The 72,089-nt window shown below is 38.5% G+C and overlaps 1 long non-coding RNA gene across 1 annotated transcript; it reads left to right on the forward strand.

Annotated features, from left to right (window-relative positions):
• Nucleotides 1-13,627: 13,627 nt before the first annotated feature.
• Nucleotides 13,628-38,981, forward strand: LOC119715975 (uncharacterized). The gene is made up of 6 exons (XR_011807296.1): nucleotides 13,628-13,772; nucleotides 18,557-18,723; nucleotides 24,172-24,315; nucleotides 25,894-27,041; nucleotides 29,466-29,611; nucleotides 38,636-38,981. It is a non-coding gene; the product is annotated as an uncharacterized lncRNA (long non-coding RNA).
• Nucleotides 38,982-72,089: the final 33,108 nt, after the last annotated feature.

Genomic DNA, 72,089 nt, shown 5'->3' on the forward strand with positions numbered 1-72,089 from the left:
AAACCTGTATGTATGAATTTAAGTTTGAATGTACCCAGTTTCCTGGGAGCACTTCTTTTTGCTATCTTAACTTCCAATGAGATTTTCCTTCCCTCCCTTCCTCTGTCATCTGTGTTTTCTCCATAGTCCTATACTGGCAAGGCTGGTTGTCAGTTACAAAAACTCAAGTGAATGCATTAATCTGTGATGTTGAGAAAAAAAATAAAATTCTGCCTTCGGTGTAAAAAAATATTCAAATTCTTGCCATCCCAGAATGCTTGTTTGAGATCAATGCATCCTAATCATAAGGCTGTAGACTCCAACCCTGTTTGTCTTCTTTTGACCTTATGATTTTTTCATTCCCTTCTGTGTAGCAGCTACTGATGTTACTATGTAGGAGCAATTCTGATCTTTGGAGTTTTCTCAAGGGCAAATGGAGGTATGGCTGGAGCCACTGCAAGTGAGGAAGGAACATTAGGTGATCTTTAAGGTCCCTTCCAATCCAAACCATCCTACGGTTCTATGAACTGAAGCCAGGGACTTGTGTGCGTGAGCATGCTGAAACTACAGCCATCATGCTGAAGATGGGTGGCAGTGCTTGCACACCCTTGTGGCTGGTGTCATCCTGACTTTTGCAGTTATCTACTCTTCTCTGACCATTCTGGTGCAAAGGGTGCTCCTGCCAACAGCCCAGTGCGGTCCATCCAGAGTTAAGAATGGGTAAGGCTTCGGCTTCTTCAAGCAACACTTTGGAAAATGTTAAAAGAATTGAAACCTACTTTATGAAACCCTTGGTGGATTCTGGTAGGGGACAAGAATCTGCAAGTTCAGTTAGCCAATATGGTGCTTCATATAGTATCTCAAAACATTGCTTATAAGCCTGAAGGAAGAGCAAGGATGTCTGCGTGACAAACCAACATCTCTGAAGTTGGACAAGGGTTGAGTGGGTCTATTGAGGAGCTCATGTCTGGAATGAGGTGGAAACTGGAGGCTCATGCCCTATTTTAGTACACCAAAGGATTGCTGAAGATCTGAGGCTGCAGGACATAAGCAAACGTTCCTTAAGTGCAAAGGCAGAAAAATGTACACCCAGATGTAACCACAAGGCCATTATGCTAGATGGGTCCATGTAACGATTCTTCCTGCTTACCTCACTCTCAGGAATCCAGGGTAATGAAGCCCAGACCTTGCTCTGAGGTTTCTGAGCTCTGTGGTCATCACTGATTTTCTCTGGATGCATGCAGGGCTCAGGGTGTAGAGTGCCAGAGCCTTTACCTCTTAATAAATCTGCTGATAAGAAAAACAACAAATACTCACCCAGCAAAAACTCTGACTACAGCATTTCAAATAGATGAATGGCAGGGACCGTGAATTAAATCCAGACAATATAAATGAAATTCTTAAGCTTGGGGGAAATGATAGAAGATTTTCAGTCAGTCACAATTTTTGCTTTGTCAGCTTTTCTGATCCGGAATTTTGTCATGGAATTACTCTATTGCTTTAGGCTCCAAAACAAGGCAAACAATTATAGAGGAAAGGAAAGCTCAGCTGTCTTCCTGACCAGCACTCACTTCTGCTCAGTAAATACAGGCAATTTTGAGTTTGCAGCTTCAGCTGTGTGAGAGTGTCCCTGACTTAACCCATTGCTCTCTCTGGGTCTCATCCAAAGCACACGGAAATCAAAATGTCTTTTCCTGCTGACTTCGACAGCATGTGGAACATACCTAGCATGTCCCCTTACTAAAAGTCAATGTACTTTAAGGGTTATAGGGCTGCTGTCAGGCTGCTCTTAATGCACAGACAATCCTGTTATTTCACAGGCCCTGACGTTAATTACATCAGCCTTAATTGTTCAGAGTCAGAGCCTCCTCACCCCTTCTTTACTGTGTCAGCAAACACAGGTTTCAGCAGTGGCTTAGAGGAGAAGAGGGTGACCAGGGAGGGTCTGCATGGCCCTGGGTGGATGCAGAAAACAAAGAGGCAAGGCCAGAAGTTTTCAGTGATGCTGACTGGAGGCAGAGGTTTGATATTTAATTTCATCTGGGTCCTGGGTGGAGGTAAGAATTAGGAAAGACCAGACTATCACTGCTTTTGTAATAACAATAGAGACCTATGCTAAAAAGATATGGGAATGGGCATTAAATTCAGTTAAATTCACCCTCTCTTTCCCTTCAACATAGGCAAAGGAGGCAGTCAATCACCCTTTAGATGCTGATCCTTTCCTTGTGCCTTCAGCTGTTTCTTTATTCGCTGAATGCTCTGACAGTCCCTTGAGGGCTGGCCTTTAATTTGCAGTTCTGTGTGGTCTGGACTGGATTGGATGAGAGACCTCGGTAACCCATGGTTCAAGTCTTGCCCTTACACATGGACTTTGTGTCAGCATATTTTTCTGCTCTTCATCAGCTACAGTTCTTAGTTCAAACTGTCCTTTAGATCTGCCTTAAGTTGTTTTAGTCCAACCCACAGAACTGAGGAGATCCCTAAACGGCAGTACTATCCAGAAGGAAGGTAGTGGTGGGATGAGCTGATGGCAGAAACTGATCCTTTCTGCATGTATTTTGAAATATTTCAGTTTTGAATTAATTCTAATTTGAAATATCAAAGGGATTTTTTTTTCTCATTTTCAGTAATGCAAAACATTTCTACCAGCTTTTGGAGTTAAGTGCAAAGCCTGAGAAATACTTGGAGTGCCACTTGGCTGGTATTTCTGCATCCTTAGGACTACAAAATACTGTTTCACCTCCTAATTGGTTGTTTTAAAGAGCTGATCCACAAGATTTTATTTTTTTATTTTTTTTTCCCTTCGTCTTTTCACATGGTTACAAGCCAACTTCTAGGAAATAAAAAGGCTTTCTATAGACTTGTATAAAGGATTCTGGAATGTGCCCTTCCATACTTCATATCTTTTTAGATTTCAACAAACATTTTTACTTCTGTGTTTGGAGATGTTGTTTAGTGAATAAGGAGCCTGTTTCTGGAATATGTTGGTTAGGCACCTGGCAAGCTTTCTTGCATGGCACTTCTTAGGAGCCACTGAAGATGTAAAGCTTTTTTGGAGGCAAAAGTCTAATTTATGAATGTTTATTAATGAAAAATCTAACAAGTTAGATGACATTTCCAGATCTCGTGAGACTATGACACTGAGCTGGAGATCTCATGAGAACAAGCTTTCTGATGACATTTCCTGGACCTCATACTTCTGTTTAGGCTTGAAATTCCCTTGTTTCATATTATATTGGCAATTCTTCTTTCTATCCTAGCAAGAAAGAAAAAAAAAAGTATTAATTTATTATGATTGTATTTTTTAAAAGCACAATTTTCAGAATCTTAAGCACATTTCTCTGAGATTGGATGATACTTTCCATAAGGAGTCAAGTCACTTCAGCTATGGCTAAGATGGCCAGCTGTATGGATTTTGTAGATTAAGGACAGGATGCCGATCCTGAACGAAAGCTATAAATGTCAAGAACTGCCAGAATTTGTATTAGAGTGAGACTGCAAGGTAGGACCACATACTAGTTTTCCTACTTCATCACCTAGGAAAAGCAGAAAGACAATTTGAAGAAATCGTTCCATGTGTAAGGTTAGTTACAAGATGTAGTAAGTATTTTAGTCTCTTGAATTCAGTAGAGTAATTTGTCTTAAAGAGATCTTTGACTCCTATTCCTTTCTTGTCTAGTGCATCGGACACACATGGACAAGATGTTTGTCATCTTGGGGATATTAAGTAATATCCCCATTATTATCATAATATGATAATAATAAATCATTATCAGCTGGATTTGAACTGTGTTGAAAACAATTGGGGTGAAGATAATAAAGTAACACATTTTGGGGGGAGGCAATGTAAATCCATGCCCTCTATTCTTCAATGGCACTATAAAATTTGGTAACTTCATAAGAGGAAAACATTGTCAGAGGCATTTTCTGCCAGCAGCTATGTAGAAACAACTTTGCTGACAGCTCTTGTAAGTTTAAGCCAATTTCAGTGAATGTGGATGGCACAAAAATGGGATAAAAACACATAACTTACAAGGCACAGACTCATAAAGTCAAGTAGGGATCTGAACTGTGCTGAAACTAGTAAGTACTAGGTGTAGCTAGTAGTACAGGTGGGATGAATCTTACCTAACTTTAAATATCTGAAAGAAAGACCATACTGTATAAACCAGCAATCACAGACAGTGTTTATATTTTATGAGGAAAAATATGCTTGAAAAAGACAATTCATTTTTAATTTTGACACCTCTCTTGGAATGGAATGAATTATTATATTGAGATTTCCATTAATTAGAGAAGATTGTTGTAAAACCCAACTTTAAAATTAGATGAGATCAATTCTTCTCTAAACCTTCAAATGTCTTTCTTTTTTTTTTTTTTTTTTTTTTTTTTTTTGGAACAGGCATCATAATTCACACATCGTGTAATTACTGTCTCATTATGATCTGAGACCTACTTTCCCCAAAGGTTTATTGACAGTAATTTTGTTATTGTTGTTCTAGACTCCATACATAATAATAGATATAATAATACACTAAGGGAAAATGCTATCTCAAAGTATTTGTAAGGGTTTCATTTTTTGTGTTGCCTGGTGAGTAGCACATTTGTCCCAGTTGGAGATAGACTGGTGGAAGGGATGGGCTCTTTTCTTTTTCCAAAGCAGCACTCCTTTTGCCTCTTCAGTAAGAGCACATTGGCTCTGATCCTAGTGACGCGAGTGAATTATCACCCGTCAGGAAACAGGTATCTGAACTCCAGTCAAAGTTCCCTCAAAAAAAGATTAGACTCAGCAGTATGAGGCTGAGGAGGGTGGAGCAGGACGGTGAGCTGTCAAGCCATCTGAAGCAGGCCTCATACTGCTTCAAGACAGCTTGGAGAAACCATGAACCCCTCTAAATTGTAACTTTGGTCCGAGTCTGGGATCCTGACCATGCTCGTAAACACAGACCTGCCACTTAATAACATGTAACTACCATGCTGACTGAATGGCATGTTTACGAGAGCAAACCCAGCAAGTACAGGAAACAATAAAACCTTGTGCCAGCATTGTATTCTGGCTCTAACTCTGTAAATGACCACAGTGCCTGACAACATCAACCTTGACTGCATTTTAATGATCCAGCATGTATTGTTCTGCAAACTATGAATTTCTCCCTCTGTTTAAAAAGAAATAATAATAATAATAAATGTACCTATATTTTCTTTCTGTTTTCCTCCCCCTTACTGTTTTCTTCTCCCTCACTTCTCTCATCAAATTCCCACAATTGCAGAGCCAAGTCCAACAGCTGTTGTGGCTAACACTGCTAAAAGTCCTGTGGTTAAGGGGCTGGAGTGGGAGTGACTGGACTTGTTCAAGTTCCAGCTATGCCACAGGTTTCCTGGGTAACCTTGCACAAGACATCTAACCTGTTTTTGTGACTATAAGAATATTTCCAGTCTTCAAAAAGCCAAGGAGATGTCTACCTAAATCTCAGGTTAACTCAGGACTACAACCGTGTTTTTACTAGAATATAATTTTGAGTTTGTTTTATTTTTGTACTGTGTCACTCACAACCAACTTTCAGGATCATGGTGTTTTTCATTCTTACAAATTAAGCTCTTTGGCCACTGTTTCCTTTACAAAATTATACATATTTCAAGCTTTAAATGTGCTGTTAAGTTTGTAACCCAGTCATGAAGAGGAAAGAATACGTTTGTTTCCAACTGTCCTCATCCATCTTCCATTAACTCTCTCTAATAGTCTTTGATTATTGCAGATGTTAGGGACTATTCCATTGTGCTGCATGCTGTACAAAACACAGTAAAACAAGGCCTCTACTGCAAAACTTTTCAGAAGTAAAACCAAGCACAGGATTGGATCTTCTCATTCAGAACCTAATTACAACCAAAATACAATATTACTTATTTACACCAAAAGAGGAGCTGGTCCAAACTTCTACAAAGAACCACTGGAAGCCAAAAAAACCACCCAACTCCCCACTCCCCTCCCACTGCCCCCTCCAATAAATAAATAAATAAATAAAATGAAATCCACAGTGTAACAGTTATTTATTTAATCTGACCACAATTTACTCACGTGGTGTGAAATTTATCTCACACTACTTCTGCTTTAGATGTTTATGTGGGACCTGAATGGTGCAGCCATAACACATGGGTGGGATTTTCTTTGCAGATTGAGATGCCAATATTTGTATGTGTTATGTGTCTGTGCTTACATGTGAGAAGAGGTCCAAGAACTTTTAGAAAGTGTCCAAAGGTGGGCAGCAAAGATGGTAAAGGGTATAGAGTTGAAGATGGAGCAGCTGAGGTCCCTTGGTTTGTTCAGCCCAGAGCAGAACAGGCTGAGGGGAGACCTCATGGCAGCCTGTAGCTCCCTCATGAGGGGAGCAGAGGGGCAGGCGCTGAGCTCTGCTCTCTGGGGAGACAGGACCCGACAGGACCCGACAGGACCCGACAGGACCCGACAGGACCCGACAGGACCCGACAGGACCCGAGGGAAATGCATGAAGCTGGGACAGGGGAGGGTCAGGCTGGGGGTTAGGGAAAGGTTCTGCACCCAGAGGTGGTCAGGCACTGGGACAGGCTGCCCAGGGATGTGGGCACAGCCCTGAGCTGCTGGAGCTCAAAAAGCATTTGGACACTGCTCCCAGACATACGGTCTGGTTTTTGTGTGGTCCTGTACAGAGCCAGGATCTGGACTCATCTGTCCTTGTAGGTTCTTTCCAACTCCAATATACTGTGATTCTGTGACTTGGTGAGGTCTAGTTAGTAGAATTTGAAATGCCTGCGGCAGGGCAAGATTACCCCTCTCAGTCATTTGCTAGCTGTGAGGGTCATTTTACTCAACATGTTATATAATTTGAGGCACAACAGGATATTTGACATTCACTGGAGGATAACAACAAATATGACATAAGATTGAGAGGACACTTGTCCACAGTACAACACGGCGAGGTGTCCTCAGCCACCTCAAATGGCAGCACCTTAGTCTGAGAAACTGAATAACAACCTTAAATTTCTAATAAATGGAACAAGGCTGTCCTCTGATTAAGGCCATCATTAAATTTAGGAGAAAGACATGCATAAAACCAAAAATATAAAGTGTTAACTCATTTCTTTACAAGAAAGTTTTTAGGTGTTTTTTTCTGGCCTTAAAAATAAAGTTATACCAAGTGTGAATTTCAGAGAAGATGCCAACTAAGTGCTTCACATGGCAAAGTTTATTTTGTTTATGCTGTTAGTTTTGCAAAGGAAAAAAAAAAAAAAAAGTATAAATACATATAGTGACCAAAAATAATGGGAAATTGTATGAAAACAGACCACAGATTCTCAGGAGACAGCTTACAATTATATGGGACATGACAGAATTTAAAAAAACAACACACGGAGCATGTAGAATAAACAAGAAAAAACTGTCCCTCAGGTCTTACAGATTCTGAGGGGCCATAAATACAAGATAATGATATTTAGGTAAGAGAAGAAGGCAACACATAGGCTCCCACTGCTATTAATTTTCAGGCTTGGTATTTTGTGACTGGCATAACATTGTATTTGGATGCTTTTACTTGTACAGAATAAAATTCAATGGACAGCATAAACACTGTATACCGTACAGATGTTCTTAGCATGAAAGATGAATTTCAGTGATCTCTAAAGAGCAGCATTTTGCCCTTGTTTCTAAAATGCTAAAAGCACATATCTAGTAGGGAATAAAATGTCTGGGGAAGTGTAAGGTCCTATTCTTGACACAGCAAGGAAAAAATCCATTTGGAAACCACACCAAATAAATCCATACCTGTTAGTATCAGTTTTTCTTAAGCTACAGTGTATAAAGTCTGGGTTGCACATTAAAAAAATCCTGGTTATGTAGGGGTAAATAATTGCCATGGATGTACTTACTTTACTGCCCTCAACTATTTTAGGGGTATTACATGTATATTCTCCTTCCCTTATCACCAGAATATATGGATTTAATTTTTTGCCTTAACCTTGATTCCAAACATACACTAAGCTTTCTGCACTGCTATTTTGAAATATCTCAAGATTTTCTTTCTTAGTTTATAGATGAAACATGCCTTCATTTTGAACACAACATTCATAGTAGGGAAGGAACGAAGGCAAAACATTGGATGACTAAAATTAATGTTATGAATGGGACCTCATGAAAGTCACAAGGTTGCCAGAGCTGCGTGAGTGCAAACACCAATGCAGAGAAAACAGGTTGGGAACTACTGAGTTGCAGTATGGCCTAAATCCTTCCATCTGTCATGGGATAGGCACAGTATACACTCAGCAGAGGTTCGTGAGTCCTCCAGAGATCAGAATGTATGCAAAAATGTACAAGGAGACCCAAGTCAGAAGCTGGAATTGTTAACATTACTCAATCAGACGGAGATATTTAAAACTGAATAACAGAATCCTTACAGCCTCAGGTAAAGAAAACCTTCTGCAAACAGTGGTTATAAGAGACCTTTGTCTTCCACATATCCACAGATTTTAGAGATGTTGGAATTAACACCTCCTCTCTCCAATGGGTTGGATATACAGATTGCACCGAAGAACGAAATTCAGCATTCAGTCTCTGAAATTACATGTGTTGACAGGAATTGCGACTATGTTGGAGGACAGGATAAAATTCAATAGGATCTTGAAAAACTGGAGAAACCCAGGGGGGAAACTTGGATGCAATTCAATGACAAATGGAGCTCTACACTGTTCAGAAAATTTTCATTGCATATAAATTTAGGCATTTGAAAATTAGGTGTCTGGTTTAGCAGTCAGCTAGGACTCTTTGCACAAGGGGTGGACACTTTCATAGGATGATATATCCCACCTATGATATATGATATAGGTGGGTTATATCATAGGATGATATACCCCACCTAATTCTGGAGATTCTGATTATTTTTCCATTATCCATTGAACCAATATAGCTGAGCAGCTTAAACTAGAAACTTTCTGATGGATAAGATTAGACTGAAGATTTTTAAACAGGGATAAATAATTGCACAGATAGAGATGTAGAATGAGAGATTAGCTAGAAGTTATTCAAAGATGTATCTGAGCAGACCATAAGTTGCTTGTTTGTCAGCTATGATGCACTACTACAAAATCATCTTGATAAGTAACCTACTTCTGTAAAGCCTCGTCTGGAGAAAAGTATTCAAATTTAGATATTGCACTAAAAATTTAGATATTGCACTACATTTCAAAGTATTTAAATTTAGATATCGCACTAAGAAGACCAGTACTCTGGTCTTCTTAGCTCACTAACATAACCTAATGAGTCCTGACCACCAAAATACAGGCTGTAGTGGAGGGTGAAAAGCTGGGTCAATGCTTCTGTTTTTAGCCTGGTACATCAGGTCAAACTGACACTTAAAGGTGGGCCAGAATGGAGAAGCAGCTTGAAGAAAAGCATGACTCAGCAGCAGTCTTTTTAGGTTATCCTCAAAAGAACAAAGTCTAAGTTCCCGGACTTTTCCCATGGGCTTTTTACACCTTTTTTATGAATTACTCAAATAGAATATGGCAATTCTTAAAACAACCAACAACATGGACATTCATGGACTTCTCTATAGCACAAGAAAAAAAAAAAAAAAAAAAAAAAAAGAAAATCTCCACCCCCCAATAAATCAAAGAAAAAGAAATGGTCTCAAGAGGAGGGGATAACAAATTCTTCCAACACTGACTTCCCTAACACATTTCTGCTGGTACTGGGAGCTTGGAATTGAATCATGTCCCCACACAGAAGAAATGGAATTCATGTTCCCCTTACCTTTGTTTATGTGTTACCATCTTAGCTTTAGACATCTTTTCCTCTCACCATATCTGAAGCAAAGATCCATAGCTGTGTTTACCAAGCATAGGAAGATGTTTCCTAGTAGCTCTGAGCATGACGCTAAAGGCTGGTCAATTTAGAACTGTAGATATTATGAAAAATTACGGACACTTAAAAGCCATGTATTGTAAAGCTCAGTGTTGTGGTGGCTAAATTCTTGGTCAGTCTGGGCTAAATTGCCATGTCCCCATCCACCAAAAATACGTAGAGAAACAGAAACTTAAATACGAAGGTTCCTAATGAGTTGCCCAAATGACTGGACCAGCTGAACCATTTGGGTAAAAAAAAAAAAAATCATAGCAAGGGGCTAATTTTATGGCTAAAACATTGGTGCAGGACTCAGAAAGAATACATGACATTTCCTTCTTTGCCAGACTTCTTGCATAGCCCTTGATTAACTTTCTTGCTCTGCTTCTTCTTTTGTTAAATTTGCTAAAATTTGGTTTCTTCCACCTTTTTAATACCTTTTGCACTGAAAGCAGAATGTATCTTCTCTTGCTTATGCTGCCTACAGTTTAGTTTTCTGTCCAAGCAAACTGTCTAGTCTACTTCCTCTATATGCAATAGAAACAGATTATTTGCATCCTAAACTTGACATAAGGGTTGTGATTCAGCTGCTTAAAAAATATTACAATTTTAGATGCTATCAAACATTTCACTTTCTTCCAGCTGCCACTGCAGAAGGCTGTAGGTGTCCTGTAGGTGTATCCAAGTCCATGAAATTCTCTGAGACAACTGGAGCATCTCAGATGGATCTAGGTACAGATGGATGGGGATCTGAAATGAGTCAGTGTGGTGGATGAAATGAAATGTCCTCCAAAGGGCTACTTCTTCTGGGACTGCTGAAAGAAGCCTGAAATATTATATAAAGAAGGGCACCTAATTTGTATATATCTTGAAGAAGAGATGGCTCCTTTTGTAAAGTGTTAAAAACAGGGAACATTTGTAATTATGCATATGGCTAACACCAAAGACAGTATGATAATCACCTTGCTGGGATTTCCATGAGCTATTCTATTTCACATAATAATGGCAAAAGCAACTCAGAAAAGAAACCTAATGCAGGCAGCTTCAGTTAAAATTGACCAAGATTTTTAAGAGTGCTCACTGTCCAAGTATCGGGTGCAGGAGAGGTTTGTTGTTCACCATCCGAAAAGTATTAAATTCTTCTCCTTGTAAAATATTTAATTCCACTTCATAATGACAGGCAAACCATTATGTAGCAGAAGTGAAAATCCATAAGGTTTGTATTTAATAAAAAGCATTCACTCTCTCCAGCTGACCTTTTTTAAAAACATGGCATTTCCCAGAGAAGGGAACGCAGGGGTTTGGAAACAGATAATATTAATAAAAAGTGTAATGCAAAATGCAGTCTCTGAGAGACTTTGTATCAGGTTTGGTATCTTCACTAATCTGGGAACTTTTAATTACATTTCTCACAGGGAGTCAATATAATTGAAAATTAACATAGTAAAGTAGCTATTAACATTATCATTACTGTTATTAAAGTGCTTTAAAGTAATACTCTAAAACAGTTTACTGAGAGTGTCAAAACACTATGCCCCAGCAAATGATTTGTTTGACCAGAACTTTTATTTCTTCCAGCAAGAATTTTACTGGATGGATTTTAATAGCTGAACATTTGGAAAAATGTCTTTAGAGGATTAGGTGGCTGGAACTGCTTAAATGCTTTTATGCAAGCTGGGAAAGCCATTGCTTAAAGGGCAAAATTCAACACACAGCATGTTTGGGTAAATTATTTCCAGGCAAAAAATGATAACCTGAGCTGGCATTCATGATAATGGGTTCTGTGATATTGTCCCTCAGGACTTTATCCAATATTAAAAGCCAAAGGGAAGAGATTTCCCACCCTTTCCCTTGGGAAAATCTAAGTCATCTGGTAGTTGTGATTTTCAGGAAATATATCCTAATCATCAGCCTTATTTTTCCTTCTGTCATTTTTCATCTCCCCACACCTAGTCCTGCCTCAAGCAGTATTTCTTTTGCTGTGCCTCTCTAGTACATCTGAATACTGAATTTTCCAAGCTTGATCTCCTATTAACTCTCATAAACTTGTGCAAACACAAATGATACTTTGTATTTTTTATATCGTTTCTATTCCTACTATCATATGATATTTATTGTCTTTTTAAAAATATACATAGGATTCATTTGTTGTGAGAAAGTCTTGAAAATACTTCCTGTGAAATAGTAAAATTCAGAGTGAAAATAAAATTAAAAAAAAAAAAAATCCAAATAATATTGTTAAGCTAATTATAACCTGATGTCATAGTTTCTGGGATCCTGCTTCAAAAGTTGTGATCACTGAGGAGTAATCAACCCTACTCTCCCTGCTTACCTAGAGCATGCACACATCATATCAATTTAAATATTTGTTCATTGTCCTGGCTCTCCTGGAATTGCTCACTAAGGTCAGTAGGACCATACAAAAAAATACAAAGTACTCCTCACAAGTATCTTGGGTGAAAAGGATGGATCAGATGAGCCCCAGAGATTGCCTTCAGCCTTTCTTATCACAGTTTTATCATTATATAAATATGAATAATCTCTGAAAAATCTTCTTCACAGTCTTCTCTACATATCACATGACTAATGTTGAAGGTTTAGCTCAATCAGGTCCTTAAGTGCTGGAGTCATCTGAGATTTTTCTTTCTTTCTTTTTTTTTTTTTTTCTTCTCTATCCCTTCTCATATTTTGCCAATTTAATTAAATCCTCTTTTCCAGGATGTTCCCATTTATGCACAGTCACTCCTCTAGAAGTTCAAATCTTTTTCTACATCTGAAATGCCTGCAAATATTACCATGTGATATGGGATCATTTTCCCATAGAATGTAGATCTAAGCAGCATGCTGCAGCACTGGACAGAAATATCTAAGCTAAGGTAGCAGCAAATTAGCTACCTGAGGTACCAGAAGTTGTATGGCCAGATTAATACGAGAATACTGAGAGCAAGATGAAATATCTTCTCACTGCTGTACCCTTTGGGATGGGCACAAAGAGAAAACAAGGTCTAGATGACCTCAGGGAGGTTTCCCCCTCTGTCTTTGCCAGCTCTAATTTCAAATAGGCATGGTGAGATCTCAAGTTCCCCCAGTCCCCTGGTAGTCCCATAAAATAAACACATCTTGGGGTTTTGTGGGAATGAGAAAAAAAAAAAAAAAAAAAAAGAAAGGTACAGGCCTTTCTAACCTTTTCAGAAAGACAAAGAATCCCCTGGCTTGCAGTCAGAGCCTGAGATAAGTTATGAAGTTTGTATCAGAAATTGTGTGGTCAGCAGGGCTAGTGAAGTGATTGTCCCTCTGTACTTGGTTCTAGGGAGGCTGCATCTTGAATACTGTATTCACTTTTGGGCCCCTCACTACAGCAAGGACATCGAGGTCCTGTAGTATGTCCAAAGCAGGGCAATGAAGCTGGTGAAGGGGCTAGAGAACAAGTCTTATGAGGAGCAATTGAGAGATCTGGGGGTTAGCCTGGAGAAAAGGCTTAGGGGAGACCATATCATGCTTTACAACTACCTCAAAGGAGGTTGTAGGGGGATGGGGATTGGTCTCTTCTGCCAAGCAACAAGTGATAGGACAAGAGGAAATGGCATCAAGCTGTGACAAGGGAGGTTTAGGTTGGATATGCAGAAAAAATTCTTCACTAAAAGGGTTGTGAGGCATTGGAACAAGCTGCCTGGGGAAGGGGTTGAGTCACCATCCCTGGAGGTACTTAAGAGATGTATAAATGAGACATGGCTTAATGGTGGATTTGGCAGTGCTAAGCTAACAGTTGGCCTTGATGACCTTACAGATGTTTTCTGACCTAAATGATTCTGTGATTCTGTGGTTTTAGCTGTGCCTATACTAGTAACAACCACGCTCTTGCCAATATGCAAGTAGTCTATGATGAGGCATCTCAAAACATGACCAGAGCAAATAGCTGACATGGGTAAGTACAGAATAGTTCTTTTTGTTGTTGTCTGTCTGTCTGTCTGTCTGTCTGTTTGTTTGTTTGTTTGTTTTTCACAAACAGATGTAGAAAACCACCTTCCTATCTCAAACAAATAAGCTGAAATAAATTTCATTTAATCAGGACACTGAAGCCAAGGCTCTGATCAGTGTCATCTCCATCAATAGCTAGAAAGGAGTTGACTTACAGCAGAACACCTGACTTATTTTAACACTTCTCAGAAGAAGACAAGGCACACTTGGGAAGTTTCCTGTTGCCCTCCATGGTGTGCAGAGGGAACACAGAGTGACTGGCTTATACTTTAGTGGTCATCTGTTTGCACTGGTGGTGTCTGGGCTCTCTCCCTGCACAGGCTGCATGAGAGGACTCCTGTTTGGTGCAGGGTTAACCAGCATCAGCCTGGCTCAGCTCTGCCATGAGAACCACGGAAGGATCCCGTGTGCAAGGAAAAGTCTGAATGGTGCAGGGAGAACTGCAGGAAATATGAGCCACATTCACACCATGCTGTCCCTTCTCAGTCACACCTTATGCTGTCCTCAAACCACTTTCCATGCTTATCAGAGTGTGTCTGCTCCTGCTCCCACTTTCTGTGCTGCCTTCTTCTAGCTTGCATGAAGTCTGGCTCAATAATTTCCATCTGCATCATATTATGCACCAGCATCCTCTTAAAGGCTGCCCTTCCTTTTTTTTAATGCTTTTTCTTTTTTCTTTTTTTTTTTTTTTTTCCTTCTTTTGTTATTCTGGGAATCCCTTTAGAGGACCTGATGTCATTCAAGGCATTTATTTTTACCCTCTGACTTGAGATTTATAAGCAGATCTGAGGTAATGCTGTCATGTGGCCACATCAGGAAGGCAGGAAGAAAGTTGTTTTGTCTGAGATGTGACATCTTCCCATATATAAAATCAAATCCTGTAAAGATGACCTGAAAGAGTAAACTGCAGTTTGCACTGCCGAACCTCAGGGCTGCCAGATGCACTGATTCTACATAGCTACTGACAGAAAATGCCTCTGACAATGTTTTCCTCTTATGAAGTTACCAAATTCTATAGTGCCATTGAAGAATAGAGGGCATGGATTTACATTGCTTCCCCCCAAAATGTGTTACTTTATTATCTTCACCCCAATTGTTTTCAACACAGTTCAAATCCAGCTGATAATGATTTATTATTATCATATTATGATAATAATGGGGATATTATAATGGGGATACTAGGAAAACTAGTATGTGGTCCTACCTTGCAGTCTCACATCCTTTTTATTCACCCTGCAAGTGTGGTGTCATGCATAGCCCAAATCCCATGCAGAACAGACATACTGCAGGCACCCCAAAGAGCGGGTATGTGATGGTTAGAAGTGAGCTCTGCCTGCTTCTGACTGCTCTGTAAACAGGTCCCTTAGTGCTAGGCAGGCATATCTACTCTAAGGACTGAAGACTGAGTAACTGCCCCTTCCTGCCTATTGCTATACATCCGGCCATTAACTATGTCATCATCCTAAATTAAGTGGTATGTTTCCTTTCAGTTTATTTTCAAATCCCTTCTGAAAGCTCTCCAAGCTTATGAGCTTGTGAAAGTCTCTCAGCAACTTCAGTTGCAAAGATCTTTATTTCTTGATGGCTCCAATTTGACAGCTGCTTTTTGAAATGTGTCCTACAGCATGTTATGTACATTATATATCAAAAAAGGTATCTTAGAAAATAGGATATCAATAGGATACTCAATAAGCCATTTACTTTGTCCCCTGAGAAGGGGACAGCTAAGTCAGCAGTGGGAAACCATAAGTGCCCACAGACCTACTCCTCATATTCTGTTCCACTGTTTCATTATTTTTATGATTAAAAAATTCCACAGCAAAAATATTCCCCCTCCCCAAGTTTCTAAACTGACTCTCCCTTACTGAAGTTCGAGGTCTCTTATCCTGTCCCTAATGGACAGGGAGGTTGGTTTGTTTTCTTTATATGCTACTGTCTCCAGATTAGAAAAGTGGTATCATGTTTCCCTTCTGTTTATTTTTCCCTCGACTTAAAAAAAAAAATAAAAAATCTGGTCACTGGAAAGAAAAGGTATCAATCCCAGAGGGAAAACACTCGCACTTTTCCTCCTACTGAGAAACTAGTTCTCACATAACAAGTAGACTATGAAGCACTAAAATAAAGGTCTCTCATCAAATCTGAAGTTTCCTCAGCAAATGAAACTGTTTTTTTCTGATCAGAGATTTGGTCCTGAAAATCATATTCACCAATACCAGGCATGTTCTTACCCTCAGTTTCTTGTAAATTCAGTTTTAATAATTATACCTTTCTTTCTCTGGAACTGGTATTACACCCCTTGTCCACAGGCTACTTATGTTACCATTTTCTCCATTTAACATAGCACAATAGTAATAACAATCTTCATAATTTTTAAAGACTTAACATCATCCTGTCTTCAACACTGTTTAAGTATACATTAACATAATAAAAATATTAAAAAATCATCATGCTTCTCTTGTAAAATGGATACTGAAAATTTATTTCAAAGAGTCTGTGTGTGGAATTCTATTCTTTGTCATGAGGAATAAAGATAAATGATCTTGAAAAAAGCTTGAATATTATCAGTTGTTTTACAGTGACTTTATCAGAAGTGCATAAAAAGTAAGACCCTACTGAAATGATTTGGAGAGGTACAATTCATATGCATGCTAGATACTTTTAACCATTTATTCCTGTGTAAGAAACACTAGATTTCACCATTCCCTGTCCCTTTTGTCAAATATTCTGATGCAAGAACTCTGAAAAATCCTTTTTCAATCATATAAGTCCCCCATATAACTTAACTTGCATATGTATGACCCCTCTTTCTGCTCTGTTTTGCTAAAAATAAGCAACTTTTGAGGTCTTTTGCACATGCCTATGCTAGGCTGCTGGAAAACTGATCTTATACTCCAGGGGTATGTTGTTCATGTGCCATATATCATATCTTCACTTGTCCAAATGATTGTCTTGTCATTGCCCTTCTATCCTTGGATCTTTGCCTGACATTCCCATGCAAATGTGTTTGGCCTCTCTCCACTAGTTTTCACAAGCTGTGTTGGGCCATTCAGCTTACTTATCCTATTTTGTCATTCCTCCCCTTATAATATTAGGAATGTGCCTACTCTAAAATATGTATTTATCAAGTCTAGATTAAGGATGACCTTTGAAAATTGGAAGGTTCTTCGGATCAAATTTGCTCTATTCATTATAGGACATATAGATTAGCAGCATTGTCAACTCAATTTTTTAAAACCTGAATAAGAACGTACTAATTTGCACAAAGGCCAAGCTAAGAATAGATTCTGAGTCTCACTTAATCAAGAATAGTTAAAAGGATTTAATTTTTTTTATGCTTCATATGGGGTAGGATTAACTTCATCTAAAACCAGAAGTTCAGCTCATAGTTAAAGACAGCTGAACTTTGGGATTTGCATGCAGATACCCTGGGGGATTTCATCTGGCCGTCAACTATTTCTCCAATGGGAACTGTTCTCCCAAAAGTCCTTTGTCCTGTTAGCCATATGGATGTCGTAGACAAACTCAAACTTTTCAACTACCACTAAAGATCTGTGTCCACCCATCTGAGCCCAGTCTTTATGTTAAAGTTTCAGGGAAATCATGGTTTTCACTTGGTAGAACAATAACTGATAGTACCTTCCTAAACGTCGACAGTTTCCTGTAATGTCTTCAGGTACAGTTCCAGAAAGGCATAGTTTTCAGACAGATGTAAAGGTCTGTATTGTAGCTACAAAAAAGTTTTCTAGATTTCCCTCAGTTCCTCTACGATGTGTACAGTAAGCAGGTGTTTAGTTCCCTTGTAATCAAGAAAGATGTGCAACTTGAGGGTGCAGTCAATCTTACCTATATAAACATGTCTTGGGTTTGATAAATAATGCCCAAGGGACACTTATCTTAAAGCTTAAAACAGTGTTTTTCACAGATCTTTCAGGTCAAAGCTTATCAGAAACACTTTCTACTATAGGCAGTATATAAAGAGAAGGTGATGAAGGGAGATCAGCATTCTACATCAGCATTAATGGTGCAATCATTGACGAACAGTAAACTACGGAGATTGATTATGGTTATTTTTCTTTTGTTTGTTTGCTTTTTTAACCTTTCAATATCCTACCCACATTGGTGAAATATTACATTGTTTTCAAATGTTGTGCTAAATAAAGGTAGCCTGAATTTCTGTTCCTGGTATGTCAGCAGCAGAGTGCCTAGGAAGTGCAATTCATTTACACCATTTCCATGCCTTGGGAGGTCATGAAAAGGAAGGCTATGCAGATACTTCTTTTGGGAGGATACCAAGATGGTGCATTTGCAAAGGTGTAGAAAAAAACTATGTCCTGCCAAATCTTTAATCGAATACTTTAATTGAATTTATGCATATCTGATGCTCTGATTCTTTTTTTTTTTTCTCTCCTTTTTTTTTTTTTTTAAACAGATAACTATAAAAGGAATTATTAGTTAACAATTAACAATATTAAAAAATAGCACATAGGATTTCATTTATCTTTTTAGAATAGGACAACACTTGAATGACTTATTTGTTAAATTAAATACATAACTCTGGAGACAGCCAATGTCTAGTTCTGAATTCTCTCAGAAATTTCACATCAGGAATTTCACTTCAAACACACAGATAGGGTGATATTATTCTCAATATTACAAATGAATGAAGCTATTAAAAATAAAAGTAATAATATCGTGTATGCTATGCTAACTTAAAAATCTCTGTGTTTCCAGGTATCAAAAACTTCTGCTGGTGAATGGCACTTCTGCTCCAATACTGATATTCCCACTTGTAGGAAGTGGTGAGGGTGAATATCTTGAATAATGTCTGTGGCCCACAACAATATACAAAGATCTTCCTTGGATTCACAGGCGAGCAGTGAAAATGGCACGTTTTGATGGTAATACTAATAGCCGTGATTCGTGTTATCTGTACAGACTGGAGACTCAGGGCAGAAAAAAAAAGGGGTCTGATACCCCCTCATATGCCACCTATGAACTTTATAGTTAGAAATGAGTGGGCTGAGCTACCCATTGAGCTACCCATCCCCTTCTTAGACCACTTTTTAATGTGTGTTTGGGATATGAGTTTGCACATTTAGTTCAAACCTCTGTAGCCATACGCAGGTTGGGAATATCTAACCTGAGGTAAAAAGGATTGACGGCCAGTATTTCCTATGTTTCTTGTTCCATTTCATATACCTGAGATCCTGGCTCCAGCTAGATGTCCAGTCACTGAGAAATGGAAGAAATAAGGGAAGAAACATAATATTTAGCCACAAGGGTTCAGAAATCAGCAATTTCTTCATACCAATGGAAGGAGAAGTGGAGAGAGTGCTGATATATCTAATTGCAGTCATAGGAAAAGCAAATCATTTTGGTGAAGATTTGCATTAGAGGAACAGTGCAGGCCTCACAGAACAGAAGTTTACCTAAGAAATAACATGTCATATATCTTTATTCACCATAAATGCCGCAGGAAGAAGTCCGCAAATACCACTCTTGTATTTTGGCGGAGCTGCATGGCTCCCTTGCCGAGTGTGGCTACTGTGCTTTGGCATGGAGACGAAAAGGTGGGGAATTGCCATGGGTGTTTCTGGCAGCTGCGGGGAGGTGGCTGGAGTATGTTTGTACAGGGACTCTCAAGGAACTTTAATGTGAGAGCTACTTCTCCCAGGGATGTAATGGGAATTTGTGGCAATAAAATGTGGCCTCAGGAGGGCCATTCAGATTTTATTAGCTTTTGTGGAAAGATTAAAAACTCATCTAAAGACCATCCCACTTTTGCTTTTCAATTATCTTAACCCCCTGGGCTTCTTGGCCAGCATTTCAGGAAGGAATGCTGTAGTGTGGGCAGGTGATGCTTTAGACTTTCCAAGGGCCATGCTCATTTGATCTCCCCCCTTTTCCTTCTTCCCTTGCTCCCAGTCCTAATGCAAACATACCACTCCTGGTTGTGCATGGGACTTTTTGTGCTAATAAGACTACCTGTGTCTAGTTTAAGAATTTAAATACAGGTACACATTTAAAGTCTTCTATTTATGCTGGGAAGAAAAGAGATTGAAAACATTTTACTCCTATCATACTTTCTTTGTCACTGCTGTTAGACTTCTTTCCCCAACCCAAACCTTTACATCAAAAGCTGAAAAACAAACAAACTAAAAGGCAAGAAATTCATTGCCCATTCCTCTCATTGCCTTAGTGAAAGGGACATTAGCAATACAGAGACTTCCTCCTATATTATGTCAGTAAATTTTCTAATTTGGTGCATGGCAGAGAACTACTAACTCAAACCTTTCATGTCTGTGTGGGTACACATCACTTTCTTGGCAGTAGCCAGATGCCAGCTACTCAGCTTGTGTTGCTGGCACCAGTCCTTACCCATTGCACAGAGCAGAAGAACTGCTGTGGCATCTCCACAGAATAGGTTTTTTTTTTTTTTTTTTTTTTTTTTTGCTAAAAACAAACGTGCAAGTGGCCTTAGTAGCCTTCTAAAGACATTTGTTCATTAGTATACTCCCTAAAAAAGCAGTTCATTTTGATAGAGGGCTGCTGGTGTAAGTTCCCATGGTTGGCTGGAGTTTCATCAGTTCTCTTAAGGTCAGACTTTTGGTTAGCTGAAGCTGGGAAGCCTCCAAAGAAAACAAGTAACATGTAGGATGCAGTCCTGGCAACTCTAGAGATTTTCATCTTCTGCCTGAACCTATAAGAAAGCTATATTACAGAAAAAAATGTTCTGTTGAAGCAAAAAACCAAATCCCTGCACGACTGTGTATGTAGAAGGTTTATTGGGCATTTCCCTCTTGACCGTTAAGTGATCTGATGGTAGGAACAACATTTAAGCTCTCATGTTTATATTCATATCAGACAAAGGACCCTTAATGGCTTGTACTGGGAACTTGGAAGGGAGAGAAGAGAAAAATCTCACTATTTATACAGGGTCTATGAAAAAAAGTTTCTCCTTATGAGTAGGGGTGTATGATGAAGCCAAAGGAAGAAGATGAAATAAGGTACATTATTTAGAGGCCTAAGGTGTTATGAAAGCCTAAATATTTACTCTCTAGCTTGAAACTTTTCCCAGTTTGAAAATAAAAATAAAATCCTACAAATTTCCCCTTTAAATGACAAGTGGAATGTATCTCTGTCTTGTTTTCAAAAACAGTAAGAAGTAGGGGGAAATTATAGGCACATTGCCTATAATGTTATTTATATGCTGCTGCATAATGGATCTATTTCAGCTTACATTTCAGGTGTGGAGGAGCAATTCCTTTAGTTTCCTACCCAAATGATAAGTCCATTCTTGGCTTTGAGGAAATGACTAGGTTTACATGACACCAGCAAGATGGCTTTCAAGACATCCACTTCCACAGCCTCATAGCTAGAAGCTTTTCCAAGCCCCCCCAATTCATGGTCAAGCCCAGATGGCCAGGTGGGATCCATGTTATATTTGCTATGCAGGACTGTCCATCTGAACTCTTTCAGACCAGTCTCCCTTTCAAGTGAAGGGCAAGAATAAACCATTTCTCAGGGCTGTACCAACATCAGTATCTGAAAGACATCTGTTTTCTCATCTATCTATAACTTTCTGAAAGCAGAAGCTTCCAGACTTTCTCTTTCTCCAGCTGAGGCATTACAGGTACTGCTGTTCTCATCACCTTTTGAGAGACATTGGGCAGGGTTAGGAGTCCATGCCAGTTACCATAAAATATCTTTAGGCACCGTAGGGAGCCCAAGACTCTTGTTATCACTCCACAAATATAAAACGTCTCACATAGATCCTGTATGACATTTAGAAGGTGTCATGGGGCTGTCTGCTCTGGCCCAGACACCTCTGTTTAGGTGAATAGAGTTCCTCTGACTATAGTGGGATCTCAGACATTCAGTGGAAAAGGAGATTCCTGAGCTAAACTAAATTTAGGAGTCTTAGTCTGTGAGCTGAGCAATGCCCCTAAAGTTGCATGAGAAAACTCCTTCCTGCTTTGGCAAAAAGAATGTCTTTTAATTTTGTATGTGTACATTGTAGATGCCCAAATCTGAATATGTTTGCCCAGACTTTGACCTAATGTAAGCATATACATCACAGAGAGGCATTTTAAGAGCTCAGTTTAGTTGCACACATACAGGCACCTTGAGCCAAATGAGATGCTTGAGGGCATCTGATACATCTGCACAGGTCTGCCAGATGTGACATAATGACTACAAGAGACTTGTATCTTGCTGGATCTGCAGCTGGAGGCAAAGCAAAATTATTTCAGACATCTAGGATTCCATTAGACACTTATGCTTAGACAGCTGAATTAGCCTCTTGGTACCTTTAAGAGAGGAAGACGAACTGCTCTCTAAAGCTTTGATTCACCTGCATAAACATTGGCACCTAGTACCATTTGAGACAGTCTGGGCTTTTAAGACTTCTCAGCACTGCTGGCATACATGACACAAAACATGCAGGAGACCTTGTCCTTTCTGGAGCAGACACCTAAGGCCAAAGCAGGGAGGTACCCAAAAGCACAGCAAACAGCTGTGCTTGCACAAATTGAATCCAACCCTAAATGCCTATTTCTCTTCTTTGTAGAGAGAGCCTTGGGCTACCAAGTCCAGTGCAAACCTCTGCTTTTGCTCAGGTGAATCATACCTATGAGTTCTCCACCTTCCAGGAGGTGAGCTCTCCCTGCCTTCCCATGGAAAGAAACTGATCTCACACATCCCCTTTTCTACAGCTGGGTGACTGAAAAGACCCACTGGCCTCCCAGAACAGGCACACATACTCCGCAGTCCCAGGGACAGTCCTTCATGAAGCTTTGGGGTATATGTCCAACACTTTGGGAATATCTACTTGAAATGGACATTACTTTTTTATAAATGAAGCAGATGCATTTACCAATGTCTTCTCTGGAGAGCAGGAGAAGACAAAGGCTTAATTTCTGTGTAGTGCATGCATGGGACAGGATTAATGTCTAAACTCGCCTTATGCTAATGAGCTGCTTTTCTGTTTGTTTGATTACCTGTTTTTCTGGGCTGTGATTGATTCAGAACAGTCACATTAGACAGTAGAGGTTTTGCTGACCACAGAAGCTGTCTCAGTTTCATTTCAGAAAGCTTCTTATTCCCTGCACAGTTCTGCCTGTGGTGGACTCACTTATTTTTCCTCATTTATCTCTTGTAAGGTGCATTCAAAACTCGGAAACCAGGTAACGGGAAGGGATGGAGTGCGGACATGTGTATTGAAGTACGTAGGATACACAGAATTCCCAAGGAGCTGATGAACCAGAAAAAGAAACCTTTAGCTTTGGGAGCAAGATTTTATTTTTTTTCCCCTGTGGTTTTGGCTGCAAAGCAAAGTGGAGTTGGAGATGGAAGTTGGCTTTAAGCATTGGTATGCTTTGTATATATTGGTATGCACTACCAGATGGCAGAATGAGGATTATTTATTTATTTATTTATTTTCAACAATGACAATTGCTGTTGGTTTAAACCTTCTGCAAAGACCCAGGAGCTCCCTCTTTGTTTTGATTTGCATCTCTCTCCCTCTGCCATGCTATGTATAATTATGTACACCCACATTCATTTGTAGCTGTAATACAAAATCCCTTCATTTCCAATTATGCATTTTCTTGGGATCTGGGAAAATCCAAATCTGCAAACATGATAAAGCCTTTATGCACTGGAAAGATTGGGTCTTTTGGTGTACTGATTTATTAGTTATCATAATTCTCCATTTGATCTTCAGCATTAGCTTCCATGGATACTTTTAAATGCAACTTGTCAAAGTTCTCATCAGAGGTATCATCAGAGTTATGATACCTTGTAGTTCTGGGTCCTTACTGGATAGGCTTGCAAATATTCCTAATAATAAATTGAATCTGAAAAATGTATTTGCATCATGTCATGTTGATTTGTGATACTCTAAAATAAATAATGAAGTTTGATAATTTGCTGGAAACATCTCATCAGTATATGTGAACACATTAAAAGAAAGATGGAAGAATATACAGAAACTTAAGTCAAATGGCACTGGGGATGGCATTCGGCATGAGAATAATGTACATAAATTTAGATGTCTAAAGAGTGTAATGAGTAAGAGTAGCGTAAGAGTGCAAATGTATTACTGATGTACCACCTCCCACAACAATCAATGAAGATGCAGTAATTGACTATCAATAACAGACAAGAGAAACCATATAAGATATTTTAAAACTCATGGGTGGATGCACAGCACTGAAAACCTATGGTTGGTAAATGAGTCACCAACAAAAGACTATTCACTGGATCTTCTTTAATTTTAATGGCCATTCAGGCATATACCTTAGTAAGTGAACTGTTTTCCTCTCTATTTTTGATGTTAATCTTAGGGAATAAACTGTTATGGACTGAGACAAGGGAAAAGACCCAGCAGACCTAAGAGCACTTCTCCACCGTATGAGTGAGAGTATGAGCCAGATCTCCAGCTGCCACCACCTGATGTCACTTTGTGGACATATCTCAAGCCAGAGGAGGTAGGAAAGCCATCTGAAAAGTGCAAACCAAAGGATGTATGCATCACGTAGTTGGCTAAATGCAGCTGGAACTATATGGGTGCATACTGGCTTCTGATAGAGTCACTGCAAATTAGCAAAGGTGTGGAGGTGACTTTATAAGGTGCGAGTGCTTGGTTTTGTACCTTCCTATAATGTAGTAGATTGTTTTCACCCTACCCCTCCCAGAGCTATTGAATAGGCCATTTCAGAACTCCTTTGGCCTTTTATTGTCTTGATTTAAGGTACAAAACCTGTGAAAAAGGATTGTTCAGGGTTGTACAGTGGAACAGTTTCATTGTGCCTTGCTCATAGATATGCAATGCTACCCTCAGATGGAATGATAAGTCTTGGACCACACTGCAGAACTTGAGTTTTCTGTTTTCATTGTATTAGTGCAGTAGATTCCACTTAATAGGTCCCCTAGTAAATGTCACCCTCCCTCACCTGGCAAGATTTCCTGGGAACAGACTCAGTATGAGTCATTTCGTTGCCTTGAAACAATGAATAAACAGCACATCTAATCCACAGAAAGGGCATGTTAGAGTGATGGCTTAACAGGCCTAGAAGCAGATTTAAAATGTGTAGACTCTCTGGAACCATAGCACTGAATTCAAGCAGTGCCATTAGTTCTGTTTCACTTTTTGTTTGTTTGTTTGTTTGTTTTCTTCTTCTTGTTTTCCTTTTCTTTCTTATCTGTAAACTAAAGGAATATTATAATACTCTTTTACACTGCAGTATTTTGAACTATTCTGAAGTTCTACATCTTGTTCGCTCTGGTTAGACACTGACAAGCACCAGACATATTTCATGTAATTGGGAATTTACCCTGTTGTCCTTGGACATAGTTTTCCTCCTTCCTATTGTTATGGCCAGGACAGGCTGGATTTCAACAATAGTTGATATGACCTTTGTGTGTGTAATTTGCTGAGTGCTTTGGGATCAGGGGGGATGAAGAGCTCTGTATAAATGCAAACTTTTTATTATTAGCTCCTGTGAATAGACTGCAGGCAACAGGTGTGAATTGGTGCTTGCTTAGCTAAGACTTCCTGCTGTGCTCGCCTTGGTCATCTCTGCCTGGCCTCTGAGTGCTGTCAGTGCTTCCACAGCTCAGGCTTACCTCCACTAATACTTTTGTGCTTCCTACAATGGCTATTTTTAAAGGCAACACTGGAATGGAATACTACCCTGAGGATTCCCTGTACAGCCTAGGGATCAGTAGATGCAGAGAGGAAATCCTAGTTCAGGGCTATTCCACATAGAATTTGCAGATTCCTGATGGTGCACCGACTACCTGGAAGAGGTCTGTCAAGACAACACAAGTCTGCAGTCTTCATCTGTATTGAAAAATATTTAAAGATCTAAAATTAAAACCAACCAAACAAACTCTCTGAAAACTACAGTCTGAGTGAGGGATTTAAGCAATCCAAAAGAATCTGAGGAGTCAGCCTCAGAGTGTAAATTCAATCCTCCATCTTGCTGGAGATGTCATGTTCAACCTTAAGCAACATTCCTCTTTCTTGACTGTTAATAACCTTTTTTCCTGTTCTTTGTTCACAGGAAGGAGAGGCTCTTCTGAGTCAAGCTCTTACTCTGTATGTGGTATGGTGCCATTATGAATTGATTAATTATTAGTAGGTAATAAGACAAGTTGCATCGCTGACAAATTTCATTTTGTTCTCATGGCCCGTGAGAAAAGTTCTGATCCTATTTTTTTTTTTTTTCCTTTTAAGTAGTTGGAAACCTCTGTTAAAATTACATTGCTCCCTTCTACCCTCAGCTGCTGGTAATTACAGCATGATAACATCAGTGTTGAATGACACAGACAGGCAGTCACTGGAAAACAATTCCAGGAACAGTGACTGCGAAAAACTGACCTGTGCGTAGTGGCAACTCACACTGTTCCCAGGGGTTGCCCCACAGGAGCCAAATGATGAGAAAAAAAAATAAAGCCTTATAGATTTAGCCAGTGAGAAGCAAAAAAAGTTTGATGGAGACAGGTATTTTCCCTACAGCAATCTTACATATTCTCAATGATTGGCAAAATGCTGTTTCTATCTATCTAAAGGTAGGACTCAATGACAGAATATGTTTTTGCTAGAAGCTCTCTGGTCTTTTCCACTTCTCCCTAAATCTCCTCTTGGCTTTTCTGACATATGCTCAGATACTCTCCTGATTTTTTTTTCCTCCCCCCCCCCCCCCCCAATCTGCCTTCATTTCTGTGTTTTTTTATCCATACTTTTTAAATCAGATATCTTTATGAAAAAAGGACAGCTCTTGGCAGAATGAAATCTGATGCAAATAACTATAAATAGAGCATATATATAGGGCATATATATGAGTCTGTGCTGAGGATTTACATACTCTCCAAAATGAGGATGATTGAAGAGGATTAATCAAGAAGTCTAGCGTCAGATAACTGGTTCAGTAGGCATCAGCCAAGCATCAACAATCAAACCCATCTTACTGTGGATCAACACAAACTACAACAACATGGTAGTGGTCAAAATAGATGTCCTAGTGCTAGTAAAACAGGGATGGGGGAATTCTTTTGATTAGATAATAGTTCATTCTCTGAACACTATTTTCAGAATAAATCTGGAAACTTTTCTAAGTTTTTCTATGTCTACTTCACAGGATTCCTGGCTTTGCCACGGTACCACCCTGGAGAACTTAATCTTGGAGGTATTATTCACATTTACCAAAGGGTAAATGTGTCTCTTCACACCAAGCTAGCAGTCTAAAAAAGCCTCATTGTAAATATGTCTACTTCATGATTCCTGATTACAGACAAGTTGCAATAAAACGATCAGAAGATGAAAGAGAGAGAATGAATACCTGTCTTACACCAAGTCACTGTCAAAGAGAGAAATGGGGAATAAAGAGACAGAAAGCAAACACAACAGAAGGAAGAACAAAAATAAAATAAAATAAAATAAAATAAAATAAAATAAAATAAAATAAAATAAAATAAAATAAAATAAAATAAAATAAAATAATAAAATAATCAGTTTGAGCAGGACAGTATGGAACAGAAAATATACAAAAGAACCGGGGAAAATGCAAGAGAAGGAACTACTTGAGCTCAATAGTACATCAGTGGAGACATGGGTTTATTACTGCTATAAAAACTCAATATGATGACACAAAGAAGAATCAGAGAATATTGAAGTCCAAGATGTTAAATTTTAAAAAGATATATTAAAATAAAAGTTTAACTGTCAATGTTACAACTACACTAAATAAACAACTGTTCTACAGCAAGATCCAAATTTACTCAGTAGAAATACATTGTTTTCAGTGGACCATGGAACAAGGTATTCACTTCTTTCAAAAAGAAACACATGGGCAATAAGCCAGGGTTAAATTTAGGACCTTGAGTGCTGCAGTCCTGCTTTAAAGATGACAAACATCCATCTTTTCAATGGTTTAAAGAGTTTCAGGTTAAGAGCAGTGGACATTTACTTCTTGATTTGAAGGATTAGTAGTTACCAGCTGCCAGTTCTACTAAACTTTTATTCTTCTCAGCCCTCAAGGATGTGTTTGATAGGCTAAAATTTATAGGTTTTTTTTTTTTTTTTTTTTTTTTCTTTTTTTTTTCTTAACACATTTTGTTGTTGTTGTTCTGGATTCTTAACTGGATTTTGGCTTTAAGATGTGTTGCTGTTTGTTTCTCCGGAATTCTGAAATCATGATAAGTAATAACAGAAGCACAAGTTGAGTTCTTCAGAAACCCCAGTCTGAAAGCATGTTAAAGAAAAAAAAATGTAGAAGAGGTTTTTTTGTGTGGGAAAAGATGTATGTGTTTTATAACTATTTTTGTATTCCTGTAGAAGGCTTCAGAATTTGAACATGGGTGATATTTCCATGTATGATGGAGAAACGACAGAAACATCTCCACTTTATGGGATGATTCTCTTTTGCTGTAAAACAATTCTGACATGCTGGGGGCTTGTTGGGATAAATCAACAGTTCTGAAATTGCTGAGTGAGGTAAAAAGATAAAGGTTAGCAATGACATAGATATAAAGGCCTTTTTTATCCACATGCATCCTGGAGTTCTTTCAGAGAATAAGGGATCTGATGTTCCGAATGTCTCTTCCAAACAAATTTGGTTTGGTGGGACCACAGACAAGGAGTAAACCCAAGAACAGGTCACAGATGCAATCAGAAATTCATGTTGAGAGTGAATGAATCATTTGGTACACCCACTGCATCTTGTCTTCCAGATGTGTCTCATTATATAGACACAATTTAGAAATACTGAACACAAACCTCACATGGAGATATTGTTTTCCATGCCTCAGTGGAAATATTTGGACAGGTATTTTAGAACCTGATTTACTGACTCCTCTGCAGATGTGTTCTTGTGCCTTTGACGCCAAAGGTCCTGAAACAAATGTACACAGTTTTCCTAAACCTAAGAATGTCCCAACTGATAAACCAGATGACTCCACTGGGAAAAGTAGCTTTACCAAAAACAAACAAACAAACAAAAAAATAAAACAAACAAAAACACAACAGGTGGATCCATCTATGTCTGTATGTCATTTCTCATGTTGACAATTGTCAGCAAGGCGACAGGATTTGATAGCTGTGTAACTACAGCTTTCAGTAGAGCATTGCTCAGATTAATGCAGAAAAAAAAATATAAAGAAGGGACAAAAGAGTCTTGTCAGGGCAATTTAGACAGAAGCAAAAACTCTTTTAGTCAAAAGCCTTGTCCTTCTCCGGAGAATTTTAGAAAAACCTAGAAACAAACCCAATTTATTTGAGATCTTGAGATCTGCAGTGGCTGGAAAGGACATAGAGGATAATTAATGTTCATTTATCCAATGGAGTTCTGAGAGATTCAGTTGTATTGCAGGGCCATTAAGGAACTACAGTGAAGACCAATTGAGAATGGAAGAGGCTGCTTTTCAGTATATTCACATTTCTATCTTCAAGATCTTCCAGACTTTGATCCCATAAGGTATTCACCTATGTACTAGCTCTGAAGTGCTCCCTCCAAACATCATGTTCATTTTGGTAAATGTTGATTTTGTAGGATATCTGTGGGATAACAGTAGGCAGAAATAGCAGAAATTTTATGTGAGGTCTCAGTTTTTCCTTCTGTTTGTTTCCACTTCACAGGTCTACATCATCAGATCAGAGAAAAAAGAGATCCAGAGGGATTTTCCCTCTCACAGTTCTTGGTTTCTCCAGAAATTTTGGCACCCGAACACCTGAATTTTGAAGACTTCACTTCTTAGTCCTTGCAGTGTTGTTTTAGAAAAGAGGTTTGGATTTCTTTTTTTCTAGTCTTTTTTTTTTTTTTTTTTTTTTTTTTTTTAAGATGATTTCTAATGATATCAGAATCACTCTTGTTCTCAACCTTAATCTAGGAAACAGTCTGATGTACAAGTAAAACAGCAGAGACTACGTTCTGGGCTTTGCCAGCTTTGCTAGCAGCTGAATGCACTGGTTTTGTAATTTGCCTTATTTTATTAGCTACAGCTCAATTCATACAATGTCTTCATGAACCACTCCTTCTGACTGAGGACCACTGTGGATAGGATCCATCTCATCTAATTGTAATCACCCAAAAACCAGACATGTAAATATGAGTTAGTCACAAAGGTGACTGTTTTTCCATTGGCTACAGCCAATGGAAAAAATAAGCTTACAGACAGCAATTCCTTTTACCAATTTTAGTTAATTATTTTGGTATGAGATGAAATGAACCCATTTGCTGAAGATGTCTGCACATCAGTCACCCTAAGAAGAGCAGTAGCAGTAACATGTATACTTGGGAGTTCTAGAAAAATGTCTCCTCATACACAGAAAACTTCTCACTTGCTCTGTACTCAGACTGTATATAGAAAGAAGTAGAAAACACTTGGAGCTATTGAAATAGCATTGGTTGGATGTACAGTACATCAGTGTTACAATCTATTGATGAAGACCGCGCATGGGTCTCTTGCATGACATGAACATTGTTCATTAATCTGGAGAGGAGATTATGTGAACTATGTGCCTCTTGTGAGAGCTTTACGTGTCAGTAAATTTAGGACACTTGGTGAGGTTTTACAAAAGGCTCAGCACTGGCCAAACTTGATTCCTACTATGGAGACAGTATAAAGCTAGCAGTAAGGTCTGGATTTAGGTTTACACACATCAGTGTCTGGTGCTGCACTTTGTCTTTCTGATAGATGACATTTCAGATGGATGTGGGTGACAGATGCACTATTTTATTTATTTTTTGTCAGTATGTTGTTTAAAATGAAACAAAAATGATCCATTTGTGCCCAGGTGGTTGACTTTTGGTAGATATCTAGTTTTATATGTCTATCATGTTGATGTTTATAGGTGAGCTAGAGCACTGATTCCTTTGTATGATTCAGTTCATTTGTTCCACTTAATGTATTCTAAAAGCACATCTGATGGGCTGGACCCCATCTACCTCTTTATAAAGACATAATCTCTTTTAGATCCTGTCTCATATCCTGCCAACTCAATGCAGATGTTGTGGATATCTTAGGTCATCTCAGTTGGCAGTAGATGCCTTTAGTTAGATCAGTGACTTACATTCCTACGTTTGGTCAGCCGAATAGCCTTTTGGCCCTCATTGGTTTTGCTGACCAATATCTACTGATTTATAATGGGAGCTTAGACACCTACTAACAGGTAGAAACTTCCATTTACATAGCCGTGAGCTAAGAGCCAAAACTTTCCCCGAACACATTTGAAAAACACATTCTGCTGTGTGCTCACTCACCATCTACTTATGGTTTAGTCCTGACTATATTTCAAACTGAACACACTGTGTAGGTGGACATGTGTTCCCAACTGAAGCTCAAAATATAACTACAAGTCATGACATCACATGTAGGAAACAGCTAACAGATGTCATGAATGTAACCAAACAATCTATGATACTAACATTAGACTTCCCAGAAAACTTTAAGGATTCATATATTTTAGTCCAGACAGGCCTTGGATCCTTTAGTCTGACCTCGTGCATAACACAGGTTAGGAAAAAAAATATCATGTTCTCTATTCCAAAATGAGTTCCAAAAGCTATTTGTTTATTTTATTTTATTTTTCTTTCAAGAAAAGGATACCATCTTTAGATGAAAGCATCAAGAAACTGATGTTTCAACTTTTGCCTTGGAAAACTATTATTACAGATAATGACCCCAGTGAAAACAAATAAAATAATAAAAAAAAAAAATCAACATAAAAAATGTAAGCCTTATAGAATAACAGAATACAAAATAATTTGAGTGGAAAGTGACCTCTGGAAGACATCTAGGCCAACCCCTTCCTCAAAGCAGGTCCAATTAAATTAAGCTGAATGTGTATTTTGTTTCCTATTTAAATTCATGACTGTGATATAACTGCTTTTTTTTTTTTTTTTTTTATTATTATTTTTTGAGGGGGGAATGTTTGATGTTTGTCTTGGAATTAAAGACTTTTTTAGCACTCAATATTTTCTTTCCATGAATGTAGTTCTATGTTTTTATGAAGTCTTTGTGACTGGAAAGATGACTATATAAGGCTATATAAGGTTATTGGATAATTAGAAGAGCTGAAAAGCCTGAAAAATAGAAGTGGAAATAATATATTTTGACCAATGTTATGAGCTGAATTGTTATTTTAATTTGGAACAAATAAAATATTGAATCATAAATGCCTTAGTAATGCATGTAAGTCTTTAATCTTGTAGACCTGGAAAAAAAAAAAAAAAAAGTCATTTGAAATCAAGTCATAATTAACTATATTAATAGAGAAATTTATATACTATATCATTCATATTTAATGGTAGCAACAATTGTAAAATATCAGCTGTATGTGGTGTACTATACACGTGCATGCCTTACAGGCTTGGTCTCAAATTTTGGCCTATGGAAGTGTTATTTACATAAGTGATTTCTAAAGTATTCCATCTTTGGTAAGGCTATTGAATTTAAAACAAGGCTATTGAATTTAAGACAGCATCTGGGATTCCATAGGAAGCCAGTCTCCACCTGGTAAGATAAAAATTATGTTCTAAGACTAAAGATTCAAATAGAAGGCAACTCTAAAAATGCTGGCCCAAGGAACAAGGATTTTGGAGGCTTGAATCAGTTTTCTAAGGATAAATGTTTAACAACATTTCAGGCTTCCTAGGATATTCAAGGCATACATAGAGGGTTGGAGACAATACACAGGATATGTAGGAGAACCATCCTCTTCTGAACAAGTGACCAGTTGGAGCATCCTGTGACTTCTCAAATGTCACAGGACACCTATATTTAGGAAACCAATCTGAGTCCTTTGTGATTTGTTCATGGTGAGACAGGAAATTGGTGTCAAAATAAAGCTTGGACTGTGATTTCCTGAGCCTGCACCTGTTCATCCTATCCAAAAAGCACCCTTTTCTTTTAAGGAGCAAATAACTTTTGAAGGGTATGATTACATTGTGGCAAGAACAGACAATGAAAAGTTTTTTATTTGCAAAATGAAGAATTGTGAAGGAATAGAAGAGGACTTCTCAGACCCTAAGCTACATATTCTTTAAGTATCAATATTTTAGAAGGCTGGTAAGTCATCCTGAGGCACCAGACCAACTTTCGACATTTATTTCAGGATGTAATAATAAGGTATTTGTGATCTCAGATATAGGTGCCTGCACAGCTTATGTCTAAAAGTAGATGAAGGCCAATTTGAGGTATAAGCTTGCTATGAGTATCATAGAAGTGAGCAGAGCAAAAATGGGGGATAAGATAATCTGGTCTTCAGGCTACTCTTCAACCACATGGCAGATACAGATGAACTGAGCCTAGAGTAGTAATACTATATCTGGAGTTTAGACATCTAGAACACATGCAGATGTCTACATGAAAATGTTTAGAGGCTTCTACAACCTCAAACTGCCATTTTCTCTCTCGTTTAGATTTTCTTTCCTTCTACACATATAAAGTTTTAAATCCATGGAAGTTGAGGAAAAAAATATTGATAACTGATGTGTGCTTTTGGTAATGTCCTTTATCCTCTCTCAGTCTGTTGTACTGCTAGCACGGAAGTCCAGAAATAAAGCCTTGTAGACTTAATCAGTGATAGGAGTTGAGCTGTCTGGCTCCAACTCAATGAAGCTTGTAAACCAATCTTTTTTTTTTTTTTTTTTTAAAATATTATAATATGAGAGGGCCTCTGGAATATTCATAAATATCAATTTCATCCCCAGTATGTGAAATATACTTAGAGTGAACATTAATTTATTGCTTATTTGTTTCAATACTTGTACACATCTCCCTTTATTTTTAGATGTTGTTATGTAAGATGTAAGTATTTAGAAGCAGATAACAGAACAAGAGGGAATGGTTAGCAGCTAACTTCATACATATTTTTCCCTTCTCTTCTATAAAACCAGATGATGCACATCATAATTACAGATTCAGGAAATTTTAGAATCGGGAAGATCATAGTTAGTCAGGTAATTTTAAAATGAGATAATAAAGAAGTAAATTTATAAAAATACATGACAGCTTTATTTTTAGTTTTCATAATATACAGGTTCATTTCATATTTGGTGGTCAAAATCCTGCCAAGCAATGATATAAGGTATTTATTTTTGCTGTTGTTATTTTTGAAAACCACCCCCAAAATTAACTTGTTTAGAATTAAGACTTAGTTTTGGAAAAACTCAAGTTCAAAGAGTTCTGACAAATTTTAATCCTCTTGGAAAAATCTTGATCATTTTTGATACATCAGTTTCCATTGATAGAAAGCTAAAATTTTGAATTAAAATCAGTTTTCAAAATATGTTATCAACATTGGAGATGATTGTTATTAAGCTTGTCAAGATTGAAAAGAAATTCTTCTGAGCTATTTGGAAAAAGTGTTTGATCTACCTGACTTTTTCTCCCTAAATTTCTGTTGTTACAAAAAAATCTTGCTATTATAGCATTTTTAGATCAATGAAGGACAGAGAAAGCAATACCAAACTTGCAGACTTTGAAAAGGTGACCAAAGCACTTCCATTCAGTCCCACTTGCTTTGCTTAAACCAAGAAAACTAAAGAAGGTCTGAGTCTGAGAAAATAGCTTCTTTATGAAAATTTTCTACTTTTACAGACCTCTCAATTAGGTTATTTAAAATCTTCAAGCATTTTGGATAATTTTAATCCATGTCTATTAGAACAAGCGGTTCATTGCTGAAGACCCACTGCTCCTAATAAAGATAAACAGTTTGCGGTGATGTTGTTATGACTGAGAAGGAAACATTCCCTCTTGGTTTAAGCTCTCCATTTGGATGTACAAAAAAATAAGTGACCTCAGCGTAGATGATGGATGGTAACTCATTAAACTATGGCAACCCATCTCTCCACACTTAAGGAGGTAGCAGTGGTGAGCATTACTGGTAATGTTACATCTGACGTCCACAAAGCTGCCTTTTAAAGAGTGAATGAAGCAGTGATAACTGTGAAAGGACAAGGAAGGATTTCACTTTAGTATTAAAGGTATGATCCTCCTGATTGGAAGACAAGACTGGGGGCTGCATGGAGAGATGAGTTTACAGGTTGTGGATTTTGATCAGTCTCTGGATTTTGATGTGCTGGAGTTACACAACAGGTTTTAAATAACAGTAACGTAGGAGTTAGAACCCAGATCTTGTTGCTCCAGTAGGAGGGTGAACATAGCACTTAGGGCTATATGCATTCATTGTTTTCTTTTTTTGTTGGGAGGAGGGCAGTATTTGGTACTTTACCATTAGTAATTTAGATTAGGGCATCCTGTTTGAATGGAAGGGTAGTTTAGACTTCCGGACTTGAGACAGGCTATGCTACTTATATTGGGGGTATGAAATATCTGTTACTTGTTTTATTTTTCAGTATCAAAGAATCTTTTAATCTGAGCTTCAGGTGTAGTAGGAGCAAGCAGTATAGGGGGGAAAGATCATATCTAAGTTGACAGATTTCTAGATACACCTAGTGGTAGAGTGATAACTACATCAATTTTCTAAACAGGACCTTGTTTTTTAGCACAAACTTTAGAGTTTGTTTCTTTTCTGCCTTTGTAGGTTTTTTGTTCAGTTTGGGCTTCTGGGGTAGCCATTTGGAATGCTGAAAACCTATTCATCAGCAGCTGTAAACTTTTTCCAAGGAAATTCAAGTCCAGTCTCCCTACTGATTCCAGTCCCTCACAGCTGGGGTGATTTATTTTTCCTTTATCCCTAGTGGAGAAATGAATGAGATGCTTATTTGTTTCCTTCTTTCTTTATGAACTTCCCTCTTCAGGCTAGATTATGCCTTAGGGACAGAAGATGAGGACAGAAAGTACTGCTCCATGAAGAGTCCTGGGAAATGTTGCAATTCAGAAACATCTTCCTGAGAGCTTGTTCCTTCCTTGCTTCCTCTTATTTTGAGGGGCCTGGGGATTTCTTAGTAATCTGATGCTTGTCTATGCTAGCTGTAGTTCTCAACACCCTGTATGCTAGTGTTTCTGCGTTGACTAGGTAACTGCTGGTTAACTCCAAAGCGAAAGTCTGTCCATGCTGTAAGCACAACGTGGAAATGAGAGGTATTTCTGCTGCCTAAAAACTTGTGTTTTGGGAAGCAAGGACAAGAGGACAAGATCTAGGTTATAAATAAATTAATTAATTAAATAAATAAATATTTTGCAGCACTAGGTAAGCATCCATCTCTGTTTTATGGAGAGTTTCTTTATCTTCGGTAGGACTCATCACACCATGAGTCCCTGCCTTTCCTTTACTCCCCCTGCATTCAGGACACAGCTTCCAAGTCACAGTCTGGCTTGGTTATATCACCTGAAATATGAAAGTGATAGATTTTTTTTACTTTCCACTGATGGAAAGAAGTCTAGCCCCTGCTGGACTGTAGATTGACTGAGTGCATGGAAATTTTAAATCTGTATCTTGATTCAATGGAAATGGATATGATGGAAGTTCTTGAAGGACTGATCTCAAGCCTGAATCATGACCAACAGATAAACCATGAACTGTTCATCAGCAGAGACACATAAAGCCATTAAACATATATATATAAATTCCACAATAAATTTCGAAGATTAATAGCATTACAATGCTTCAGAAAGAAATGACAGCTAATCTCTCTCTAGTGAATGTAGATTAAAATCCCATATTCTGTCCCAGGCCCAAAAACCTTTGCAGACTCTTCCTCAAGGAAATCTTCTATGTCTGCTTTGTCTCTGGGCTTACTGAGACAGAAATATATTGACAAAACCAGACTGCAAATAAGCATAAATTGGTACAGAGTTTTCATCTCAGAGGAGAAGCAAAGGTTAGTGTTGCATGAGGACTTAGTTCAAAACATCCAGCCTTTTAAACAGGAGCTAGCAAAGGTGAAAATGAATCAGAAAGTCACATACCCCAAAACTGCATTTGGCTTTGTCTGGAGCACTTATTGTGAGTTACGAGTCGGTTCTCTCCTTTCCTCCCCATATTTGCAGAAGAAACTCAATCCTCATCAGGGCAAGATATTCTGGGCTTGTCGTGTTTTTCCACATCAAGTCCTCTTCAACCAAGCAAATATAATAATAATACCAGTGTCACGCATCATGAATTCACACTTCACAGACCAATAGGTGAAGACTAAGTGTTGCTGCATTGAAGCAAAGGAGTAGGTATAGGCTGCAATTCAAGATTCTTTCAAGACATTGTCTTTTCTCAGCTGCAGCATGTTGCTTAAACAGCTTTTGTGTCACTTTCTTGCAGGGAAGCTTCTAAAAAAAAAAAAAAATGGGGGTTAAAAAATGGACAGAATGTTTGTTTTGCCTCTATTGACCACCCAGAGTAAGCCTAATAAATCAAGTGATTAAATCATTCCTGAAATATTTCCCTAAAATAGATTTGCATCACTTTGAAAGCTAGGGATCATGTTAATCATAGTAATCTATAATACTTCATGCTTATGTAGTGTGAGGATGCCAAAATGCTTTCCGAGTATTAATTAATTGAGTTTCACATTACGCTGTGTGAGCGTAGGGATTATACTTTCTGTATAGCTGGAGGGAGATGGCTGAGTGATTTGCTCAAGGCCACCTCACCCACTAGCTAATGCCAAGACAGGGAGCTGGATTGAGATAAACCAAGTGCAAGAATCCAGAGGCCTTTTTCTGAAGGCAGGAAGGCTCCTGAATTTTTGTCAGTGTGTGAGCCCAGTTGCAGAGGTCATTTAGGTTAGGAATAGACCCTTTGACACAAGTGTAGTTGCTGCGTAGTAAGACAGTTATGCAGGATCCAAATATACTTATGCAGAAATACCTCGAAGGCAACTGTATGACAATCAATAGACAGGGAAAGAGGGCATGGTGGCATGGGTCAAAATAAAACAATCCACTAGAAAATAACTACTACAATCCACTAGAGTAAGCTGCCCAATACTAACCCATTATCAGTATGTCTCCAGCTTGCTTTCTTGAAAAGTGAAGAAAAAAATAATGTTTTCAGTGATTAAGTTCCCTGTTTCAAAGATTCACCAGACAGACAAATGTAGCTTACAGATATTTTAAATTTTGCATGTGATTTTTGGCCTGGTCACAGAAAATTTTAGCCCTGTGACTGAGGCTGCTGTCATGTCCAGATACATAAAATAAAAGGTTCCCAAAGAATTTCTGAATGCTAAAGAGTCAGTTTTATGGTTAAGGGAATATGTGTGTGTTTGTTTAGGGGGTGTTTGGATGATATTTTTTTTCTTCAGACCCTTTTCCAATCACAACTGCTGTGTCATGGTGTTGTGTCCTTGTACAATTTCCTGAGCTGGTGGAGGACTGAGCTCAACATGTGCCTTCCAGGCCAACCTTCTCTAAAAATGACTCATGTTCTTGTTACTTCCCAGACCTGTATCCAGACAGGATGGCAGCCATCCTTCTTCATCTTTTCTCTGACACAATCACATTCCTCATCCTGTATTTCCCCTGACCTCACTCATCACCATGTCACCACTTGATTATGCCCCCCCCCTTTTGACAATGTGAGCAGAGGCATCAATTTATTGTTTATTGTTTTTATTGAGTTTATTATTAGTATTAGTATTAGTATTAGTATTAGTATTAGTATTTATTAGTATTAGTATTAGTATTAGTATTAGTATTAGTATTAGCATTAGTATTAGTATTAGTATTAGTATTAGTATTAGTATTAGTATTTCTCCACCAAGGGCTGCTCCAGGAACATGTCTTCTAACAGCTGGCATTTGTCTTTCTCTCTGCTTTTCTGAACTCTTAATCTTGGCCATGATGTCAGGCAGTGAAGGTTTCTCTGGGCAATGTGTAACTGTATAAATGCAACCTGTTTTTCAGGACATCTCTTCCTCTTCTGCTAGTGCTGGGCCACTGCCACTCAGCAATTATGAAACTGTGCCAGAGGATAGGCCATGGAACAGGAGAGGCTTTTAGTTCAGTGAACTCAGTGACCAAATCTGGGAAAAACGTCAGGGGAGCAAAAACACAACAGGAGGACCCATCAATACCCATGGACACTGTGAACAGCCAGGAATATTTAGCTGGCCCAATGGATTTCTAAGACTAGTTATCACGCAAGGGTTCATAGCCTGGCAATGAGTCTGACCTGTTTTTGGATGGTAAATCTTCACTCACCTATCCCAAGTCCTTGTCTTACTGATTTGTTTGATCATCAGATTATAAAATAAACCACTCTGTTTATTGTCAATGACTAATACTCCAAATAGTGGCCTCTTTTTGGGAAGATTAAAACATCTTTTTCAGTGCATACACTATCACCTACTTTCTGTGCCTGTTCCCTTGAATACCTGAAGACCCAGTTGGATAAGGTAACCTGATCCAATGGTAGGTGACCCTGCCCATGGCAGGAGGTTGGAAGAAGACAGTCTATAAAGGTCCCTACCAAGGGATGGTTTTGCTGCTCTATTCAGACAATGCTACTATGTTCTTTATTTAGGGTCTAGAGATCATTGCCAGGACAATGAGTCAGAGCAGGGAACTGAATCTGGTGAAAGCTAACCCAGTCAGGAAAGAAAAAATAATAATTTCCAGTTGAATGGGTGTCCTGGTTCCCCATGTCATTACATGAGACATAGTGTTAGCAGGAGCATTGCTGGAATTAGCTTCTGGGAGCATGGAAAGAGGTAGGACCAAGTTACTTTGAAGCAGGCTTCATTTCAGTTGACATAAAGTGATCAAAAATGGTGAACTCCAGGCAGTTAGAAAGACATTCTGCTAACTTCTTCATCTCCTGTACAGTCAGGCAACTCACACATATGCACTATCCCTTCCTGCTCCTCAACACTGCATGCCACATGCATCTGGTCATCAGACAGCTGATTTTTTAAACAGTGGGCAAAATAGGTGGTGGAGAGGAAATGAAATAGAAAAGACATAGGCCAGTTTTCAGGTTGGGCAAAATTCTATATGTTTATATTTGTGATTCCAGCTCCTTTTCCTCTCTTCAGTACAACCAAGGTGAGATTCATTAGCCCAAACCCAGCTGAATAATTTCAGGGTTTACATATACACAGCTGAGAGAAAATGACACTTCTCCAGAGATATACAATGCCAGATGTGTAAAATAGGTCAGATGAACAGGAAAGAGCCTATAGAGCAAAAGAGTCTGGGAGGACTGTCAGTGTTTTAGCTTGAGAAGTCATTTTTCTTGTAAGTACCCACTTCACTTGATCATGTAAGCTAGCAGCAAAGAGATGTCAGATTTTTGTCTCGCCTAATCTTAGGCATCTACAATATGGGTAACTCCATCTGAGCTGGTTCCAGTTGGATGGTCTTTGTAGATAAATAGAGAAATGGGTACTTTTAAATAACATGTCATCCTACCTTTTTAGAGTTCTTTTCTAGGAGTGGGGTCAGTGAATCTCAGCACTCCACTGGGTGATAAAGAGCTTTGGGATTTTAGCTCAGACGTTGATGTCTTGGATGTGGTTATATTGTTCCCATTCCAGTCTTCCACTCTTGGGCAGTGACAGATGGAAAGGCAACAGAAAGCCATTCTAGATTCCTCTTTCTACACTTGAGGTGCACACTGCAGGAACTGAGCTGTCCCCAGGGCAGTAGGGCTGCTCACCACAGAATCTCCATGTCCTGCTGTGGGTATGCAGTATATATTGGGATTGTTATAAGCTCAGCAGAGAAAGTTTTATTTAGCAACTGGATGTGGGCAGCAGGAACATTCAAAAGACACCCTAGAAGCAGCTCAGAAGCTGCCATGCTAAATAGAAAACATCTGGCAGAAAAAATAGTACAAGAATCATGCAAGACCCTGAGTTAGTCAGTGGCAGAGGTTTGGCATCAAGAGGGGCATAATCAAGCCAACAGTCATAAACAGCTTTTGATTATGCCATGTGTATGTTGTAGATACCACTTTGGGATTATTACTTACTGTTGAATTGCTATTGCTTACACCAAATAAGTGTGAAATCCTTCTGACAGCAAGACTTCCACTTCTCTATTTGGAAAAACTGTGGGAGGAAAATGAGGCTAAAAAAGGGATAGATTTCCCCTGGGTAATTAACCTGGCAGTACCTTTCACCTGCTTCCTATTTTCTGTCCATGGTACCTCTCTGGTTGCATTCTGGCACTTAATTTGTCCTTACAATATCACCCTGGATGATACCGTTATCTCGTTTGTTCTCCCTTTAAAGTTAGTGTAGACACCTCTTATGATGGGAGGACTTACCCCCTGATGTCCCTGCATCTCTCCACTGTCTGATGAAGTACCTGGATGACAAACAACAAACACCAGATCTTTGCACTGCTGTAGTGAAGAGAGGTTATTTCTCCATTGGGTATATGAATTTCCTTTGTAGGTCTGTTCCAGAGAAACAGATTTAGTTTACAGAGCTGAAATGACTATGTTTTTTGATTCTCTGGGAACAGAATACCTGCTTCTACATATAAAAGCAAGCAATTTACAGCAACAATGGTAAAAAATTTAGGTGTCAGTAAGGATTTGAGGATGCACAGCTGCCACTCATCTCACAGACCTCTACACACATGCCCAAGTGAGAACTTGCATGTCAACACAGCAAGAGGGATGTCTCTGTGGGGAATGCTCCTGGTCTCAGTCTCAGTGGGACTGTTCACCAAAAAAGTTCACCTGCAGGGCAGGAATCAAAAGATATCTTCAGACTTTGCCTAGGAAATGGGTCACCATATAAAAACAAACAAACAAACAAACAAACCAAACAAAAACAAACAAACAAAAAAAAGCCTGTGACATGGCAGTTACCTGTGTAATAGAAAAAAAAAAAAAAGTTTCTCTTTTTTTATTTTTTTTTTTTTGTTTATTTGTGTGGGGTAGAGGTGTAAGGGGGAGAAATTAATTGCATTCCTGGGGCAGAGGATGACTTAGTTTGATTCATGATTTAATATACATTTCATGGGAAGAAAGTGGATGGTCAGAAAGGAAAAATCTGCCTTTTCCTTGCTGCTTTTTGTGTCAGTCAAAGCCTTATGGGAGGAGGAAGAAATTACTTATTTCCTGAAAACACCTGAGCTGGCTCAGTTGGGAAAAGCTTCTGGAGAACAGGGAGCAAACAGAGAGGGAGAGAAGCAGCTGGCCAAGAGCCCAGGGCACGAGGATAGACTGGGACATTTCCTGAGGGGAGTTGGAGGCTTGCCTCTGGCAGGGAACAGAGCCGCAATGAAGCCTCAGAAATGATGGGAAAAAGGGGACTTTCTTTGGGATTCAGAGGGGATGGGGTTCCTGCAGGAAGTAACAGGAGGTGGTGGAAAAGCAAGACAGAGGCAAAAGGACCTCCCACAAGTCGCACTGTGTCTTTGAATGGCACAGTGGGGAGGACTCGTTTGCAAATCTTTTCATTTAATATCTCACACCATCTGAATTTCTCTGTTCAATGAGATACATTGATGACATGTATTAAGAATCTAACCACTGAGATCGGATCTCATGTCTTTTGACATGTTCTTTTCAAACAAAAACAAAAACAAAAAAGCACATGCTCTGAGCAGTCTTCAGGCTTTCACTAATCTAGGGGTCCACCACAGAGCTCAGAACCAAGGCACTTGCCAGAAAGTGAGAAAACTTCCTTCTGCCCACCCACCCCCACCTGCTTTTCTCTTGGTTTTATGAAAGGACCTGAATGTAATTTTTCTGCAATCTGTTGGAAGGGGCTGAAGGATGATATGAAGCCTTCTGGGGCATTCCCCAAAAGCTACACTATTTAAGAATAGCCAGAGAGAGAACAGGGAACAGGACAAGGGCTATCAGTCATGCTCACTGTAGTTGCTTTCTAATTTTTGTTTGTTTGTTTATTTTATTTTATTTTAGAAACAGGAGAACTAATATAAGCCCTTATTATCATCCCTTGGATCCTAGTCTGAGGTATCTAACCTGGTCCTTGCACATAAAAGGTACCTGTGCACCTCCTTCTGGTCAGGAGCTGCATGCCTGGAAACATGCATGTGTACTAGAAAGGATAGGGGTTGTCTGGGACGACCATCAACTTCTCCATGAAATCATCAATGTTTTCAAAACTTGAGCTCAATGAGTCCTGGGAATTCATACTAGAGATGAATATAGTAATTGCGTACCAATTAGATGGCTAACTTATCTGTCAGGATTTAGGCAAAGGTTATATCTCTGTCTGTATCTAGCTCTAAAAACATTGAATGTATGACTTTCAGGACCTTAATTCACTGGTTCATCCTCTTTCAGCTCATCATTTTACTTCCAGTTATTTTTTTAGACCACCAGAGGAAGCCCGACTCTGGCAGTCTCTTCAGTAAAGGGACCCGAAGAATGTCATGACCCAGTTCTTTTTGCAGCAGGAGGTAACACTCACACTTCAAACAAAACTGTATACATGTCCAGTAGTCCTCTGTAACCATGCATAAACAGAAGAAGACTGGTTGCCTACTGAACATAAATATCCCTGTTTACACCAGTGACATCACCCTTGTTAGCTGTCTCCTCTAGGGACTGGCCAGATCCTCTCTTTTCCACAGGTGTCAAGCCAGGAGAGGACTGGTGGTTGGTGAAAGTGGTGGGACTCCTTTGTGTGGTCTCTGCAGAGTCCCTTCCCCTTACAGAGGTGTTCAGCTGTGCTATGGGCCTGGGTCGGCCACACAAATCGGGGCAGGTCTCTCTTCTCCTTAGCCACTAAACGAATCCATAAAATAGCCTGTTGACTCTGGTTTTCTGAGCGCTTGGAGTCAGGAAAAGGACCACCAACAATTTGCAGCAAATAATGTGGAGTGTACGTTTGAGAAAAGGACTATTTTGCAGCAGCACATAAGCTCTTAATGTCCTTGGGAAAAGCCAACATAAAGCATTTTTATTGCAATAATAAAACTTGAAACTTGCATGTGGTGGAAGGAGGAAGCAGAAAAAGGAGTCTGTGGCAAGTGCTCCTATGAAACTGCTACACAGGCTACGGAGCAAAGAATTATCAGAGGTGAGAGAGATAGGTCCCAAAAGTGGCTGCTTAGGAATAACAATCTAGGAGTTCTTCTGAATCTAGTAGATTCATTGGAAACCACATCATTGTTTTCATGGAACAGTCTGTCTTCTCAAAAAGCTTCTTTAATCAGGGATAAAAGGAAACATTTGTGGAAGAAAAGAAACAACTCCCCCTAAAAAATATGAGGCAGAAACTTCAACAACATGTTTTGGAAAAATATTCTGTCATCTTGAAACTTCTTGTTTATTATATCTGTTTAATCTTTTTATATTAATTTACATTGTCTCATATTGCCTCGGGTGTCATGCACAAATGCCTTGCTACTGCAAATGGGTGTTGTAACATGGCCAACCAATTTTTAGAATAGTGAAATAATTTTATTTTACATTTAGAGTAATTAAGGACAGCTGCTTCTGAGTACAAATACAAACATCCTTTTTATTTCCCCTAGATAATTTTCTTCTGTTCATCTTATGTTAGTTAAGGTCCCTGAAAACCTAAAAAGAGAACCAAGTAACAATTTTCAACTTGACTTTAGGCTAAGCAGATAGGAGAGTTGTATAAGGAAGAGTAGCTGCTTATGGTACAGTATTGAGAAGTTTATTAATGAAGTGAGGTGACCGTAATAAGCGAAGATATACAAAGATGCGGGAGGGGAAATAATGAATTTTGCATTCTGGATTAAGTGTATTATTGGAGTTCTCCTGGCTAAGAAATGGTGTGTATTATTTCAGTCAATGTTAGGTGTGAAAGCAGCTACTCCCTCCTGGACTTGAACTAGTTCAATAAGAAGTGTTTTGGGGCTCTATGCAAAACCTTGAATAGTACCATAAAAATGCACTGCATATTGGCTGTGCAGTGGTGTGTGTACCATAAGGCATGTTTGGGAACTCTTTATGGACCCAACAGCCTCTGTGTGTAATAGGAACAGAGGGAAGGAACTGCATGTACCAGATTCACCCAGGTTGCCTACGTCCCATTATCAGAATATGGTGGGGTTCAAACACAAGACCCACACACTGCCAGCTCAAGTGAGGGCACATCAACTTCAGAATTACTACCTTCTCCCAATCATTTTTGCAACCCATCGCTCTAATTTTTGGGACATTCATTGGAATCTAGACTACAACATTTTTCTCAGTGTTGGGGTCCTTAGTACTTTTGTATTGGGGCAACCAGTAGAAATTTATTTCCATCATACAGTGGCAGAAACTCTGTAATAGCCCAACTGATTGCAAGGTTTGAAAGGAAAAACATAAGCCTTTTTAATTTTTTAGATTTTATTTTATTTTATTTTTTAGTTTAGGATTTTGTAATTTTTAGACTTTTTAATTATTATAAATTATTTATTTATTTGGTTCAGTTCTGCCCCCCTCCCCCCCACCCCTACCCTGTCAAGAGGCCACATGGACATACACATTGTGCAATTCTTCCCATCTTGATGGGGACTTTTGGGATTGCAGGATTCATGAGCTATTTCACTTGAGGATAATGTAGCTTGCTCTTAAGGCCCCCTTGTTAAAAATAAGCTGCTGTCTATGTGGTTCTCCTACATAGGGAAACCAAATCCTTTTGTTGGTCAGCTGGAAATCTGCTCAGCCACCTGAGATTCATTGTGGATGAAAGTGTTTACAATGCTTGGTGTAAGTATCTTCACTCAAATGTCAGCCAGGGGCCCCGTTAAGTCAACAGGAGCTTTTCCCATTGACTCCAGTGTCCTTTGAATGAGCCTGAGGTGGTGAATGTTTCAATACTTCGTTGTGTGGGAGCCTGATTTTGTAGTTAAGGCACTGGTGTGGATACAGGAGAATAGTTGTGGTGGGTCCCTAACCTTTACAATTAAGGCAGAGACAGAATGAGGTGGACATGTGATTTTCATCATTTTGTCAGTTTAAAATTAAATTATAATAATTATTATTATTATTTAGGATTTATTAGTTACATCGATGACTCAGAAAGTAAATATATATATATAGTTTTTTTTTAATTCATAATGATTCGAATGATTCATCGTTTTTACATGGCAAATTTTTATTCTGATTTCTCAAGTGAGCAAAGTTTCTGTGGATATATTGTGTCTGTGTGTCCTCCCATCTTAAAATTCAATCTCAGACAATTTAAGAGAAGGCAAAGCAGGTGCTGAAAGCTAGAGCATTTTGGCATTTTACCATTCTAATTTGTTTTATTAATAATAATAAAAACATATTCTAGGACACTGAAACATATTGTATGGTTCTTTTCAATTCACAGAGTTTTGAAAGATACAGATGTCCTGTGCCAGGTTTCCTCCTAACTGACAAATTTCCATTTCTTGAAATATAAAATGCTTTCTCCTGATGGCATTTCCAGTATTTAAAAAAATAAAAAAAATAAAAAAAATTATACATAATTTAATACAATCCAGGATGGTTTTCTGAGCAGTGGAAGTAAGGAAAGCTGCTTTCCTACAACTTTATGTCTGCTGGATATGTGACTTTGCTGTCTCAGAAGATGTAAGCTTTGGCTGTAACTTTTCCTGGGGTTGGACCATTTGCAGTGACTCTGTCCCCTGTGTCTTCTCTGGTACTTAAAGTTTAAAGCTGTTTCTTACTGAATATTTGTGCTGTGTCTAACACAATGGGCTCCCGACCTCTCTTCAGCCCTATGGATGTTATGTTAACATACACTGAGCTCGTGATGTCCTTGTTTTTTCTATTATTTTTTTTTTCCACATGTCTATAAAGCAGGCTCTCTGCAAATCTAAACTTAGAAAGAAAAACATACGTGCTCTGGCAAAATTGAACAAATGTAATTGTGATGGGAGGACCCCAGGGGCTCCAGCCATAAACCATTTCAGAGTTCAGGAGTTTAGTCCTACAAATGTACACACACTTTACTATGCAATAAAAGTGAAACAAAACTAACAAACAGGCAAAACTTCCACTTGAGCGTCTGTAGTGGTAGCAGATCCCTGAACCATCATCCCATTGCTTATATTTGAACAGTTTGTGGTTCAAAGCAGACAACAACCTGTCTGTAATTCTTTCAGGGCTTGGGTGGATGCAGACACTTTCTCTTGACCCTCCTGGTCCTGTTCTTCATCTCCATCCCATGATGAAGGTCAGGGAACGTCATTTGGGTGGACCAAGAGATTTAATTCCACCAGATCCAGGCTACATCAACACAGACACAACACACTTTGTAATTCCCATACAAAAGGTTGCACATGAAGATAAATGTCTCTTAAAGCATTATGTTTTCACAAATGTCATCTTCGGGAATTAGCAGACCAACACAGTACAGCTGGAACAATTATCTAAATTTAATTCTAAATCTAATTGTGGAGTTCACACAGATTTGAAGATATCCCACACTTAAAAAAACTGCTGGAGAATTCCTATTAACATTTGTATTTAGAATATAAGATTTGCATTTTGTGTCATGTGACACTGTATTTGGTGTTTCCAAAATTTATATGAAAAAACGGTTAAATTCCAATGAACCTCATGTTTGTCTTCAAATCAGCACCTCTCTACTGAGTGTGATTTTACCTCAACTTTTAATGAGAGTTCAAAATCAATTTTTAAAATAAATGCAAAATGAAAATTAACTTTTTTGAAATCCCTCTTCCCTTTCCCTTTCCCTTTCCCTTTCCCTTTCCCTTTCCCTTTCCCTTTCCCTTTCCCTTTCCCTTTCCCTTTCCCTTTCCCTTTCCCTTTCCCTTTCCCTTTCCCTTTCCCTTTCCCTTTCCCTTTCCCCCTTTCCCTTTCCCTTTCCCTTTCCCTTTCCCCTTTCCCTTTCCCTTTCCCTTTCCCTTTCCCTTTCCCTTTCCCTTTCCCTTTCCCTTTCCCTTTCCCTTTCCCTTTCCCTTTCCCCTTCCCCTTCCCTTTCCTTTATGTTTTCATTTGTTTTCTTTTCTTTCTACAGATAAGGAAATGCAGGTATGGGCACACATCCATATCTGATGCAAACATATACAGAAGAGGAATTCCCACAAAATAAATAAATTAAGAAATTTAACAACAATAACAGCAGCAGCAACAACAATAATATTAATATTATTAATAATGACAATGATTATTATGATAATAATAATCATGGTAATAATCCACAAAATATTTTTGTACATTTTGAAATGTAAAAAATAATTTCAATATTTTTATTTTTTATCCCCCAAGTACCTAGATTGAAAGCCACAATTCAAACAGAATAGCAGACTTTGAAACTGCAGTCCAACCAAGATTACTGCTGATGGAAATGGATTGTAAAGCACACTGAGCTGAAGCATTTGATTGCCTGATAGAGACCAAGGACTGATCCAGTTTTGTGAATGTACATGTGCTTGTGTACATGTGTGTACCTGTAGGTATCTGACCTTTAAATTTGAGTAGTTTTTTTTTGACCTAGACAACATTCCAGTAGCAAACACCAAGTACCCTCACTGGAATTGCATCCTCACCTGGCTCACCTGGCTAGAGTTCAGAGGCCAGAAGCTGTTTGCCAGCCAGAAGTAGTTTCTGAGATGCACCTTATGAAACAATTGGCTGTTCCCTCCTGGTGACAGTCAGGACAGAAGAAACCACCACCTGTTTTGGCAGGGATATGAATGAAGTTTTTTCTCCTTCAGCCAGAGGGAGGAGGCAGAGGGAACTGAAACATTTACCTACATATGTTGGAGGTGAACAAATTCCCCGTGCAATATATTAAACCTGGAGTGCTTGAGCGTGAGTTGGGAGTGACTGAAGGCTGGTGTTAGTGGTGAGGTTCTGGAGGCCTTTCCCAGATTTTACAAAATGATCTGAAAGATACAAATGTAAATCCCACTGGAAAATTGCAACATCTGGATGGCAATTGTTCAGTTCAGTTGACAAATTGAAAAACAACAACAGCAACAGCAACATTAAAAAAAAATCCACAAAGAAACAGATCAACCTACAATGTGTTTTCTTTGTCTCTGAAAGGAAATAAATCAAAGCTGTCTTACACCAAACTTTTTGCTTCAGCATATCTTCAAATGACTTCTATAAAGTGCTGGAGGAGCACAGGCATTGGAATATAGAGATACAGGATTGTAGGACCAAGGTTCCAGGTTAATATTGCTGTCTTTGCACCAGGACTGTGCTGACAAACAATGCTGATGTTACTACAGAATAATCAGTGCCACACATATAAATTACACCTTCATCAAATCAAAGAATTCAAGTGTATCTGTACTACGATCTGAAGAAATTAGCTGACATATTTATGCATAAGGAGAAGCTGAATTAGTAAACTGTCTTCCTTGATTCCCTACAAATTATTAACCTGGTCTGCATGAAGGAAATTAACCTTTCAAGCATTTTTCTCAATAGTTTAGAGTTCTCATAAATTGTTTCACATATATTCTCTATTCTGGAAAGACTCTCTTACCAGACTTTTTTACCTTAAAAAAACGTCTCCTTTTCTCAGCATATTTTAGGCAGGCTTGTAATAGTACTGGTAAGTCTCCAAGTGTTTAATTTGGAACATGATACCTTTCATTAAAAAAAAAAAAAAAAAGAAAAAAAGAAAAAAAAAAAGAAAAGAAAAAATGTCTAGCTGAAAGATCAGAAGAATTTACGCTGGAGCTGCAGTGAGCTGCTCAAGGGAGAGTTGAACTCCGGTGAACAAGCCCCTGAGGGCTGGCTGAAAAAAAGCAGTTTAATTCATTCTTGTTCGCCTTTTAGTTTTGGTATAAAATTGCAAGGCTGAAATGGAGAAGCCATTGAACAGCTGTTTGCTGGAGGACATCAGCAATCCAAGCCATCCCAGGACCTACAACTAATGATGTGGTCTCTGCTCCCTACAGGTCACCATATGGGGAGGGGGCATGAAAGCTAGAAACCAGCCAAAAAAGAGTAAATAGAGTTCAAACCATGTAATACTCTTTCCTTTTGGCATCTGTTGGCCCTGACAGGAACCCCTGTCCTCTGAAAAGCTGTCGTTGTTGCATAATCAACAGCTAACCAAATGGATTCCCCTGTACAAAACAAAATGAATACATAAAGAATTTCGTGCAATTTGATCTTGTTTTTTTTTTTTTCTTTTTTTTTTTCTGTAATACTGAAAGCATCTTTTTCTTTAAAAACAAACACACAAACAAAACAAAACAAAACAAAACATTCTACTGCAATTTTCTGTCTGCCCACAAGGAAAAGCTTTACATCTGCATTTGTCTTTGCAGCTTTCCATCTTCCTTCCCTACCTGAGGAGTCTTCTTTCACTGGTAATCCTGGTTAGAGAAATCAAAACTCCTCTTCAGTGCATAAGACTAGCTGTGTATAGATCCTCAGTCAGTGTTTGTATGCAGAAATAAATGCAATGTCCCTATGTTAACAATATGTCAGAGGTGAATGATGGGACAATGACTGGAGGTCTTTGCTTTTCCCTTCAGAGTTGTTGGGGGGAAAGCAATGGTATCGAACCAACCTGCAACCATCCCCCTGCACTTTTCTGGAAGTATTGGCTGAATTTTTGGCTACGATATTCCTTCTCTTATTTACCTTCCACTTTGTTAAACTTTTATTGTTATTATTTGGCCAACCAAACAGCTGAGAGAGGGCTGATCCTAAAACTGTGTTCTGAATGAAGCAGAGAGGAGAGCTGATGATTAAGAACAACTTGCATGAATAACAGATTATAATGTGGAGTTCTTTGTAACTACAGACACATTAACATAAGACAATACTAAAAATGTTTTCATTTATATACTGCCTTCTATTCAGGGATTTTAAAGCATTTTACAAGTGTTAGGTGCACCTCAGAACAATTCTCTGATCCTGCAAGTATTACCTGTTATACATAATGATCAGCACAGAAAAAATAAATTAGACACCAAACCTACAGTCTGGATAAAGGAAGTCAGTGTCTCACCTTCCTGCCAACACTGAAGGACTTAAATATTGTAACCTCGAGAATTTTCAGTACTTGGAGTTCAGTACATGGCGTAATGGTATTAAATCAGTCAATGCTGTTAAATCAATTAAATAGCAATAGCAACAGTAACAATAATAGTAATAAATGGGCTGATGTTGCTCTTCCTGAAAGTAGATTGCTCTATAGACAGTATATGTCTAGTTAGTGGACTGTGGAGGCAGCTAATGCTATTGTAAACCATGTCTAATCAAATGAATCTTTTTCTAAAGGTAACAATTTCTTTCTGTCAATGCTAAAGAGGAGTCTGAAGAAATTTGTTCAGTTAAAGAAGTCTGAGATAAAATATCATCTACCTGAGGTTAGATGAGATAAAATCCATCCCCGGTGATTTCTCTGAGCTTTCAGGCAGGCCCTCACTGCAGAATGCAATAATGTCTTGACTATATTTTGTCAAATTAAGGAATTGAACAGTGATTCCCATGATTTAATTTTATTTTAGGACCAGGAACGGTGATTTATTCTCCTTAGAGGACCTTGTTCATTAACTTAAGATTTGCTATGTGCCTGGACCCTCCCTGGTAATATGGTCATGTGAAATTCCTGGCACTCACTGCCTTTACGGCACATTTTGCTTTGTCCCAAAGGGCCTAAACATCCTGTTTAGTTGTTACTGTGACACCTCTGAAGGAACTTTAGACCAGTGATTTCAATACAGCTTAGGAAATGTAATCTGCACCCTCTGTTTATGCTAGGCTTTTCTATAGTCAGGCATGATTTAGTTCCAACAAATATTTTATCCCTGTCTGTTCATGGTGCATCAGGTCCTAAGAGTTCTCCATAATGCATTGAACTCTGCTCACTCAGCAGAAGTCTCTGGTTTCTCATCCCTTAGCTATATTAATTGCTAGATAGTTTCTGTTCTTATAGGCATGGGTTTGTTGTTTGTTTTTGTTGTTTGTTTGTTTATTATTTGAAGAGCTCAGTTTCTTTCAGTATGAGATGGAAAAGAGGCTTAGACACATCTCATTACAGACACTTACGAAATGTCCCATGAGAGGACAGAAGTTCTTATGAGAGGTAATGAAAGCAATGGTCATCTTTGGGAAATTTAATGGAAATATCTACTTTAGGAAAAGTAATGTGAGCCTTAGATTCCTTTCATTAGGACCATGATTCAACTGCCCACACAGGGCCCTTTAACCTGCCCTTGAGTATACATCTTCCAGTTGTCTTTCTAGGCTTAAAATAATCAATTTCTGCTTAAAATGAGCACTTAATGCTGTTATAGCTATGGCTTAATCACAAGATCATAATATAGAAGGGTCCCCTGTACACCCTTCAAATTTCATATGGCTTTAGATGCATATGTTAAGACAACTGAAACAGGTCCTGAATCTTCTAAATCTCTCAGATAAATACATGGATATAGACAGTAAATTAAGGTACCTTCATCAATGAGAAGAAATCTACCTTGAGACTTGAATGCAAAACAGGTGATATCAGTCATTAGACTTTTCATAGTTTAGGAGAAGAGCTTTTCTCATTTGCTTTTTTCTGACTATCTCTTGTCCTCCACATAAGTACATTTATTCAGGCTTTTGCAGACAGAATTCATTTTTGCTTTGAATTTCATAAATGATCTATGCTTTTCCATGCTTTGGAGAAAAATTTACATTTCATCCTTCTTGTTAGACAATAAAACTTAATAATAATTATACTAAAAGAGGATCACTACTGCTTATAATTGATTCCTCCATCAAAAGGTCAACTCCTAGCAAATTCAGGTCTATTAGCCATAACTTGTACAGGGTACTAGGTCCACAGCTGAACTGCAGCTGAACCAATCTACAATCCTTTGGACTGCAGTCTCAGGTTAATCTTCCTGTTGCTTGAGGGGTCTTGATCTCTGTAGTGTCAACAGATGCAGTTTTTGAGATCCAAGCTTGCTAAAGCCACTTTCACTGCTTATATAAAATAATAATTACTTATTTAATTATATATAATTATAATAAAATAATTATTAAGTTACTAAGTCTTTCAGTATCTCCCCTCTTTGTCCTCTGTGCCCCATCTTCCTTTCACCTGAAATAATAACAATAAAATAACAATAAATAACAATAACAATAACAATAAAAATAACAATAAAAACATCTGTGTCACCATACACAGAAGGACAATAATTAATATAATAATGGCTTGGTCATATGGAGGTCTAAGCCATTATTATACACACAAGAACCAGAGGGAAAAATATCTAGGCCAAAATAAACAGATAAATAAAAACACAGAGAATTAATGAGGCAGGGAAAACTGACATTATAAAGCAAAAAAAAAAAAAAAACTGCTTGGAAGATTTCCACTGTATACCTGAAAGGGTCACATATTGCCATAGGATCTTACAACCAAAGGTCTCATGAATTTTCTTCAGCACACATTGCAGGTCAAGGGAGCTGTCAGAGTTATCATCTGGTCAGTAGACCAGAATATTGCAATGCTCAGGACAGGAGAGACAACTCCAAAAGAGGCAAGCCAGATCCTTTGAAAAACTCTTAGTAGAAGAAATTATTAGGATTGTAGTTTTATCCACAATTTAAAGGCATTAGGGTCCTTAGTTCCCACTGATTCCAGTACTTGTGTGAATCAACTCTATAAAGGAATAATAGCTGAAAAAATATGTATAAAGACATCTGAGATACTTAATTCTACCTTTTTCATTCTTATATTTAAACAATATGGTCTACATATTTATAGAACCTGGCTTTGTTTTTTTTATAATAAATGCTCATCAACTTCTCATTAAGAAATCCGTTTGTCCATGCCTCAGAAGAAACATGGAGGTTTTCCTACATTTGAGGTTCCTCTACCTGAGAATGAGGTTTTTCAGTACCAGAAAAAGCAAGAAAAACCTTGCAGATGCTTCCACCAATCTTTAGTAAAAGGAATAAACTGTAGGGATTTGTACAGTTTTGGAATGTAGACAAGGGTTGCTATCTAAACAAACACTTCTCTCCTGAACTAAACAGGGTGTGATCTCACAGGGCATCCTCTGTTCCATAAACAGTTGTACAATTTTGCCATGAGCTAAACATGGCTAGCATGATGCAGACTATCAATGAATTGCAAGCGATGTGATGTAGTAGGGGGTTAAGTGTGCAAGGAGAAATACAGCACAGAGCAGCCAAATCCGTGCTCATGTTTAACTTACTTAGTAACTTCATTGTGTATCTTTTGACTAAGACACATCAAATTCACAGACTTAATGAGACAATCAGGCCCACAAGATTCGCTTTGGAGACATATTATAACATTTTCCAAGGGGGAGGAGAAACATGTAATTACTTTGATAGAACTAATTCGGATTCAATAAGCAAAATGCTGGCAAATATTTAACCACAGAATCTGGAGAAGTTAGCAAAAAAAGACACTAGGAATTATTTAATCATATCGTCTGGAGGAGCTACCTATTAAGATATCAACAATTATTTAACCACATCATTCTAGAGATCTAGTTAAAAAAAAAAAAAAAAAAAAAAAGGCAGTACCAGTTAATCATAATGTCTGTAATATCAACACAACTAGCAATTTGGCTTCAGGATTTAGAGAAGCAAGCAAGAAATACCATCCCCCAGATTTCCCTGCAGTGTGTTTACCCTTTGATGTAGAACCAGGCCTGAGCTCATAGCTTTGTTCCTCATGAAAATGATGGCAGATTTTTTCCCAGCTGAAAAGGAGGGTTTTTGTTTGAGGCAAATGCTAAGGAATCAGATGACCATTGTTTTTAGGATTTTTCATGTATAATAATGTCCCAGACTAAAGTCTAAATTGATTTTTCTTGTTTCTTTTCTGTGCATTGGGTATAAATGTAAAAGAAAAGTGTTCTGTGATTAGTTAAATGATCTGGTTGCTAGCCTGGGACTTCAACGATACAAGATCAACACCTTGCTCTGCATGGGTGTTTCTGGGTCACCATAGCCAAATCACACCAGTTCTCTATGCCTTCGTTCTCCTGAAGAATGATGAAAGTGTTATCTTGCCTTGCAGATCAAGATAATAAAGATCATGAGAGATGTGAAGTGTACTGTAATGGAAACCTGAGAAATATCCAAGAAAGTTTGATTGGAAGATGGCAGTTGACCAAGATAAAATGGCTCCCAAACCAGAGTTAAAATTGCATCAGCAATACTTTGGGATGAATAATATCCAAACCTGCCAAAAAAATTTGAGAGATTCCCATTAGGAACTTATCTTTTATTTCAGTTGAAGGTCTTCAGTTTATATGGCCTCTGTGTTAAAACGAGGCTTAAATCCCCAACAAAAGTTTGCAAATATGATCAGATAAGCATTCTGAGTCAGATATGCTGACTTGCACTGATTACATATAAAGAGTTCTGTGTATCATGTGGTTAAAAGAATGATGGAGAACTCAGAGTGTGGATTAAGTATGCCAGCTCCCTTAGGGAGTTGCTGGGAAATGAACGCAAATGGTTTAAAGCCAGGGAGAATTAAACTCCTAAATGCTTGATTCAACAAAACTCATTTCAGATTTCACCTACATTTGGAGCTTGTTCAATTCCCCTCACTGCAAAAATTTCCATATGGAATGATCCACAAGGTATTTACATTTCTAGTATGGGATGTATGTACGACAGCCCATGTCCTAGCAGCAACGATTAGTTCAATGACTTTCTTCTCAACAAGATCATGTGAAATTTGTAGTGGGGGTGTTTTTTTATCTCATTTGCAGGTCTCGATTCATTGTGTGCCTTTATAACAGATTGATGGCTGCAAAAAAGGCTGCCAGGGAGAGGCTGATGACATCCTTCCTTGCACACCTTACACTTTTACCTTCCTTAGCACTGTGTTCAGGGCAACGTGATTGTGAAGGCATTTTTCCTTCCCACGCCCTGGAGTGACACAAAATTCATATCTGTAAAATTGGTATTATAATTTCTCCACAGAAGGTGCAGAAATGCATCTACTCCTTGAAATTTCTACTCCTTGAACAGAACAGGTAAATTTTAAATGAAAACTGTGATGTTCAGTGTGGCCGGTAAGAAAGACTGACCATCTTGCCAACTGCAGTGATGTTTGTAAAAGAAACATCCTGAAAAGCAGTGATCCAAGCCGATAGACTTTCCACTTGTTTGAAGAATCCTTCAGTATTTGTTCTGTTTGGAGTAGGAAAGGAAGATCCACACTTTGAAAGGTATGATGGGCCCCACATACTTACCATGGTCTAGAAGACAGTTAATTGCTGAATTTACTTTTGTGTGTGAATAGGTGCTTAGCTCCTTAGAGGACAGTATGTAACTCCCTTTCCTCTGTATTGTCTACTCTGCTGTTTTTATAACTCTTCTGATAATCTTACTCTAAGGCTTCTTGGAGTCCTACTGACCTTGCCTGGCCAGCAGTAGTACAAGGGTAGTAATAATGTCATGCTAATAGGAAATAGCAGGCTTGGAACTAGCCATTGTGGAAACTCAGCAGGACTTTCAGTGAAGCAAAGAGAAGTCATACAAAAAGAGACATTGTCTCCTCTTCATGCCAAGACATCCTTCCCCTCTGGCTCCACCACCACCTTGGCGGTCCACCAGCAAGGGAGCAGGATGGATAAGCTCTGCAGGCAGCACAGCTAACCCAAAACAAGCCTAGAGATTGCTTTGTTACTGTTTGACTCTGCCCCATGAGACTTCTGTTCCCTCTCTCCTTCCTCTTTATCAGATTACTGTCTTCTCTGGCCCACAGCACACAAAGAAAGTATCCTCCAATGATGACTGCAACGCTCTGTTCCCCCTCTTCTCTCTCTGCCACTTAACACAGTGCTCTTCTGTCAAACACTATTGCTCCCAGATTAAAACAATATATGACAAAATGATACCCGCTGACTATTGACACTGGCAATTATATAAGAATTAAATGGGCTGTGTGTTTTGGACAGGCTTCAAAGGCCTGTGGGATTCCCACACATGCTCAGAAAGCTGTGGGGTCCTTTTCAGTTCTCAGACATATGGCCACTTCCAAGCCTGTTATTTCCTATTAACATGAAACTATTATTACCCACTTACTAAACGCTTCCTGCCTATCCAGCCAGGAAAGAGAGCGTCCAAGATAACAGCATCAGAAACCCCAAGAAAGGGGGCTGGCAGATGGGTCTGTTTTCTAAGGAGCTGTGTGCAACAAGATTTATCTAACTTTCCGTTCCTTCGATGGTGGGTGTGGTTGGAAGGGTGATGTAATTTCTATCAACACTGGCTGTTTAGCTAAGCATCTGTCATAACAAGTGTGCGAGCCTGTTGCACCAGCCCAAGGTAGTGCACATGCCATGGGAAAAATCGTTACTACTTAACAGGCAACTATTAACCCTGCAACAGTCCACAGACTCCCCTTTGGCTCTTGCTTAATGAAATGTTTTGCAATGCTAACACCAAGTTTATTTAGATTACTGCATTGATTCTGGAGAAATAAGCTTCTAAGAACAGTCTTTCCAATATTGAGATGTGAAGGACAATACAGGTATTTTGTACGATGTCCTTCACTTCACCCTTTGAATATCTTAGAGGCATTTTAAGAAAAGTCATTGAGGACAAGAAAAATGTTAGCTTTTTTTTTTTTTTTTAATAAATTCTTAACTGCATCCTGTATTTTCTGCTCTATTCAGATTCTTAAGTCCCATAAAATTTGTGTGTGTGAGGGCAGTTAAGGATGAAGATCACAGTGAGATGACTTTTAAAACACTTTGTGTTTATGTGCCTTTGTACCAAACCTACCAGATCTAAGCCATTTTAATGACTCTCCACTCAAGAGTAGGCATTTAGATCCATGCTTTCAGAAAATGCCTAAGAACATAGTGAAACCTTGTAACAGATCTTAAAGCAGATCTTGAAGTCCGTCTTCCTATTTCTTCTTACAAGGGAGCCTCCAGCCTTGAAATAGATAGAAGTATTATATATATATATATATATATACTTTTTTTTTTTATTCCCCCCCAAAAGGGCTTTTGGGTTCAGGGAGAGCCAGGCCAGAGCTGCACAGCAGGGGTGCCGATGTCAGCTTGGAGGAGGACCCAACGTGGTTTTAATCCAGGCCCCTTATTATGGTTTCAGTGGGCTACACTGAGTCTTTCTGCCCAGGGGCTGCTTATGGTCAGGCTCCTCAGAGCACATCGTCCCATCCCCTCCTGAACCACACAGCACAGGCTGGATCACCCCTTGCACTCCCACAGAGCCAAAATTCATGCCATTGCCCTTGGTGACTCTGAGCACATCCCTTCCCAGAGGCCAAAAGCCTCCCTCAAACAGCAGGCTGAGACCGTAAGAGAAACAAGGCTTCTCAGCGGCTGCCAGCCCTTTTGTTATTCTGTGTTTCTATTCTCGGTCTTGTCCTCCCCCACGTGGACTGTGGGGATTAACCTGGATTTTGTCCATGGGGCTCCAAAGCATCGTGTTTACCAGACCTCTCTCAGGTCACAGTGCCTTGGTGGTACAAACAAAAATAAAATGCAGCCTGCTGATGTAAGGAGCAAGGGAGAAGATAGAAATGTCACCATGGCAGTGCCCGCACAGAGGGTTGAAGCACATGGCAGAACGATCCGTTTAATATCTCAACCTCTATGCGGACATGCGGCCTGTTCTTGAGGTTAACCATCTGTTGCATGACAACCCTGTTATTACTGCCTCTGTTATAGGAAGACCTTGAGTCCAGGTGAAATCAGGCTTTGCTCCTGGCACCAGCAGGAGATATGTGTAGCAGGACATGGTCGTTCCCAGCCCTCTCCCCCTTCCCCTCTCTAGCATCCCAGGGAAACTGGCAGAGAGACAAGGATGAGTCGAAATCCACTGAGCCAAGGTCATTTGAGGAGGAGTGCCTAGCACTTCCAGACCTGGTACAAACACCAATACGTACCACTCCAGGGCACAAAACCTTTCTGAAAGTGCTATTGGGAATTAGATTGCTGTCACCCTGCCTTGACTGCTGCTTTCTACCAGCAGTACCACCACTCCATGCATCTCACCCTCTGAGCAGATGCTAATACAAGGCGAGAACTGATTTGTGTAGGAAGAGCCCTCTTGCTGCTTGTTTGATGGAGTTTTCTCTCGTTTGAGTGACAACGGTCTATATGACCCACACCAAAGCCTCATTCTTCTTGGGTGGGCTTCAGTCTTAAAGGGATACATTTCCAAAAGGGATTTAGCTACGTGATGGCTGAAATCCAACAGACATTGCTTTGAAATTGTACCCAGTTGTATATATACCACACCACTCTTGCAAACAATGTGTATCTCCACGTGCAGAACAGATCATCCAAAATAATGCAATACTGCCATAAAAAGTGGTATGATGATTAAAAATAAAGCTTATCTAAAACAAACAAACAAACAAAAAACTTATTGATTTCTCTATGAAATATCCAGATGCAAAAATCACATTTAAAACATGTGAACTGTTCTTTGCTTCAAACCACAGTAACTTGAAGGGAAATCATGAATAGCAGCAATTAAATCCAGGTCAGATCAAAGCCGGCCCTTCCATGACCATATCTAAACAGTAAATATGACTGCAATTACTGCTTTTTATCAAATGCTGCCTAGTAATCCTCATTGTCCCAGAACTCACCATGGATTTGTTAAACAGAATTTGCTACCATCTTCCACTGCTCCTGCACCTGTTGACAGAGCAAAAATTTCTGTGTAGTGAAATGTATTTATTTATTTATTTTTAAGCAGGGTCACAGTATCTCAGAGCTGTTGGATTTGGCATGGACTGTTGGAGATTGTCTAGTCCAACCCCACTATTCAAAGCAGGGTCATCAAGAGCAGGTTTCTCAACACAGTCTAGTTGGGTTTTGAGTATCTCTACAGAAGGAAACTCAACAACCTCTCTGGGCAACCTGCACCCAACAACTCTCAGAGTAAAAAGTTTTTTCTTCTTTTCAAGCTTACATAAAAGAAATTCCATTTGAATAGAACAAATGAACTATTCTATTCTATTCTATTCTATTCTATTCTATTCTATTCTATTCTGCTCTGCTTGCTCTGTTCTGTTCAATTCAGTTCCATTCAGTTCCATTCTACTCTATTCTGTTCACTTTCTACTATTCTAAACATTGTTATTTGTGAGCAATACTATGAAATACATGTATACATCCATGCATAGTTACCATGAATTTGAAGGAACTAGTCTGTCCTATTCTGTGAGATGATGAAATCTTAAAAAGCTCTTTTTAGAGATATGTGTAAAAACTTGCTGTTGCTGAATCTCTTCCTTAAATCCAGAAAATAACAGAGAAATTAAGTAAATGAGAAGGACGTTGAAAGAGCAAAGAATTTTCCAAACAGTAACCAGTAAAATGTGGAGATAGACTGGTATCACTGACATCCACTGCAGAAATCCTTCCATTGACTGTTTGGGGGCTCTTTTCTTTTTTCATTTTCTTTTCTTTTTTCATCTTTTCTTTTTTCTTTTCTTTTCTTTTCTTTTCTTTTCTTTTCTTTTCTTTTCTTTTCTTTTCTTTTCTTTTCTTTTCTTTTCTTTTCTTTTCTTTTCTTTTCTTTTCTTTTCTTTTCTTCTCCTTTCTTCTCCTTTCTTTTCCTTTTTCTTTTCTCTTTCTCTCTCTTTTTTTTTCTCTCCCTTTTTTTTTTTCTTCTTATAATTGCTATTATTTGTGTGTGTGTGTGTGTTTTATTTGTTTTACTTTAGTTTTTACAAAAGCCTCTGTCTGGAAAAGGTGCCTGTTATGAGAAAGTTGCATCTCGAGGTTGGCTGTTTTCATCCAGAGATCACCTTAGCAAGGGTGAAACACAGCTGCCATATATGTAAGGGATCCCAGAGGCAAAACTTCCCTTGGCAACACATAGTGAATGTCACTAGCATTCCCCTAGAAGCATCATGCTTTGTTTTGTTTTGTTTTTAGGGACTCAGGAGGCCGCTATTCTCTTCTGTTGTGTGCCCCCCACCCCCCCCAACAGTATCCAAATCTTTGCAGGTTTCCAGTGTTTCCTGAGAATATAAAACCCTTTCTGAACAAGTTTTGTTGTTATTATTATTGTTGTTGTTTGTTTGCTTGTTTTGTTTTGTTTTCCATGGCAGGTGGTGCTTGCATTTCAGTTTGTGCTTGCTGGTGAGACATCAGGATCAACATCTGTCCATTCCTACCTAGTATAGCTCTGCATGAAGGGGAAGACTGAGGAAGAAGTGGCTGAACTGAAGCCTGTTGAAGTTTATGGAACTAATAGCTTCTGGATAAAATTCTAAACCTTTAATGTATTTGCATGTTTATACTTGGAGACAATCACATGCTCACTCTAGGCAATGAAACGATAATGTTCCATCTGCAGACTGACAAATGCTGTTAATGATACTCACAATCATATCCTATAGAGAGAACTCCACCCACTCCTCCTTCTTCTTAGTATAAACACTTCTTTTACAGCTCCTGAGGCATTTCAGCTTTTAAAAGAACAAAAGACTGTTGCAGGCCTCCTGAAGCCTTGACACTATTGCAAATGGGGGTGTATTATTAACTCCTTCATTAACCAATTAAGTGTTGCCTTAATATCCTAAAGTTTTTCTCCCACTGATATCAGGTGGAATCTCTTCCTGAATCTAAACTCCGGGTAGTTATTTTAATGTCAATACCCTCTCTTGGGTCATATACTATTTTATTTTTTTTTTAATGTTTTCGGTGTTTGCATCTGGTTGTATTTCTGCACATCAGTTATGGTCCCTCTGAGCCTGAAGTCTACTGGGTTATTTAAACCAACCTAGTCCAATTTCTTTACTCCATTTACTTTTTACTGCCCTTTAACTCACCAGGGAATGTATTGGCTCTTCTTATTGCCTCACCTCCCTGTCACACAGTGCTCCTAGCTGAAAGCAAGGTGATAATCTGCCCTTTGGGCATATAGGGAGATAATTTCCAAAGAAGTTAAGAGACTTTCCCAAGGCAGATCACGAAGTATGTGGCAAAACTGGCAACTGAATTATTGAGAGTGGTTTATTTGTTTGCTCTTTCAATCAGAATCCAGGACTCCACACCAACACTGCTCTTTAAAGTAAGGCCAAGTGAAAGAAAAGGTACAACGTGAGGTTTAAAATGCTTTCCAAATGTAACCACTCAAACTGCCTATTTCTCTCCCATGACTGAAAATTAGTTGAGACTAATCCCACACTCTGAGCTAGTCATCTGCAATTGAACCCAGCTGCTAAACTCTACCATGCTTCTTTGAAAACCCCATGCACAATTTTCCCATTTATAACAATAGACTCTGAAATGATCTTCATGGTTTACTAGCACTGTTAAAAGTCTTTCTCCTTTTTTTTTTTTTTTTTTTTTTTTTTATGTACTGGTGTACTGGAAATTAATGAGTTAGAATAAACACCTCATCCCAGTAAACTGCATCCTGTATCCTCCTCAACTAACAGATGACAGTGAGGACCATGAAGACAGGACATGAAAGAATATTGTATAGGGAGTTATTCTAATGACACTCATTCAGAGTCTGAAATGTATCTCTTTATGACAAATAATGAAGTCATTAAGCCTAGAAAGAGGGCTTCAAAGACTTAAAGGTAATATTTTTTTTTAACCATTAGCAATTAATCTGATAAAAAATACATATCATGCCACAATTAGCTTCACTGTCTAAAATCCTCCATGGGAAGTGAAAAGAAGCAAGTATATATGCGATAAGACATCTTCATTCCTTACACATCAGAGACAGGTAAGATGAATTCACTTTCAGGAGAATCTCTGCCCCTTTCTTATGATCATGAATGTAGTAATGGAGATCTAGTTAATGAAGTCTGTAGAGAGATTAAGCTCACTCTTTAGAAGATGCACAAGTGTGTTCAGATGAATTGCTCTCTGGACTCTTGATGTGATCACCACTGTCTATCACAGGATCTTGGTCACTCATGTCACATGGGGTCCTCTACCTGAAAACACCTCCAATGACATCTCAGGTACTCTGGGAGGTTTGAAATATTCCTATGTGGCTCATAGATGGGAACTGGACCAGTGCCAATCTGAACTGAAAGATGAGCCAGAAGGGATACCCTGAAGCTACTATATGTATATATTTCAATCAAAAAGCTGAATTCCATACATATGGTGCAACTTTTTTTTTTTTTTCTTTTTTTTTTTTCCCTTAAGACAAGCCTAGATAATACCATTGACTGAAGAGATGTACCATAGCTGGTGCTGCAGGTAACAGGATACTGTTTTAATTAAATGTTTATGTATGATGTGTAAAATAAGAGAGACACGTTTAGGTGTTCACATGCATTTGAGTGTTTAATTACCCACTTAGCTTCTCTATGTTCCTTTTCTTCCCAAAGATACATTTTGCACCCTCTCAATATCTGCCTTCAGTGGCACCCATCTGTTCCAATGGGACGTCACATGCCAGTACATGAAGCTCAGACTCAGCTAAGGGAATTCAAAAATAGATGTCCTCTCCTAAGCCTTCCTGAACTCCCTTAGAGCCTTTAGGAAAGTTGTATTGTTTGTGAAAAGGTGACTCTTTATTCTCACTATGCTTTTTCTTCCCTTCTATTTTTTTTTTTATCTGTTTTTATATGGATGTAAAATGCAGGTCTTCTGATGAAATAAGAATGGCTATGAAAACCTACAAACCTATTTATTTGGAAATGACCCAAGCCCGTTCCAGTCTATTACAATCTACTGGGAGACAAGTGCTGGCAAGTTTCTTCCAGATACATCATCAAATTAATGGCCATCAGAGGCCTTTCTTGAAGCAAAAGGGGAGAAGGTGAAAGTTGCAGACACAGGCAGGACATAAATAATATAACTATGGCAGAAAACAAACCACCATTTGTTGTTAGTTATCATCTCTCAGTTTGAAAGTGACAAAAAAAACAAACAAAAGGAATTTGTTATGTACATTGAGGTTGGAGAAGTGTAGGAATCATGCAGCTCTCAAAAACATTCAAGGAAATAGGCATTTGCCAAATATATGCTACTGCCATAAATTGGTATTTCTGCCTGCTCTTTGCTTATTATATCAAAGATTTTGTTGACAGAGTGAGAAAATTCAGGAAAATGAGTGACAGAAAAAAAAATAAAAAATAGAAGCAACTTTTTTTTCCTTAAAATTAATGAAGGATGAAGCTATCCCCAAACTGAAAGGGTGGGGTTCAATAGGAAGCCAACAGACAAGATGCCAGTAAATGTATATCCAGTAACCTTGGGGTGGGGCTTTCCAAAGTGATTGGTGAGCAAAATACTTCTCACCTAACTTTAGCTGTGGAACGCCTCCAATGGGAATTCCCCAGGCACCTTCAGCGGATGGATCATTACTTAAGTGTTTGTGAGAAGGGGGTTGCTATTCAGAAGTACATATGTTTGACAAAACTGGAATTCAGTTTAGACCGGATATCTAGTGGTTAGGTGACAAAAGTTAGGCAAGGTGATTCTCACCTTAATGGAATGACAGGCAACATTTCCATGGGTGCTTTTGAAAGGTGAGTAACAAAAACAGAGCTGGGCTTTGTTGTCCTCAATCAAATCGTGAAGACTGAAAACCCAGCGTGTCAGCATGCATGGATGCTCCTAGGAATGTCTTATGCTGTGAACAGTCCCCTTGAGCCCAGAGAGATTACCATGATTTTACAGGAGTGAATTCCTTCAGATTGAAACATGAGTGTTTATTTTGTCTGGGTAAGATAGGTCTGTATCAATGTTTGTATATTTACTGCTTGATTTTCTGAAAAGGGAGAGAATTTTGTAACTATATACATTGCAGACAGCTGAACTGCAGCACATTCAAAACAGTAGATTAAACTTCCTAGTTTATGTTATTCTTCCTAGTTTATAATCTTCCTAGTAGATTAAAGTTCCTGCAAGTGAGCGAGTTGGCCACATGTCCACTGCCATCAGCAGAGACCAAGGGTGAGACCCTGGGTGCCAGTGGCTGTCTCAGGTAGCATGAGACATCTACATCTGGTCAACCAAGTCACTTTGCTGGTCAATCAAACTAATGCATGTCAGAGGGCAATTCTGATCACCACCTATACTGGTCAGATGAATTCCCACTCATTGCATTAGTGAATGGCCCAACAAGCCTCCCATACAAAGATTTGAGACACCCTATAGTATGTAAGACTTGCTCCCAGTGCTGACAGATATGACACAGGACCTGCCAGGTAGCTGTACCATTCTGGAAGAGCATCTAAAGATCATTCAGTTTTCAGCCATGAAAAGAGTTTCAAATAGCATTAGATTCCTGTTTCTGTGTCACTGAATACAGGTACGGATCTCCATTAGTGATAATAGGACTGAGCTACCTGTCTTATAAAGATCTATGTACTACAGACAAAAGATCCCCATACCGCATGTTCTTTTGCAGCAGGAGACCTTACAATGACTGAATGACAATAAAAAAACCTACATAAAGTTAGATGAGATGAATAACAGCTTAAAAGTCTAGGCTTTTAGCCAAACAAGCTTTTCTGTGTTGTGACACTAATTTAAAGTAACTGTTTCAACAACCTGAAAAGTTTAGATTCAAATTCTCAAGAGAAAAAGAGATTTGGGGAACAGGGAGAGGATTGTTGTTTCTTCCAATTATTGCACACGGAAAAAACATTAAACCAATGACTTTTCATTTAGTCTTGAGTTAAGGAATAATGAAAGTAAGTAATTCATTGAGAGACTGGGAGACAGTTCACAAAGCACAGAACTGCTGGAAAAGTATATTGTGAGAGCATTTACCAAGATTGTGAGGCTCCTACTCAGAAAATCACATCATGGTGATCTTCCTATTTAACCTCTTTGCTAGTGAAGAGGGGTATGCAATAACCATAGAATTTGTATAATTTCAGAGTATCTGTTTGTTCCAAAAATGAGACAAAATATGGGGAGAAAAAAAAAAAAAAAGAAGGATAAAAATGTTTTTACTGTATTTTGGAAATATATATATATATATATATATATATACAACATAGGAGTCAGAGATAGAATATTTGTTTGTTTGCTTGTTTGTTTTTAACTGACACTAGTTTGATCATGTGTTGAAAAACCTAATTACAAGGAAACACTCTGAACTAAAAGGGTGTAAGTAAGATTTGAGAAGAATTCATCTGGTTCAAGATATACTCATTGAAAAGTGGAGCAATAAAGTTAAGAATTGGCCCCTGTGTCACCAAATGACACTGTGTATTCAGGGCAAAGTTGAATATAACTCCACTTGTGCTCCTGACATAATATAAAATTTTGTGCTGGTGTAACCGAAAGCAGAATTGATTGCATTTTCTCTCAGGAATCCAGTCTAGAAAAGAACCTCCTACAAACTCAGGGCTGATCCAAGTTAATCACAAGTCACAATGGATAGAGAAAGCAATAAGCAAAGCTCCGGATGAAGGAGGGAGAGAGGCAGCAGATGAAACCTAGACTAGTATTATCCCACCCTAGAGAGCTCTGCACATCTAGCTGCTGATTGCAAGTATTTGTATCAAGGATTACATTTCTTACTACATGCTCGTTCACTTTAGTCACTCCATCTGAGTGCTTCACCTGGGGGGAGTGGTTGATTATTCAGGAAATATGGCTGCTTCGCTTTTCCAGATTAATGCAAGGGTGATGTGGCCCAGCAGTGCACCTGGCTCATGGATCTGTAAAATGCTTTTGAAATCCCACCGAGCGAAATGAGCCATGGAAGTGTCCATTACCTTCACTGAGCGTATAAGCAAACAGGTATGAAGTTGTGAATTTTTGGAAACTCACTAACAGCTGAAGCCTGATGCCTGTAGCTGTTTCAATGGAAAGCCAATTTGTTCTGCTTTTATATAGAATTTAGAAGTGATATTAGGCAACTCTGGCCAATTCATGCACTTCTTTTTACATGTTTCATGCACAGTATCAGCAGGTATTTTCCTGTACTGATTCTTCAATCAAATGACTAAAAATGGTTAGTACCAATAATTGATGCAATGATCAGTGAATCCTCCTTTGTCATTAATGTATGAATACCAAGCTGTTTCTTTAAAAATAGTACGAAATCTCTGAAAATCTCTCTTTTTCTTTTTCTGTCTTTTAATAATATGGAGAGCTTCAAGCCCGTGTTCCCAAATCACGCCCTGATGAAATGCCAAGGTCTGGTTTCACCATGCATATGATTCTCATTTAGGAGACACATATTTAGATGAATCAACGTCAAAGGCTCATTTAAACACAGCAATTCTGCAATGAGCTAATAACTCATGCACAACAAGGTATTTCTTTTGCTAGCTCTAAACAAATTATGAATGTTAAATAAACATCATCTTCTTGCTTAAACTAGTCAGATGCAGAGGAAGCAACCGGCTGCTTTTAATAAAAATATTGTGTAAAATGAGAGAGTCACAGATGGTAAGGTCTATTTTTTTGTTTTCTAAAGGGTGATTTTAATTTTGATTGAAGCTTCGTAATTTCTTTTCTTATTTGATTTCCCTAAAGCAATGTTCCAGCAAACATAGTTTTCCCAGTTTGAATACTTAGGCTGTGCTGAGATGAAATTCTCATCTGGAAGAGTTTTTCAGTCATTCATATAAGATGTGATCCAGTGCCCATCAAAGTCAATAGGATTCTTTCTACCCATTCCAATAGGCTTTGGATGAAGTCTCTGGGGTTTGATCTAAAGCCCAGAGAAATTACATAGAGATCTTCACGCACTTAAGAGAAGGTGGTTGAGACTCCTTCATTCTGCCCTGCTGGAGTATTTTCTGATGGAAGTTTCACCCAAATAAAGCATTTGATTTAATGGAAAATTATGTTTAAAATGTCTCGGCTTTTGAACAATAAGAAAAAAGTTGTTTTCATATCAAGTTTTGTAGTTTTTTATCCATCTATATATCCGTCTATTTATCTTTTAACCTTCTGAGGACAGAAGAGGGAAGAAATTAAAGAAAACAGCATCTTTTTTTTTTGTTGTTGTTGTTCAGTTTCAAAAACCAAGAAAATAAACCACTGAACCAAAATACTGATTTTCACAGTTCTTTATTTTATTTAAAACTAATTTACAGCAGGAGATGACAAACAAGTATCAAGCACATAGAAAGTAAAGATCATATGTAAAGCACATAGAAAGAAAGAAGATCATTTTTATTTTAGACATTAAAGAGTTCTTTTTCAAACTGTAAATTAAGGTCTAGCAAATCTCTAGTGATGTCATTTTAAACTTGTATAGCTTTTCCCAAACCATACTCTTGATCATACCTGATCATTATTTTAGATGTAGCATTAAGGAGAAATGGTAGTGAAGTACATATCAAGGACTGCAACTGCACTCATTGCAATATTTTAAAATAAAGTTGAAAAATGCTGCTGTATGATTTTTTTTGGGGGGGAAACATATCAAAGTGATTAAATTTCTCTTTTGAAAAGGAAAATTAAAAGAAATAAAAAAAAAAAAAGAAAAAAGAAAAGAAAGATACAACAACAAAAAATCCTCTTTAGTCAAATAAGATTTTTATCTGATAAACAATAAAAATATTTATCAAAGTTTTTTGAGTTTATTGAAATGAAATCCCAAAGCTCTTTCAGATGTTGACATAAGCTTTTTTTTTTTTTCTTCTCAAAAAAAAAAAATGTTTTAAGACAAATTTTGAGATTCCTTTTTAAGATAAAAAATGAAGTTTGTTACCGTAGAATTTAAATTCCTGTTTCAGTTTAGGAAACTTATTTTAGTTTATACCTTTCCTAAGCTATAAACTGGAATTGGATATGAAATGTAACCCTGACAATGAGTTTAAGCCCTATAATGCATCATACCAGTGTGATGCAGAATGCCTTTTTGTACATCATGGATATTCAACTTCACCTCTCCATAAAACTGAAGGATAAAAGAAACTTTCTTTAGAAAAAATAAAAGAGTAAAACAATTACCAAAACAAACAAACAAAGAAAACCAAAAAGCAACCAAACCAAACAAAAAATCTCACTAGGATTACACGTGATGAAGTTGATGAAAATAGGTTTTGGGCACATCTCATTAAATCTAGAGACTCCTGACACTGACTTGAGGGATGTATGGAAGCTAAACTGTTGGAGTTTTGGACCAGGATGATTGCTGCCTCCCTGTTCCTGGTGATGTAGAGAGGAAGAAATGCCAGAGCAGCACTGCTGATCCTCCGTCACATCACCATTAACCTGAAATATTCAAATCTCTTCTCCTTCATGTTGGACTAGATGGTTTTAGAGGTCTTTTCCAACCTGAATGTTTCTATGATTCTGTGATTCTGGCTCAGCAGTACTGTGTGCCTGGTCCTTTAGACCACAGGGTCCCACGTACCCATGTACCAACCAACTGCTCCTCTTTGTACTCTTGGCTATAAAAGCATTTTTTTGCTTGTGCTTTCCAGGCAACAGTATACATTTAGCAGACCTTTGATCTTGACTTCACACTGCTCTTGGTGTGACTTGAACGAGGTGAGAGTGGGGCTGTCTTTAAGACTGCTCTGTTGTTATGAGGGTTTATTCTGCTGGGCTACTGGAAAGCGATAGCTGTCCAAGTCTCTAGATGGAAGATAAATGGAGATAAGGAGAGCAGATTGCATTTATCACTTTTCTAGTCTGAGGTAATATGTGGGCTCTCTAACTTCAGCTAAAGGAAAATAAGCTTGTAGCAGTGATGCTGAAGGAATAAATCCACCACCCTAGATCAAATACAATAAGGTTTCTCACTGTAACACACACAAAAAAATGTGAAACAAATTCTAGCCTTTTGAGAGGAAAAAAAAAAATTTGCATATTTTAAGAAATAAAGCACCATTTTTAAAAGTCGGCTTTTTATTTTGCATTTAATTTATGATTGTGTTTCAAGTTGCCACCTAAAGAAATGGCAATTAGTAAACTACTTGCTGTTTGTCTGAGAGAAAAAAAAAATAAAAAAATAAAATATGAAGTTATAAAGCTAAAATATAGAAGAATAGAAGAACCATATTTTATTAAAAATGAAATTAAATAGATATATATGCATTTTAAGACACAAAAAAATGCTTTGCCCTTGCAAGAAACATTGGCCGGGAGCAAAAAAAATCTTGATGAAACATATTGAAATAGCTTCAGTAATAAAGACATGTGCTTCTATTGGAGTATACATTATTGTTCTTTTACAGAATATTTAATGGTCCCAAATGACACAGAGGAGGCCTTGCTCTGCTGGAGCCTAGATCTTTCATATCAGAAAAGAGATCCCACCCAGAATCAGTGCATTAGTAGCTGAAAGAAAGACATCAATGAGAAACAGGCTCTGATCAGGATATTAGTAACCAGACAGAGTGAGCAATGGGGAACCCAGAGGAGATGCCCACCCTTAAGAGCTCAGACAGAAAAAATGTGCGTCCTAAATTTTATTCCCATGAAGACTCATCAAGATAGTCTGGAAGCCAATGTGTATGAAACTGAAATGTCCTGTCTCCCTTCCTGCCTTCGTAGTTAGTCTGAGCATAATTTTCTGTCTTGTTATTTATGGCTTTTGGTAATGTAGTGAGAAGTGAGCACAGGGGCAGGAAGGGCACTTCCCCTGCTCACTGCTTCTGATTGTTCAGAGGTGCCACTCCCAGTGGTATTAATCAGAGCAAGACCATCAGAGCTTAGCTCTGGCTCCAAGTGAAGCAAGATCCTGCTCTGTTGCCTGGAAAACATCTGCTGGGGTGGAGAGAAGGAACAACAAACACAAGAGAGAGGAGGGAGACCTGGGACATGGAGGACGGTAAAAAGCTACAGTTGGTAAAAAGCTACAGACCTTTCAAGGTCTGATTCAAAGCCCCCACTGAGTCAGTGACTCTATTGACTGAAGTCAGAAAGCTTTGGACCAAACTCAGGAAGGATGTTTTAATCTTTCCAGTGCTAGGATTTTTAACCTGTGGATTGCAAATCTGTAGTGTGTTATCATCTGGAATTGTTAACTAACAAATTTAAATCAAACATCTCAAAAGGAGGCTTAAGTTTAGTAAAGGATGTGGGAGGTTAACTCCACATGAAAGCCTTAGAGATCAGTAAAACAGAAAAAGCAGACCACCATCACAGAGCATTTCACTGTCTTCCCTGCATTGCTTCTCTACTACATTACCACTGGGAGCTTGCTTACAACCCATTACCTCAGAAGGCCAGTAGAAGAAACTTGTCATGACTTGTGAAAAGAAAAAGAAAACATTCCCAGAAATTTGGATGGAGATTTACCTTCTTGAGTCTTAATTCAGCCAAGAACTACACTAACACAACTACAACTTTAGCCTATACAAGGAAGTGTCAATGGACAAAACCATGCAAACAAGCAGACAAACAAGACTGTGAGAGGATACCAGAATATGGATCAGCTCCATTACAATGCAGGACTAGTTACCAATTTTTCTATGGAGCTTTGGATACTGTAGTCAGGATATAAAGACATATGTAGAACACACATAGACATACCAGAACACGGCCTAAGAAACAATAGTACTATCTACACAGTTACTTTATTTGGCTTAAAGCTGAATTTTCTGGATGGTCTGTCCACATGAATGCTCTTGAGTCAAAGTGACCAAAGCAGGACTGTTTCAGGGATCATTTAAAAGCAGTATTTAAGCTTTTGTGTGTGCTTTGGGAATGCTCTGTGTATGCCTTCAGGCTGGCCCATGATATAAGCCTCTATTTATCCCATCTGCTCTTGCAATATTGTCTTATGACAGATGTAAGGGAGATGGGGAGCTTTGGTGTTTCCCAGAAGTACCAAGTATTCTAGAGGGAACAGGGACTCAGTTTTTCTGCTCTATAAGGCAGAAGCTCACAGGCATACTCTGAATTTCAGGCTGTTTTCCTAAACTAACTCCTTCATCAGCACAAGAAAATCTCAATTCTCTTTTTATGATAGTTTGAAGATAAAGATAATTAACTTTTTATCCTTGCATTACTTAGTGGCATGGTTATTACGTCAGGAAGGCACAATTAAATTCTTATTAACATACTAAGAAGCAGAGGAGATTATAATACAGCAATCCTATAGTTGGAACCACATTTTACGTCTTTGCTTTTCAGAACTGCTTGTAGAGATATAGCAGGCTTGGAGTCAGTGAGGTTTCTCAGCACCATGATCCAGACAGACTTACTGGGGTCTAAATAGATGAAGCCACATCTGAACAGGAGTTCTTGTGACAAAATTTTCACAGAATGGAGGTGCTTCCATTATGGAAGTGCTGTTGTAAAGATCAGCTGTCAATTCCTATGCCACATAAGCTTCATTAGGAAAGGAGAGTCTATGGGAACAGTTCCTGTGTTAAAACCTTGTTCTGGCATAGGTTTACATCTCTGTGTATTTAGGTTTATGTGGCAATGGTTTGATAGCAGAGGGGCTACAGGGGTGGCCTCTCTGAGCTGAGCCCAGCAGTTGCCCCATGTCAGATCAGAGCCAGCTCCAGCCCACCCCAAAAGGGACCAGCCTCTGGCCAGAACCAAGCCAGAAGTTCCACTGCGGTCCGTGGAGAGGTCCCTG

The sequence above is a fragment of the Anas platyrhynchos genome, chromosome 2 (assembly GCF_047663525.1).
Source record: "Anas platyrhynchos isolate ZD024472 breed Pekin duck chromosome 2, IASCAAS_PekinDuck_T2T, whole genome shotgun sequence".
Classification (NCBI taxonomy): Eukaryota; Metazoa; Chordata; class Aves; order Anseriformes; family Anatidae; genus Anas; species Anas platyrhynchos.